The sequence below is a fragment of the Dreissena polymorpha genome, chromosome 8, assembly GCF_020536995.1.
Source record: "Dreissena polymorpha isolate Duluth1 chromosome 8, UMN_Dpol_1.0, whole genome shotgun sequence".
Classification (NCBI taxonomy): Eukaryota; Metazoa; Mollusca; class Bivalvia; order Myida; family Dreissenidae; genus Dreissena; species Dreissena polymorpha.
The window spans coordinates 82,269,635-82,341,723 of record NC_068362.1 but is presented as its reverse complement, the minus strand read 5'-3'; the positions used below and the strand labels follow the sequence as shown (position 1 = coordinate 82,341,723).

The 72,089-nt window shown below is 34.2% G+C and overlaps 1 protein-coding gene and 1 long non-coding RNA gene across 2 annotated transcripts; one reads left to right on the top strand and one right to left on the bottom strand.

The window, feature by feature from the left end:
• The first annotated feature begins 22,665 nt into the window (after window positions 1-22,665).
• Window positions 22,666-65,578, top strand: LOC127842834 (uncharacterized). The gene is made up of 4 exons (XR_008031903.1): window positions 22,666-22,911; window positions 23,282-23,398; window positions 60,035-61,223; window positions 62,085-65,578. It is a non-coding gene; the product is annotated as an uncharacterized LOC127842834 (long non-coding RNA).
• LOC127842833 (5-hydroxytryptamine receptor 2C-like) lies at window positions 39,801-46,433 on the bottom strand. Its single transcript, XM_052372585.1, has 2 exons — window positions 45,153-46,433; window positions 39,801-44,245 (listed from the first exon to the last, which is right to left on the bottom strand). Exons 1-2 carry the CDS (start codon window positions 46,325-46,327, stop codon window positions 44,242-44,244), a joined length of 1,179 nt encoding a protein of 392 aa, XP_052228545.1. The 5' UTR covers window positions 46,328-46,433; the 3' UTR covers window positions 39,801-44,241.
• Window positions 65,579-72,089: the final 6,511 nt, after the last annotated feature.

Below are 72,089 nucleotides of genomic sequence, written 5' to 3'. Positions count from 1 at the left end.
ATACAAATAATACACCATGTACTCAAACAACATTCGTAGAAAACATACTTGGAAGAAAAAACAAAACGAACAAAATATTTTACACATTACAAATTACAAACCCTACAGAAAACTCCAAAACCCAAAATAAATGGCAAGTTCTTTTCGAAGAACATGAACTTTATTGGAAACACATATTTACCATGCCATATAAAGCAACTATTGAAAGCACACTGAGAAATTTTCAATATAAATACATACATAGAATTATAGCTACAAATAAATATCTCTTTAAATGCAAATTATCTAACTCAAATCTGTGTGACTTCTGCAGTGAAAACATCTAAACTATAGAACATCTTTTTTGGGAGTGCAAACACATCCAGCTTATTCGGAATCAACTAGTATCTTTTCTTGAACAACAGCAACTAAATGTTAAACTATCTTTCTTAAATGTAAGCTTCGGAATTTACTCATTGAAATCAATAGACTGTAATAATATTGTGAATTTTATTCTTATAATGATGAAATATTTTATCTATAACTTGAAGTACAAAAAACAAGTACCAAATTTGAATTGTTTTATCCATAGTCTTAAACTAAAAATCCAGATTGAGAAAGAAATAGCCCTCAGTAATGACACATTACAAACCTTTGAACAAAAATGGAATCAGATTAAATTCTCATAATGTTTGTCCACTTATATATATTTCACTCTAATGTTAGTTTATCTTTCTAAATTATTTTTGTATATTTTTTTTTCAATCTTATAAGATTATTGTGAATCAACAACAAAACACACAAATCCAGTATGCGTTCTTCCGACTTTATACAACTCATCATTTTTCATAACTATTATTCTGTTTTTCTTTTCTCTTTAAAAAAAAAGATATATTAGCATATCTTGTATAACATGTCTGAACTTTATTGCTTTGTACAATCACTATGTTGTATGATCATATACATGTATACATTGTATGTATTATATTGAATAAAAAAAAATGATTTTGGGTTGTACTGCTAAACTCGAATTTGCATTCAACTTCTTGAAATAAATTAAATTATATTGACACAAAAAGGAATCGGGATTTTGGAAATAACTGTTAAAATACATTAATGTCTTTTCGGCTTTAAACTCTGTAAAAACATTTCGATATATATGTCATCCATATTATTGATATTCAACTTATAATAATAGAAAATACCTTAATTTTTAGGAAGAAATATGTCATAGAAAGATTCGGAATACCACTTAAGGTTTTTATAACTTTATGGAGCTTTTATGATTTTATTGACTTTTTGAGAATTACGAAAAAGTGAACAGATTTGATACATATTAAAACCGTTAGCACAAATCATACAATCAATATTTTACAAAGGACGTTAAGGGAATTTAAAATAATATATCAATTGACAAGTTCATCACCAAACAGAAACTGTTGCGACCACAAAGATTTAAATTTCTGTATATAATTAAGGGTAAATGTGTTACTAACTGGTTAAATTGGATTTCTATTTGAATTAAGGATAAATGTGTTGCTCATTTGTTTAATGTGATTTCTGTTTAGAATTAATGGTTAATGTGCTACTTACTGGTTAAAATTGATTTCTGTTTAGAAGTAAGGGTAAATGTGTTACTTACTGGATAAATGTGATTCATGTTCAGAATTACAGGTAAATATGTTACCTACTGGTTAAATGTTATTTCTGTTTGGAATTAATGGTACATGTGTTACTTACTGGTGAAATGTGATCTTATTTGATCGCGAACCAACATCTATCTTCTTATAACCGTGTTCCTTTTAAGGTCATGAGTGGCAAAAACAGACGCACTTTTCAAGATGGTGACCTGAAGTGCGGCAATGGCTCAGTACTTGACAAAATCATATTAGGTATATCTTCTTATGTCTTTCGTGAAAACTAAATAAAGTAAATTACAATGACGTTCTTTCCGAGAAATAGAACGCAAATAAGCTCAATGGTTGATGAAAGAGAGGTAGGGTCATGTACATTTATGAACAACATATGGGATGGTTCATCGGATTATGGAAAACAGATTGCATGTGTGAATTATCCAATCAGAATGCCATGTACTTGAAAAAGTAAACAGTTGTTTTGTAACTATTCAATGATAAATGATAAGACTCATGAATTACGTTAACGCCCTATAAAGGTGACAAATCCAATTATTATGCATATAAACCGGTCTAATTTTTACCGGATTTCAGTTACTCTTGCATAAGAAATGCTAATAACACAGCTTAGGTGCAACGTAATCGAGAATTATGGAAGATATACCCGTTTCATAATTGGAGGAAATGTTTACAACTTTGCAACTAACGTGATGTGTAGGCCCAAAGTGGTGACGTATGCTAAAAATAGCCGAAAGAACATTCAATTTTAATTCTATTTTAAACAACTTTTTACAAGCAGAAAGTAACTTATTAGATCACTAAAAACGTTTTAACCATTCAGAAGAGACCTACGTTGTGAGTGATACCGGAAAACGTTTAAAATCAACGATATATTTTTGGTGACCTGAGTGACTTTCACTTTCCCGAGTAAACAGCTATGTAAATAAAGTGTTTGTAAACACGATTGACTTGGAGGACACTGTATTTTGAGTTCAAAACAAGTTGTATTGCTCATATTTTTATGGTAATGTCCAATAGGATATATATATATGTATTGTTTTTTGATAACCTTTATGAATAAAATATGGAAAAAAATATTTAAAAATCGGTAAAAAAAATACGGATCGTCACCTTTATAGAGCCTTTAAGAGGTTTACACAAAAGTAATAAGGAAAGAACAAAAACTGAAATATTTGTGATAAAAACGATTACAATGGCCATCAATAGTTTATATCGAATCATTTTAAAGCATGCGATCAAACTGCGTGTTACTAAGTATGCCGACACAAATATTATTTGATTTGATTAAATGTCAATTGATGTATAAACCTGAAGGTGACTTTAAAACTAATAACGTCTATCACGTGTACGCGTGCGACGTTATGGCCACGCCCTCTTGACGATTCGCTTTTATCCCGAAATGCTGTCAACATACCTCAAGTGTGAAGTGTGTGTATTGATTTAGCTTGTCGTATAATACTATACGAGGTCTCTTATAAAATGCTTGTTAACAAACTAATAATACTTTGTATTCCAGTTTACGATCTACTTACACTTCTTACGTATTATTGTGCCAATACAGTTGAATCTATTTTACAGAGTCATTGGTGCTTAAGAAGCTCAAAAACTTCGATATAAATTCGATATGCGTATGCAATTTATCAAACATGTAAGCAACAACCTGTATAAAACTGACTAAACATGGTTAGTAGCTCGAACAGTAACAGCATATGTGTGATACTGATATAATTTGGAATTTGAATGAACACGTACATGGATCTTCAATTCCATTGAGAATTGTTTTAATCGCACAGATATGACAAAATAAGTAGATACATAGCAAACATAATCATAAGAAAGCAATAGTCAATCACACACATTAAACATGAAACATTATTCCCATTTCGATTAATATTGGTAATGTTAAATCCCTGAGTGTTCTCTGTAATCTTTTGTTGCTAAACCATATCGGATGTAAACGTTTTCAAATCAACACATCTCACCAATAATAACGTTCCAAAGGTTCGCGTTTCACTTTTTCATTAACAAATGAACATAATTTTCTTATGGTTGTAAAGCGTTTATTAAACCAACGCTAGGCTGATCACGTTTTTTCACGAGTAAAAAACTGCCACGGTAATTGTCAATGGATTCTTAATTTCGACCAAGTATTGCTGTTGTTTGTTTGTTTCAGCTTATTAAGTTTATTGTTATGTGTGCTGTTTATCTTGTTTAGATCCAATCGTCTATAAAAATACAGAACAATAAATGCAACAAATATAAAAATATAAATTATGAAAAAACGTTTTATGGGGTTCTATTATAAAAAGATTTAAAAACTATTCAATGATTTAATACTCATCACAGCTACTGCATTATTTATTCGAAGGACAAGCTTAAATTCAATTATAACAAGTACTTTAGTAACCCTTTATACGTTTTCTATATATAAATACTCGTTTTGTTTTTAAACATGTCAATGGTAAAACAGGGCATAATTAAGAACGGACACATTAGCAATACCTTTTTTTAGTTTGTTTTAAGGTACAAAACCCTTGCTTTTGAAATCATCATTAAGTAACTCGGTGATCAACGTCATTCCATTAGTTTATGCTTTGAATACATACGAACAACGAATAGAGAAGATGGCAGCTTTTTCGTCTGATTTCTGATTATATTAACCGATTTATATCTGTTTTCCTAATATAATTAAAAAGGGAAATGAGAACCATATGTATTTTATTTCTGATAACACTTTATGTTCTACTTTCGCAAATTTATCGGTTTATGATTTGAAATAATGCATTTTAGAATTAGAAAATGCCATAAGATGACAATGTGCGATAAGATTTTGAAAATATTTTTAAAATATAACCTTGCTTAAAGCATGTACAATTTAATGATTCATGAGATCTCGAGCTAACCCTTTATAATATTGTTCCATGCTTTTTTCAATTAAACCGTTAACTGTTTGCACTTCACTAACATGACAAGCGTTAATTATGACGTTGGTTTGTATACGTTTGCGTTAATAACTTTATAAGAGTGTCGGATTCTTTCTCCAGCGAGTGCAACTTGACAAATCCCAACGCCGTGTCGTCACTATAGTTTTATTTATCTTTGTGTATGTTGTGTATGCGTGGGTTGTGCAGTTTAAGTTTCACTGTTTCTACATTAAATAACAATTTATTGCATTTAGCGATAATTATTGTTTTCGTTTAAATGCCGTAGCGTGTGTAATGTCTCATATTGTATATTCAGTCCTACAGACAAAATTTTCTTAAGTGCTTCTGGAGTTGCTTTTTTAATATTTAATATTTAATATTTTGTATTAGTTTTTAAGAACAAACAGACAGAAAAATAATAGTCTGTCTGCTCTTTGATTGCTTTCATCTGTCCATCCATCCTTCTTAAGAGGTCATTTAGAGGTTCTGACAGTTTGCATCTGGAACAACATTGTCATTTGCCTCCATGCTTTCGCTAGGTACGTCTCTAACGCACGTTGTACATAATTCGAATTTACGACTACGTGAGAAAAATGATCGATGAAAATTGAAATACAGCAAGACGTAGAACAGTATCGTTACGATTGCAACTAATATGACTATGGCTCCAGAGGCGAGAATAACGGTCTAAGTAATGCCAGTTTTCACAAATCGTTCATCTTTATCACATACTGTGACACTAAGATTGGATGTGTTGAACGTATGTAATCCCCATAGTACCGCACCTGGCGAAGAAAGCACGGCAGCAAACATCAGGATGATTATGCACGCTTACTGTCAGCATAATATTCAGCTTAACGTTGTTCTTGTTTGCGGCATTACACATGTTCCTTGGAAAAGACGAGCAAAAACTCCATAAAATGTGAGCCTCAAACAAGGGATTATTTTTCTTCGGCCTTAGATTGGTCTTCATAAATCATGTGATAAATCCGTTTGTTTACTGGTTGATGGACAGGGAATTCAGAACTATTTTTAAAAATATCATCAATTGCTTTCGCAGAAAGTTATAAAGGATTGTTGTTCGTGCATAACGAAAAGTTCCAATTGTATTCAATTGAAAAAATAAAATGTGTACGTATTTAGATTATAATAATAGTTTTCGTCGATTAATTTAATCCATTATTACAATAAAGCTTCATATATTATATCTCAGGATAAGATTAACTGTTTATACGTAAACAACTGTTCTTCTATACTAGTGCTTAGTTTACAGTTTGTGATGTTAATAAAATACAGAATTTTCCGTTTTTGGTAATGTAACTTTGTTTTTCAATAATATTATATTTAACGATTTGTGCATGCTTTTAAAGTAAACGTTATTGAACATTTTCGCAATCATTCTTAAGTATACTTTAACAACAGCTTCGTGTTTGATACGCCCAGGCTATTATAGCCGAAAACTAGAGTTGTATGTAAAGACACCACCCATCATTCATTTATAAATATGTGTGTTTATAAACTTTGCAAATTAACAAGCTTTTTTTTTCACTGTATGTGTTGGTCTTACATATTATATTGTATAATGGTTCCGATTTTGTTTACAGTATAAACAATTATTTGTACAAATGTACTCTACAAGATTGATCAAAGTTTTATGTAAGTTTATTACTTGTAACGTTAAAGTCTCGTTTATATCAAGGTTTCCGATCTATATATGGTGACAAAATGTCAAACATGTATCGAACGTGCAAGGATACAAATGAAAATGAGTATTGATGTTGATCTGAAAAGATATGGTAAAACAGTATACCATTCTACCATGAACAGGCCGTGTGGCGTCTGATTTTGAGTAAGTATCTTGGTCGTCCATAAAATACTTCCTCAGCCATAAATGTATTTGCGAAAATTTCAACAGCCAGGAAGACACTATTAAATATGCATAGGTTTATTAATACAAATCGGTATTATCTTTTAGCTAACCTCGTCTTATTCATATTTTAGAATCACTAAAAAAGTAACGAAACATAGCCCTTAGCGCTAGAATAAATGGCGTTCTCTGTCCCCTCACGTTTATCGGCGTCTAGACAGAACGGGCTACTGCGAGATTGTACTTATACACGTGTTAATGAAGTGTGACTTCCAGACTAAAACTTTCGAAATACATCGTTGAATTTTCCAGGTGCTTGAAACAAGTCTAAACCAAGCGTGCAAGCGAATCTTCCATTAAACAAGGAAATGAATCGTCTGTATTTAAATATGTTAATTAATTCTTAAATTAACAAGATGCTTTGTTATTACTACTACTAGTATTATGCTTGTTTACTATTGTATGTATTGTTGTTGTTTTTTCATTTGTGTAGATTTTAACAGGATTCATGTTGCAAAGTACCTTTAATATATTTGCTGAAAATATTTTACATTAAAAATAACTGACGTCGATCAACGGCTTAGACTACATGTTTGTGCCGATACAATGGTATAAGACATTCAAATGTAGACGATATATTTAGCCCTAATGCCTCATGGACCAGTTTAAATCAATAACAAATTATATATTTATATATGGATTCATGTTTATGTTTGAATACGAAATTAATTTTCTTCAGTATGTGTTGATAATTGTTAAAAAGAAAACATACGTTACAAACACACGAAACATATTTTATGAAGTGGCTTTGATGAACCTCGGATTTTAAGGGATGAAACTGTGTTAGACGAACTATGGTGAACTCTCTTGTTTTATTTGATAATTTGGTTAAAACACTTTATTAAATACAAGGAGCATGCAAGTGAGGACGTATTGAGGACGACAAGATGTCGCCGATGATTGATTTTGCTTGCCTACAATATCACGTGCGGATCGATCGATAACAGTTCGATACTATAACACTGTTTTTGTAAAGAACACGGTCCTGTTTGGCCCAGAGGGCATCTGTCTTTCTCTTTTAATAAGACAAATAGTGAGTAGCGGGTGATTATTGATTCTCTCTTCCATAGTTTCTTCGATCTGTACGTTCAGGTCGCTCCTGAATATTTTTGGCCGTGACTGGGCTTTTTTATGTCTGACACTTCTATTGTGCTGAGGTTCTCTCAGGCGATGTGAACAATGGTAAACTTACCCGCCAACGATATGTGAGCTTGGGCAAAACGACGAGGTAGTTGATTTAATTAAAATCTAAAACAGACTTCACACATTAAAACCTTGACAGAAGTCAAACAGTTGTGAAAATAAAAACATCATTTTTATACACGTAACGATGATGTAAGTTACCAATCGATTAAACTTCATAGGAAAATCCATACATCACCAACATGAAACATAAAATGAAATTTAATTATTCATATAACCCTTGTTGATATTTCAAACTCAGATACTTTAACAGCGTTATAAACAAGTGTTAATAATTATAGTATCCGGATGGGACTTGAGTTTTGCAGTGGACTGTACATCTATAGAAACGACTGAATAGTTTATTTTCAAAACCAACTATGATGTCCAACAATTGATTGGAGTGTATTATTTTAACGACCAACTAGCGTGTCATATATTATAACGGATTATGTTGATTTATAATACTGGCATTCCCCCATTTGTTTTAAGATGGTGGTTTTAAAAGCTTACCAACGTCTTTAAAGCATGCATTCAAACGTATTTATTTATTAAAAACAATAACTTGTAGCATAACTGTTTGTGTATGTATTTTCAATAAATGTTAAGTGCATTGCATAAAAAAGCAATTTTTGTATGCATACAACGTTGTTTATGGCGACATGCATTTATAGCCATCTCCACTACCAATCGCTTATACGATATAAGAAATCCATACACCATAAACATAAAACATAAAATCAAAGACAATTATTCCTATAATCCTAGTTGACATGTCCAACTCAGATATTTAAACAGCGTTACAAACATGTATTAATGATTATAGTATCCGGATGGGACTTGAGTTTTGCAGTGAAGTGTACAGCTAGAGAAACGACTGAATAGTTTATTTTCAAAATCAACTATGATATCCAACAGTTGATTGGAGTGTATTATTTTAACGACCACCTAGCGTGTCATATGTTATACCGACTTATGTCGATATATAACACCGGCATTCCCACATTTGCTTTAAGATGGTGGATTTAAAAGCCTACCAACGTCTTTAAAGCATGGTCCAAACTTTTTTTCCATTAACGTCTTTAAAGCATGCATTTAAACATATTTTGTTCCATTAAGAAAAAAAAATGTTGCATAACTGTTTTTGTAAGAATTTTTAATAAATATTTAATGCATTTCATAAAAAAACAGCATTTTTTGTATTCAAACAACGTTGTTTATGGCGGCATTCATTAATAGCCATCTCCTCGAACTGCCATTCCCGAACTGATGCTTTAAAATGAAATATGGATTTAAAAATTGTTCTTAAAGAGTTTTAATGATTAATGGTCGTCATGAGGAAACTGTTTTGTGAACATGTATGCTTTGAAGATAAAATCATCAAGGCAAATCAAAAAAGTTCAGTTAAAATAATACATAACGCTTTGAATAAAATGTAAGTCAGGTTTGATTGTCCCAATAAAGACGTATAATACACTGTCAAACTGAACTATCATTGAATGTACTCGCGTAAGGTGTTTAACCGTGTATTTTAACCAACTATTCTGGCCACGAATGTATAGAATTTAATGAATGAATGCATACGACCAACCAGCGCATAACGACAAACAGTATTCTATAAAATAAAACACATGGTATAAACAACCGTCTAAAAGCGTAATATGTATTGCAAGGTGTTGATAGATTTATGATATTCTCCCTCGACCCGCGATTTCTTTTCTATAGACATTTGGAACAATTTAATATTTAAAAAGTGTATTCATACATTTTGTCCATGATTTATTTATAAACGTGCTCAATTAACTTCTCGCATTGACAATGAATTTTAATACACTACAGTCATGTGAGACATGGAATTTAATACAAATTCCATATATCATACATCGATATAACAATACACATTAATCAAAGCTGCGAAGATGCGTAAAAAAGAACTGACATTACATGAAGTCTTACAAAATAGAGATGGAATCCTATGGCTAATACTTAATCTTTAAACGCAGGTCTTACGGTGGCATAGAGGTGACATTTACACCTCTTTTTTAAATTGTACTCCTCTTTTTTCTATCTCGTGGTCTCGATTTACTAACTCGTAATTAAACAAAAGAGGAGAGAATTTTAGCTATCACGAGATCCTGACATAGCTAACTCGTGGCCACGAGTTAGGCAGCCAATCAAATTGTTCCATATGGTCGTCCATGATGATCTTTATACAAAGGGATGTTATCATCACATTGGCCAGCTATATATATATATGTTTTACACTCCTCTTTTTTTCTATCTCGTGGCCTCGACTTACTAACTCGAGGCCACGGCATAGCTAACACGTGACCACGAGATAGAATATTTTTTAAAGAGGAGTGTCATTTAAAAAATATGTGTGAATGTTACTTCTATGCCACCGTTGGATCTTGTATCAGCTGAAAGGAAGTTCAATAAGTTTAGAGAAGCTGATACATTACCTCCAGTTCATATGCCCATGAATTCATTTACTCAAAATTGACACGACCTGGAAAGTCTATCTAAGGTTTCTGAACTAAAAGAAATCATGTTTTGGAAACCAAACGTGTGCATGGGATTCTCATATATGTGAATAAAGATTTGCATTTCGTTTTATTTCTTGTTATTGTTCTTGTTGTGTTATAACCTATGAATTATTTATGTATCCAGTCTAATCATAGAATTCTTAATCTGCCCAAAACAACAAAATTTAATATGTTGTATCAATAATTGGCGTACGCGCATATATCGTCTATGACTGAATAAATATAAACTCGCTAGTGTTTGTAAGCTATTCCTAGTACATACTGACCGAATGCAATTCAGTTAATGAATTCAAAAGAGAGACAAATTTATCTCAACGTTAAAATGAGAAATTAATTTGTTCTTGATGACGTTAAGCACTTAAAGATGTTTTTGGAACAAGGTCATGTACCGCAAAATAAACAAGCATAATTTACATTCGGTATTTTAAAGTAACAACAATGTTAAATAAACTTATATAACATTTATTATATTATGCCTACAAAAATAACAAAACCACAATCGACGAAACTAGTCAGTTAATGTATTAAATTAATTCTCGTTCGAGCACATAAGTTTTGCAACCCCGTCGTGTAACAAAATTACACTCTTTCACCACATTAACGATACCAATTGTAAACATGATGGATTGAAGACACGATACCGATAGCACATGTTCATTCATTTTAATAGATTTTTGAAGTCCAATAATAATGAAATTAGATAATAGTTCGTCATAGTTCATATATTTAATGTAATGCTGTTTAGGCAGAACGCCCACTGAATGTCTTTAAGAATTAAAAAATGCATACTGGCAGAAATACATTGGAATTTTGCATACGCAAGGGTAAATAAAAAATAATAATTAAATAATAAATAATAAAAATAAGTATGATTTAGAATAAATCGGTATATAAAAAAAATAAGGTCAATATAAACTACATATTCATGTTTTTTTATAAAACAAAAAGAAAGGCCATTAGCACAAGCAAACAAGTAATATGAATTCATGGTCATTTATTAGTGTTCATAATCGAGTATCAAGGACCACCGAGCACTTGTGACTTGGAACTACATGTATGACATCATGCTCGCACACGTTAGAAGGTGCTGAATTCCACAACAGATGCAAATGAATACATAAAACAAGAGAAACAAACACATGTATATACTACTTAGATACATATATGTTTAACAAAGAGCAAATTGACCTATCCTACACACGTAATAAGTTTTCAATCATAATACATGCACGCATTGTATTTCATCCGTTCTAAGCATTGCAACGCTGCAACATGAAAAAATTGCTCCGAAAGGCAATTACGCCATAGTAAGATAGATTTTTCCTTCATTGATCCATTCTATTCCACGTATATTAAAGAAAATGAAATTTCAGTAGCGAAGATAATTCTTATTTTCAAGGGGTCGCGAGGGTTAATCAGGTTCGAAGGGGCCCCAAACCTCACTTGGTTGGCATTAATTCACCAAACATTAATGATAAAAATTTGACTCCATCAACATAATTCTAATCATACAATAAAATGCATTTCAATGTTATATACATTAAACTACATGAAAGACGGGTACCATGGTTGTTTAAATCGTTGTGAGGGCTAGCTCAGAATAAATCATGATCAGTTGACCCAAGCTGAAATCATTTTAAGTTCCATGTCATGTTGCGAGTGTCGTCTTAACGGTATTTTGTAGGGAACCGGTCACTTGTCTCAAATACACTCTTCGAATATTCTTGAGTTTCATTATTTCACTATATACACCTAATAGTCAAGACATAATTAATAGAAGAAAGTAGATTCGTAAAATGTGTACATTCTTTTAAGCATTTACACGACAAGTGTACAATGCCACAAATTATTTAGCATGTACATATACATTTTGAGAAAGTTATACATCAAACCTATTTTATTTAAGACCAAGCACACTTACATAAAAACGTAAGCTGCACAAGCGGAAGAGAAACCCTGTATTATACAATGTGGACCTTCATATATGGCCATAAGTTACAAATTTCCAAACAGTGTCACCAAACAAATGCTTTAGACAAGACAAACACGTAAAAACATGAATGAAACTGATGCAACCGCTCTTATCCTTACATTTGGTCCAGCATTATTCATTATGCATCAAAGTGTACTTTTTGAATAAACCTCATAGTATCGCAAATCAAATAAAGTAGCATTACAAGAAAATATATTTCAATTTAAATACTATTTTATAGCTCCATGATTATAAACAAACTGGACCACCACAGCCATCACTTTCTGAGGCACGATCCAATTAAACCAAAATCAGTGTATTATACATATTGTCTTTATTATAAAGCTTAAGAGACATAACATCTTTTTTCATGTCATAGTCATGCACAGCAGAAATAAGGCACAATAACGTAATTTAATGCCCAATTAACACATATAATGAACAGAGCAACATTGATGATCACTTAGTACATAATTAAATTAACACCACTATAACTGAGGCGGTTGCAAACAACCAAACACTTAAAGAGATCATTTATCAAACAGCAGCAATGTGAAATATCCGTATAAATACGTTATCAATTAACAATAATTTACAATAAACAATAACAATAAATAGTATAGTGCATCTTCATATATTTTGCAGCTAATATATTTTTGCAAGCTTTTTTTCTGTTTGTTTTAGTTAAAAAGTGTAAAGCCTGGTATTGTTTAAATCCATCGTCTTTTTATAACAACGAGATTCGTCAAGAAAGAAAACGTAATCTGATCGTCATTCTTTTGAATACAAGAAAGGAATGTATCAATTATTATAATAATGAAATGTCCACGGCTACTTTTCATTGAATATTTAGACTTATAAATAACATGTAAATTGCTTACAAGCGTTATCTCGAAGCGACATAAAATATCAGCAGCATCTGGGGCATGGTTTATAACAGATCTGCATCACGACTTTCTTAAATTCCCGATCTAGTACCCAATACACAAATGGATTTAATACGTGGTTGATGAACACTAATCTCAGTGTCATGTAACAGCTTATAACTTATCGTTTATTCTTATGAATTTATTCTTATGATGGAAATTACTAAGGATAATATGTTTATTTCAATAATGTATATATGCAATGTTAAGATAAAGTTTGAGCATTTAATAATACATATTGGGAGGTATTTGCAAAACTAAGACCTGATTTAAGATTTATTTAAAGTAAGAACGCAAATACGTTTACACTCAGACTGGGGTATAATTGGAATCAATAAAATGGAAAGTCAGACCTGATTTAAGATTAAATCCAAATAAGAACACAATGAGTCCAGAGTCAGCATATAGATACGAGATTATAAGTAACACGCATGGTCAACAAACAGCACAGATAAAAAGGTCACCTATTGTCTGGTGAACAAAAGTTATAGTACTGACGAACGTAACGGAATTACTCTATACCAATAAAAATTAGTACCAATATACATTGATTAAATTTTAGTATATCCGCCAAGCAAGTAAATACATGAATAGGTTGTTCCTTCTAGAACATTCTAATAAGTCAACAATTCCGTAATAAGCCCGGACCTTGGTGACCAATGGAAATTACAAGTAGATTTTATGTAAATTAACCTGGGGATAAAATGCAGTGTTTTAGTTAGTAGAAAGGATCTGCGGTTAGATTTGAAAAGAACTTGGAGAGTTGTCACGTCTTCTTGACGTGGCGGCCATGTTGGCTGCCGCGCTGTAAAATTGTATTTCATGAACATTAGCAAGCATTGTGTTAGAAAATATTCAACAGAAATAAATCTCGATGAAAACAGAAATGAACTTTGGTTGTTACTGTGTGTTATCAACGAACAATGTGTCATTACGTGACATCAGGCCAAAAAAATAAAATGCCTTACTAATGTCAGATAGTTTTTGGACTATGTTGGAATCTCGTCAGAGTGCAAAAAGCAAGCTGAAATATAATACTACGGTGAGTGTAAATATTATACTCAATAAACGTGGAACTCGTGTAATTCTACGTGCTATATTTCTTAATTGACGTTTTTTAATGACTGTTTTTTCTTAGTCAGAATATCGTGTTTTCAGTTTCTGTCGAAGTCATTTATGCACGTGTTCTTATCCAAAGGAAACTTAGTTGTGGTATTTATTCGTTCTTCCATGTTTCGTGAAGTTTCTTTAGGTCTCATCCTAAAAGTTGATGTATCCAAACTCAGAGTTGATGTTGTTTCTTTTAACTCAGAACAAGTAATGTCTGCTTCAGAAATCGTATAGCGATTGTTTGTATCTTCATAATGTAGGCATATCTGGGGTGTTCGATTTGGTTTCTTTATTGTGGAACGCTGTATCATTGATAAACCATATGTCCTGAAATCTGCATTGGTGGAATACTTGTGACATCTTTAGGTTTTGTTTGTTTCTGCCGTTTCATTTTCTTCATTGTTACAGAATCGTAAGATTCACAAGACGAAATAGTGCACGTTATCGGTATATTAAAGGCAATTGTTGCTGTTAGAACAGCCACAATACCGGTCATAACCACGGAAATATCCAATGGAAGTGCCTCACTGTTTACCTAACGTTCGTCCTTTTCACAAACGGTTACTGTTACATTCGTAGTGTTATCATTAAATGAACGAATTTCCCATAGGAAGGGCACTGGTAATGAAATAACACCTGCCGCGACGATAAATAAAACACTTAAAGAAAACGCTATGCGTTGGCTGATCTGCCAACCATGTATCTTCCGGTATCTGTCGACCGCGATTAGGAATATGCAGAGAACCTCGCCGAACACGGTAAATATGTTAAAGAACGCTTTCATCTTGCAAAACGCAGGAATCGGCAGCTAAATATACCAAAACATCAGGGTCGCTATCTCACCGGGGCTTGCTATTAGAACCCCTAGCATATCCAAGACGGCCAAACATAACACACAGAATCGGAAATTGCACCGTTTGTACCGCCGAAAGAACACATACAAAACGGTCGTGTTTCCGAGTAGTCCTAGTATGATTTCAAGTCCTAGGAATAAACTATTTCATAAAACAACACGTTATATTTGTTCATTTAGATCAAGTGCTTATATATTTTCCATTTTAGTATACATGATATTGAAATAAGTTTGCGTCAACGCCGATATATTTGATCAAGAGGTTGACAGTATAACATGATTAACGTTACACTCGTTTATCGGATGTTGCCTTGAGGATCTTAAGGGTGTGCTTCAGCGCGCGGGATGAGTTTAACTTGAAAATAAAATATATCCTGTTTATAACGTTTTGCCGAGTATTTAAACAGTGATAATTCACACTTACAAACCATAGCTTAAACATGCCACTGTTAAAACTAGACACAAAATGAAGAGTTTGTGACACATGTAATAAGACATTATTATAGATGATCTAGCAATTTTAAATTCCTTGCTGTAAGAGTAGAAAATTAATATTATTTCTTGTGTTTTGATTGTTTCATTATATTTATTGATTCAGTCGCATTATGATGTTTTTCGAGTGTTAAAAACTACTATATCACAGATGCTATTTTAATAACATTACCCGTCAAAACCTTTCAATTATAATGTATTGGTAAATTAAAACCATTATTTAGCGTGGTCGACTTTCAAAAGAACGTGTGAGTTCTATTGTGTTATTTCACTTAACTGCAGTTTGTATATAACATCTGCTAAAGTCTTATGAACCCATGAGTTAAATATGCACCCAGTCACACAAAATTAATGTAAAGTGATCTAAAAATATTAACAATAAGTTAATGTTTGTACAGATTTCCAATAGTTTTAAGATAACTATTTATTTGATGAATTTGTTTATGTCTCGGAACATAAAATTTCAACAGCATTTGAATGAAATAAAAAAATATATATTGTCACTGTATGTTTTCTTATGTATGTTCCTAATTTTAATATCAATTCGTAAAATAAATAGGTATTAAAGTAACAAGAATCGTAGCTTGGTTTCAAATGACGGACTATTTCCAATATTATAATGCCGTAATTCTATTGACGAGGATACACATTCTGTTAATCGTGTATAATCATTCATTCAAACAAAACGAGAGAGCGATTGATTGTATTTGTTTTAAAATAGTTCTAAATTCCCTATCCAACATCCAGTAAACAAACGGATTTATCACGTGATTTATGAACACAAACCTTTAGCAGAAGAAAAAGAGACCCTTGTTTCAATCAGACATTGTATGAAGTTTTTGCTCGTCTTTTCCAAGCAACATGTGCAGTCCTGCATACACGAACAACGTTAAGCTGAATATTATACTGAGCGTTAACGTTACTTTCGTTGTTCTGCGAAGCCGAACTTGTTTGTTAAATTTTATTTTCGATTTAATTTCAAATGAGGTACTGTTCATTATGTCACACATATTTTCCTCGCTCGCACTTGGTCCATTTCTGGTTTGTGTCTTGTTGAAATATTTTGATCGTTCTTAAGTGGAACACTATCTGTCGATTCTTTTTTTGGGTGATTTACTTTGTGGATATTTACATTATTGTCGTCGGACACATGGCTGGAAAAATTTTCTGACGTTTCAATGTTTGTTTTAGTGTCGTCTGATTTTCTTTTCATGATTAGAGTATTTGCATGTGGAAGAACAGTATCGTTTGTTTCAATGCTTTCATTAGGTACATTTTCGGGAAATGTTCTACCTTATTTAAAACTAAGCTTTTGTTCGAGATATGTTCGATATACCCTGAAATATAGTGTGAGGTATAGCAATATCAAAACTATTGCAGCAGACATAATTATAGCAGAAGTGCCACTTATATAGTTGGTGAATCCCACTTTTCACAAATCGTCCTTCGTCCAGTGAAAGCACTGCTGCAAACACCACGATGATAACGCATATCCGGAAAGCATGGACAGGTCGGATCTTCCAATCGTGAGGGGCGCACATTTTCCGGTCTCTGTCGAAAACGACAGTACATAGTCAAAACGCATCTACTGGTACGGTAAACAGGTTTAGATAAGCCTTTATCTTGCAAACAGATTCATGAAGATGATAAATGTACCAGTATAACTGGTTATCAATCTCTGCGGGTATTATTGTTTAGACGCTTAGAAGGTCAATATAAGCAATGCACAGAACAAAATAACGGAAATTACAGTGGTGGTAATGGCGCCTAAACACGTAGAGCATAATGACACTGCCAATTAAACCTGCAATTATTTTCAACCCAATGAACACAGAAACCCACCATATTTCCCTCACTATTCGTTCATTTAAGTCAGATTTGTTTCCAATTGTTTAATCGTGTTTTAGCCAAAATGTTATGATGTTATGTTTTTATTTATAATTGTGCGAGTGATCATTTTACTACAGTATGTGCAAACAAACGATAAAATCATTCAACCGTGACGATCGGATGCGTCAGCAAGTGTGGAAGGTAGCTTGCAACATGCCGATTTCGCTGTTGCGCTCCTGAATTTTATACGAGACATATTGATTTTCAAATAATTGCTATGTTTTCCTGCTGCATCAACCCACCTAAAATGAAGAAATTGAAATAAAATTAGAATCATATCGCGTTTCACCATTTTCACGTACAATTATGTTATTGTCTTAATGTATCTTGTCAGTGTGTCACTGAATTTATAGGTTGACCCGCAGCTGTTTTTTGTTAAACCTTACTTGATATAACTTGACACTGACAGCTGCTGAGGACAATTCTCTAGTTCAATATTTGTGTGAACATATCTTGCTTTTGAATTAAATACCAACGAAAGGGATTCAAATGTGAGGAAAAACAGTATTATGAAAAGCTCAAATGAAATAAAATAGTAAATCTTGGTACTCAGCCGCTTATGCATTATGTCTGTATTTTGTTTCCTTCATGAATAACATATTATGTAAAAAACAATTTTTATATTAAACAACACTGATTACAATATTTGAAAAAAAATAAGACTATGACGATGGTTTGCATAATATTAATAATTATGAAAAGAATATGTTTTGTTACAATCTTGCTTGACATGGTTGAATTTTATTGTTTATCTCGCGCCTTAGGCAAGGACTAAACTGATTGTTTTAGTTTGTACGCTTAAGGTAAACGGTACATTGTTAATGGGTGTACGACTAAAAGACACATGGTGGACAACACTCATAATAGTGCGATTGAAGCATGACAAGCTTAGGTATGTGTACATTTAATGTCAAAGGGCTGAGTACCAAAACTAAACGCGAGAAAGTTTTAACATTCTTAACAACAAAATCAATTGATATAGCAATGTTAAAAAAAATGTTTACAAACACGTAAATACTGACAGGGCTCAAGCATGGGCGAGGACGTTTTTTGCAGTGGGCAAAGTACAAACAGCTAAGGAACCGGCATACGATTTACGCTCGATCAACAAATACATTCGCTCGAGTATACAAAAGTTAAAGTAGAAAGGCTTCAGGTATTAAAAGTCAAAATGTATCATTCACAAATTGCGTTAATTATCCCCAAGTTTTTCGGAGAAAAAGTTGGGATATTGTGGTGATGTGCGTCTGTACGTCCGTCCGTCCTTGCCACCTGCTCCTCTTACACTATTAGCACTAGAACCTTGAAACGTACATGCATGGTAGCTATGAGCATTTGTGCGACGGTGACAGTGACGGAATTTCGATCTGACCCATGATTTCAAAAGTCATGGGGATCCGGGCGGGGCCGGGTCAGAGATTTTCACTCATTCTTTTATGTTATTTTACATTTACTTCTTCATTTCTGCACCGATTTACTTCAAATTGATACTGAGCCTCTCTTATGACAATACGGTCAATCTCAACTATGCATGGCCCCATTACCAACCCTGGGGCGCCCCGGCCAGATAGGCCATGCCCACCCAAAAGTGCCTTTTGCTATAATTTCTTCATTTCTACACCGATTCACTTCAAATTGATACTGAACCTCTCTGATGACAATACGGTCAATCTCAGCTACGCATGGCCCCATTACCAACCCTAGGGCGCCACGCCCACATAGGCCACGCCCACGCCCACCCAAAATAGCCTTTTACTATAATTTCTTCATTTCTACACCGATTCACTTCAAATTGATACTGAACCTCTCTTATGACAATACGGTCAATCTCAGCTATGCATCGCCCCATTACCAACCCTGGGGCGCCCCGCCCACATAGGCCACGCCCACCCAAAATTGCCTTTTACTATAATTTCTTTATTTCTACACCGATTCACTTCAAATTGACACTGAACCTCTCTTATAACAATAACGTTAATCTCAACTATGCATGGCACCATAACCAACCCTGGGGCGCCCCGCCAACATAGGCCACGCCCACCCAAAATTACATTTTACTATAATTTCTTCATTTCTACACCGATTTACTTCAAATTGATACTGAACCTCTTTTATGACAATACAGTCAATCTCAACCATGCATGGCGCCATAACCAACCCTGGGGCGCCCCGCCCAAATAAGACACGCCCACCTAAAATTACCTTTTACTATAATTTCTTCATTTCTACACCGATTTACTTCAAATTGATACTGAACATCTCTAAGACAATACGGTCAATCTCAACTATGTATGGCCCCATTACCAACCCTGTGGCGCCCCGCCCATAATAGGCCACACCCACCCAAAATTGTCTTTGTCTATAATTTCTTTATTTCTACACCGATTCAGTTCTAATTGATTCTGAACTTCTCTCATGACAATGCGATCAATCTCAACTATGCATGGCCCCATTACCAACCCTGGGTCAAACATGCGGCGTGGGGGTACGTGTCGGCCTCTGCCGCGCTATTTCTAGTTAACATATATGCCAAAAATAATGATGACTTTGATATTTTTAGTGCTCTAGAGATTACCATAAGGTGTTATAATACTATATACACATTTCTTGATTCGTTCAAGAAAAACAAGGTACACACGTTTTTAGACATACTATGCACATAATATTCATTTTTACCATTGTAATCCGCATACACAAAAATGGCATCCATACATGTCTACGATTCCTTTAGTGTTTCGATACGGATCAATAAAAACACAATCGTGATATTATTCAGGCTTATGCTATTGTTTGTATCATTATAGAAACAAAACAAAATCCACTAATTATTTAGTTTATGTTCATGTTTTAATCATGTTTAACTTTAACGTGTACACGTTAACCGGATAAGCAACATCTTAATATGTGTTCATATGAAATACTGTTAATGTAAATAAAGAACATGCATAACAAACCAAATCCACTATGTTCTATTTATTTTGGTAATACGTACACTCAAAGAGATCAGAAGAAGGAAACAATGTTGTACACATCGTGCCAGCAATGATAAAATTCAAGGGCGTGTATGTCTTGTATACATAAGAGGCGAAGCATTCCCGATTTCTGACTGAGCCAATCAGCAGAATAATAGTTTATTTTCACTTACGCATATACAGTTTATCGTCATTAGTACATTCTGCGGCGTAATTGATATACCATATTTTAAACATTAAATATAAACACCGTTAATACTTAACGGTATATATTAAAAGACAAAGCTAATTGTTGCAGTGACTTCCCCTTTCAGTAACAGAGTTAGAATTGACAGGTGAGATGTTAATTGGATACAAGAAGATAATGCACTACATACGACACGCTGTTCAAGTGGTGTTTCTGTATGAAACAGATTGTACGATATAACTTTAAATGAACAACTTAATTGAACATGAGTGATATGTACATTCGGTGTTGGCATTATTTACAGGACATATTTCTGCCGCCTCCGTGATAACTGGCACATTGGCTCGTTTTTGTTTTGTTTTTTTATTTTCATTTTCAAAATTAGTTGACCGATGCATTTTTGTGTGAATAATAATACGAATGTCATTTACCAATCTTAATATGTAAAGCAATTAAACATACATGTTAATTCCTACGATGAAGTAGTAGAACATTTTTTTATTTCGTATAACATAAATTCTTAGATTTTCAATATTATTTTTTCATCAAAATATCTGAACAACCTTCTAACTTACGTGTATTTTTGCAACATAAAAAGCATGCTTTCATTTGATTTTAAAATCAATATTTATCAAACAGAATTATAAAATGAACACTGAAGTGGATAACACTTTCACGCATTTCGATGATGGTATTCAGCATGTCCTATCTATTCCCTTTACATGGAACGTCTTGATACCCATAATTGTGCTTGTTTTAGTATCAAATATATATTTTGACAGATTTGCATTAAAAATTTGCGACGTTTTTTTTAATTAACAATTTATTTACCTAACAACAGGACTACGTTGTCAAATTGTCGGCATTGGGGCGGACTTTGAATTGTATGACTAAATAAACAGAACAGAACAGACATTTTTTTAGACATATACATAAGTACATCGTCTTAATACATACAGTATAAAAGTACGCTTGTCACGTTTGAAATACTTTTAAGTTCAATACAAATGCAAAAATATAATAAATACCAATGAAGAAAAAAGGCATATAGTTAGCTGTCTAATCATACAATAAAAGGAAGATTTGATAGTGATACCGGTTATATGGTATTATTGATCAATGCATTGCGAATTACAAATGCTTCTGTTATATACTTACACAACTTGACAAGTTCGTTTTTTTTCGGATGAAGTCAGTAATTGGTGAAACTTAAACACAGATGGATTAACATATACATAAATAATAAATACTGCATGTGTTGTTGTTTTTAAAAGAGCGGGCTTATAATACAATCATAATTGCTCGTGAGTTGTATGTATGAAATAGTGTTGTTTGTTTTTTACAATCCTTTTAAATGATGTTTTGCGTAATTTAAGGTTTGTTAACTTTATTTTGCGTTTTACGCCTAGACATATACACATAAGTAGAATGTTCGTGTGGCACTCGATTCTTTCGTACATTATTGTCCATTATTGGTTGGTCGCTTCTATTATCATATTGTGGTCATAGAGTGATACAGCATTACTCATAGACATACGGAAATACAAAAAGCTTTGCATCACCGTCCCTAGGCTGAGATCCCAGCTTCAATTGTGTTCGTGTGTAATAATAAGTAGAAGTATTATCCAGTTTATCATGTAAATAGGCACTTGGTCACCGGTCCTAAATACAAGACTCGCAGGTGGTAACATTTTTCTCGTTAAAATATAGTTAGTTTCATTAATCAAACCATTAAAACTGTTATAGGAGCAGTGTTTGTTTTGATTGTGTGTGTTTTTTTAGAACACATCGTCGTTTGAAATACGTTAAACTAATATGATGTTACATAGATATATAATCAGTTCGGTTTTATATTTTTAATAGAAATATGTTTCAATTAACTTCGTGCATATAAAACGTGTCAACATTGTACCTCATACAGCTACTAATGGAATTGATAAGAGAAGCTAAGATATGCACATGCATGCTGTAACTATGACAGTATTCCATATTTAGCCACGTAAGAAGCATGATTTTGAAATTCAGTACCTAATAAGAGGGGTTCATTTATTATGTGAGCGCTTATTGAGAAGACAAATCTAGAATCATACAAAAGTACGTCACTGCTTTCACGATTTGTCATAAATGGAATAAATACACTTGAGTCTCGCACAAAGTACTGTGTCTCGGAGACATTGAATATCAGTATAAATTGATTGCCTTGTGTATCATAGAACAGTCTTATAAAAAGGTTCGTCGGATTCAAGACCAAACGCCACCATGAAAACAAATGTTTGCTTGATTGCTGTCGCCATTGGTAAATTTATTTTAAATGCTTTTGTAATATAACATTGATTTTATTGCTACTTAGTTAGTTAATTAGTTAGTTAGTTAGTAAGCCTTTGTTACAAAAATCTTCGCAGTTTTAAAAAACAAAACATGCTGAATGGTCTTCACAGTAGCTGTAAATAAATTTTGTTTACAAAAGCTTAATGGTTTAAGCGGATACGTCAAGTTTTTTTAATTGTATGGAATAACGTGTAAACCTCCACCAACAGATATGGCTGGTTCTAAGTATAGATCAAATCAAATTCCTGCTGCCGATGATGATGGGCGATTGAAATATAATTATTATAAGATATAAATAAAAATAAACATTTAATTACGTACTCTTTTTATGATTTCAGTTACGATGGTATTTGCGGAGGATTGTCCAACCAACAACGTTAATGCAGAATGGACCCATATGACGTGTGCAAACAGTTTTCACAAGGAATGCATTAATGGAATCTGCACGTGCTCAAGTGAGTGTTTCACAAAATATTGCTGATTACTTGTAGTTTTTTTACACATGTGACCCAGATTTGAAATCGCCAAAGATATTGTCAAGATGAACATTCGCACCGATTTTAATCAAGATTAAATAAAAAATGTGGCCTATAGATTGGTAAAGTAAAAACAAAGCACGTCGTACACCACACGATGGGCGACGACCAATGCTGGACAAAGGGTGATCATAATTGATCACACTGAGAACTTCGTGTGCGCAGTGATGACACTTTAATTGCGCATGAAAAATGCATATCATACATGAAGTTTCGAATGTTCTTTCTTGAAAAGTGTAGGAGTACATGGTCGGACAAGTTTTTAATTTAAATAAAAATACTTTATGACAGATCATCAGACAGTTTTGTTCGTATTTTTACGTCTTTAATTTTGCATAGTTATGTCTTTGTCAGATTTTAAACAAACACAAAACACGGACTACATAGTTTGAGCTTCATTTTTATACCGGAAGCTTATTTATTAGGAACTTAAAAATTACTAATACAGTTGCATGAAAATATGCGATATCTGGTCGCAAATTTGATTATTTTCTCGCGTGACCACACGTTGGTAACTGTTTCTTCAACTAGCAAATAAGCATATGTTTAATATAAACGTGATATGCTTGAAAACTAAACAATCCGTGCATACCTTTTATATTTACAACTACTCTTAAATAATAATTTTAAAAGCATCATGCGGTTTATAAAATTTACAAATTATGGCTGCAAAGTATTTCGTTTTCGCGTTCTAATATGTGTGCATACGTGTGTTAGAAACATTCGTTCGTAACGTATTTTCTACACACACAAAAAAACAGACAAACACCTATGCATAACATAGACATGCTAGGTCTGTAAATTTTCCTCGGCCGCGCGCTTTTGCAATATTGCATTGCTTTTATTTAGAAAATCCCAGCAACAGGTTACAGTAAGAAACTGAACATGGAAACGAAATATTCTTCCACAATTTACTCCGAATGCTATTATTCTTTCTAAAGGGAACTCTGCAGAAATGACAAGGCAATTAGATTAGTTGTTATACATATTTTGTTTACTCATTCACTCTATCATCATGGAACAATTTATTTGTGTTTAAGTAAGTGCACATAGATCAGTATTGACATATATTTTGGAGCAGTCAACAACTCACTATACAAAGGCGACCTGATAATGCTACTTTCGTTTTACCAAACTTTTGCAAACATTAACTTTAACATACGAGCCTCATCAAATGTTAAATGCTGATTTTCTGCTTGGCATCCAACCTCTGAGCTATTCATTTGCATTTATTAAAACCAATGCATTATATGATTGTTTTTGTTTTGTTTATTGAATTGAACTGCTATTATAGTAAATCATGTTTGCACTTATTATGAACAAATATGAAGGAGTTCGCGGGACCTTAAATCGGATTAAACAACAAATATCATACATCTACGGTTGAAAAAAAAAGCGTTGAGTGCTCCGCGATCGTAATATTTGAACTGAGGAAAATTAACGTTCACTTCGTAATAGTAAATTTCCACACACTTCATTTTTGGGTTTAACTCCTGTTGACTTAGAAGGAGATATTTTTTATCACAACATCATGATCCTTGAAATGTGCAAGTGACCAATTGCAACACATTAAGTAACAGTTCAAAACACAACATTAATGAGAACAATTGGTTCAACGCCTTACAACAGTACGTGCTTAATATAGTAACTAGGTTATTTAAAAACATCGGTTTCAGGATGCCCAACATTTAAACTTAATACCGATGCATTCATGAAGTGAAGGTTACCTTGCAGCAGGACCCAAACGGGTACGGGAACATAAGCCAACGTTAGGCATAAGATACCGGTTGTGGTCGCTGAATACACAAGGGTTAATCGCAGTGTTACACAATGGAGTGATTGCACATGTGCATGGGAACCTATTTATGTGTCATTTTAAGATAAGTGTTCAATACAAATCCGAGAGATGTTCCATATTTGTACTCAAATCCGAAAGTGGTACAAATATTGTGAATACAAACAAAGCGATTTTTTTCAATAAACCATGTTGTTTAAAAATCGATCAATTGCAAACAAAATGTATACCAAAGAATAAACATTTGTATGATTTATCCGCTTTATTTCATGGCAAAATAAATAATATTCCTTGTTTAAATGTCATTTTTGCCAAATACTCAAGTTATATCCGCACGGTTTTCTTTCATATATATATTTAACATAAACCGATATTCCTTTTCCGCGAATTTCGTTTGGCTTTTGTCGATTCCGTAAGATCGTGCGTCGGTAAAATCATTCGTTGCCTATAACACGTTTTTTTTTAAAAATTAAAACCATGTTATTACCAAGTATAAGTTGATAATATCGACCAATATTAGTCATTAAAATCAGAAAGTTCATACACAGTCCATCGGTGCGTCTCACGTGATTGAAAACATTCTTGCTGATATAGCCAACTTCTAAAACCTTTACAGACACAAAAGCAACTATTTTCCGTGTACATACAAAAAGTGTCGAGACAAAATGTCCCAAAGATGTGCCGCCAGAAAAAAAGGAAATTATTATTGGCATTTTGTTTCATGCGTTGGTGAAAAGTAATATATTTAATTTAACTTTAACAAGCATGAGGCATGGCATTAATAACAATGAACTTCAATGAAATCAATGCGAAGAATTCTATTAATTTGATACTTCTTGGCTTTCCAAAATTATATATTCATGCTTTCTAGTTAGAATGTAAAATCATTAGTAATGCAACATCACCTTATATTTGTCTTAAGATATTTGCTTTGATATCAAATTTATTAAAATATGTGTTACTTGTTAAAGAATATTTATGTTCATATTCTTAATAGCCAACAAATAATTACTAAACTTTTTTGGGTGATATTATCTATGTTCTTAATAAACTGTTCTTAATAAGTCGTTTATTTAATGTAAATTTAACACAAATGTCTATGTCAGGAAAAAATCTGTTGAAATGTATATATGTTTCATGTTTATAATCGATTGTAATTTTAAGTTCTCCACTAGCTAGATTCAGCCAAAGCAATACATGAAAATAAAATCAAAAACACACTTTCTAAGATCAAAACCTGCACAATAACAATTTAAATAAATTAATTAAATCGAAGATAATGTGAAAATAAAAAGTGATCCTTGGCAAGTTTTGAGTAGTAAAAATATATTGCCATATATCTACCCTAATATCGGGTTAGTTAACTTTGTCATATGCTCCCTAGTCTAGACGTTCAACACACCATACATGATGGTGTTGTACACATGGTGCCATCCTATATGTAAGTTTGTGTAAACGAGTGTTAAATAGCGACGCCTAAATTGCGACATTATATAACAACATCAGGTTGACAATCGGTTGCTTACTCAAGTGTAAGGCTATTCACAAAGTTTGCATCCGGTTTGTATAAAATAATTAAGGAAGCATAGTTAAAATCAAGTGGCACAATTGTAATTAACGTTCATATCGACTAAAGCATATTTTCATTTTTGTTCCGATCTGTGATTTTAGACTATATAGCGAACTCGTTTGCAGACAATACATTAATATATATAGAAATGCGAACACGATAACAATTGTAAGGTTTAGAAGTAACACAATCCAACACGATCAGTAACAAGCACCAATAAGACAATCAGCACCAACGCCATCAAGAAAACCTAAAAATAATTACATATAGAGAATAATAGGTTAGTGTTGATTATATATCAGGTTTATCATGCGAGGCTTAGAAAACAAAAAGCACGAGCCTTGGCGAGTGCTTTTTCGTGTTCGTGCCGAGCATGATAAACCTGATCTATAATCAACACTGACCTATTATTCTATTTATCCCACTTTTTATTCAGTAAACTTTTTGTATTTAAACAAAATAAGTTTTCATGAGTGTTTGTCGTACTTTGATAATGACTGTAGTGTAACCAAGGTCAGTGTATTACTCCGCGTTCCAAAAATAACCGCTGATGAAATAATCATTTTTTTTAATCAGAATATCGTTCTGTAACAAAGTGTCGAGCGTTATTAATTACAATTCGTGACGAAATAACAAAGATTACTTGGATTTAATCTAATTATATACATTTTGAATGTTGAAAGTGGCACTGGTGAAGTGACTGGGTGGGGCGAACATCAAGATCAACTTGTTTGACGGTAGACAGTGGTTGTCTAGGCTGCATTTCGGCCATAGTTTCGCTGCATGAAGGTGAACAAGAGGAATCTGATGGATTGTTACATTTACTGGACTGAGCAAGAATGGACACTTTTGCTGCTGTTCAACAGATATGTTGGAATAATTGGTTATGGACTGGACATTTTTGTGCCCTGTTATGGCCATGGTTTCAGTGGGTGGAATGTTTGCATTTCGAAGTTTTTGGACCAGGAATTTGCGAACTGAGTGGTTCGTTATTCTCTTGTGCTTGAGAAAGCCGGCGTCTTTTGCCATGGCCTTCAGCATCTGACCTAGCTTGTTGACACCCAATTGTTGACGCAAGAACCACTGGGATGCAGTGTCATTTGTGCGTATTGCCAGGTTGAAAAGATGCTTTGAAGAAAAATCAGATGGACGCATATCCGAGTACAGCTTGTAAATTAACACAGGAATTCTTGGTCCAGACGATTGTTTTCTACGGTCAAAGGGGAGCAACTCGAACTGACTTCTTCAAATGGAAGCAACAACAACGGAACCTATTTGCATAGTGTTAAATTTACATAATACTAGAGGTTTTAATAAAAATAAATGACAAAAAACACGTTTTTTTGCTACTTTTCTTTGTTTTAAGGTCATTAAGATTGACAAACTTTTGAGATTGTTTTTATTCTTGATGCACTTGGCAAATACAGGTGACGAGGTGCGTGGGAAAAAGTAGTCCCGGTTCGGCAGTTGATGACGTCATTTCGTGCCATTGATTATAGCCTTGCCGTTGATATTAGATGAAATTTAATCAACGGGGCTTTAATCAACCGATTTCGCTGTAAAAGTGGGATAAATAAGGTGAAGCAAACGTTTCATGTTTGTTTTTTAAATACCGGTTTAGAGTACTCTGCGCATAAAACTTTATATTATTGCTCTATTGTTTATGCATGAAATGCTGGGGTCACTATTGGTAATGCGAATTATGATACATTTATTTCCCCTTGTTATATCATAACATTTAGGGGGTTATATCGACAAAAACATTGAATAACAATAAAAATAATTGCTGGATCAGTACACCCACTCGTAAGTGTTGTTAATTAAATCATATGTCTTTATAAAGAGAACTTAAATTATAATCGCCTTTTTAAAAACGCTTATTTACATATCATAATGATGTCATTTAACTTATTAGCAATATGTCTCATCTGAGGATAGATTTTTCCTTTTGGTGATTTTTTAACGGGTCACAATAGATTCGAGTAGTCTGACAAACTTGAAAGTTTAGTTCTAAATAATGGGGGCAAAGTCTGGTGTTTCAGTGCTAAAAATATTGAATCATACCACAATCGTGACTGTAAAAAATTCACAGTGTAAAGTAATCAACCGAAAGCAATTTTCTTAACTGAGAATTTGACGTCATTCATTAACTGTTGATAGATTTTTTTTAATTGTAAAATACTGACCAAGATCACCAATTTGGAAGATAAAGAAAACAAATAAAGAAAAGTTAAATATAATATGATAAAAAAAATCCTTTTAATTCATTACATAGACATCTTCAAATAAAACATATATGAGTTCACCACATCAATTACTATAAAGTGTTTTTCATTAATAAAGCAAACAATACACCTCTTCTTTTGTCAAGACATGAATGCCTGGCTAGCATGATCAAAAATACCTCTATTTGATAGGGAACTTAAAACTACAAATGAGTTTAATGTTACAGTAATATTGTTATACATGACAAATATAGCATTACTTTAAGTTAACTCAAGAGTCTCCTCTCATTGCATTTTGGTTGAAGCTGTTCGATGTAAAACGCATACTACTTGTCCATATTATGATAAAATATGCACAATGGCAAATATTGATGGTGGTTTTCACTGTATTATATAGTTTATTATAGGGTTCATACATCAGTAACTGTTCTCTATTTTGTAAAACACCATTCATTAGTCTTCTCATTGACTTATTACATAGAGGATATTTGTTGGATCCGGTGGATTATCGATTTTAATTCACGAGTGATCATAGAAAATAATATTTTCACGAGTGGCGCAGCCACGAGTGAAAATATATGTTTTCTATGATCACGAGTGAATTAAAAGCGATAATCCACCGAATCCAACAAATTTTCTTTTTATTTAATGCATTTTTCACAGTTTATATACATTGTTCACGAATTGAACTAACGAATTTTGCTGGGATAATGACGTCATTTCGTCAAAAAATTACGTCATTTCACAGCAAACAATGAAAATTATCGATAATTCTCACTGATAATTTTCACTGTTTGAAACAGTGAAATTATCAGTTATAAATCACTGATATTTCTCTATAAACCACCGGAAAGCATTAAATAAAAATACATATTCGTGCATGGAACAGTGTAATTATACATTTTGCTGGTGCTTGTCTATTTGTATTATGTTTTGACAGTATGATACAGTACGTGTGAAAATGTTTATTGATGGTATATTACTTGTTCTTATTATGCTGTCATATGTTTTTAAAATCATATCCTTTCATTTAGATTATGCCTTTAAATTTAATGTATTTGTAGAAGAAAGACTTAAATTTTAATTATCTTTTTTAAATAATATGTTGCGCATGCACACTTAAAAGGGGCATATTGATGGCAAGCACGGTATTATTTATTTAAGTGTATATTTAATGTTTTGTCCACACATATGCCTAGTTTTTTTTTATAAACGCTGCTTAAAGTACTAATTGTTTTAAAATATATAATATATAAGACAACTATTGTCCCCGCGGACACTTTGCGAGCGCGGGAGAATCAGCTGAAGTTGATGAGGCATCGCTATACGCATGCACATTATATATAAAGTGACTATAGTGTTGTAAAATTATTGTCCAAGTATGTGTGTTGGCAAAAGTTTGGGTCCCACTGTGCGGGTGTATAGAAAAATGTGGGATTTAATATATTTTTCTTCACATTTTCATTTGTAAATCAATTGAAAGTGCGGTTCTTCACTATATCGTACGAACTTGTGTTAGCCTGTCCTGTATCAGTCACTTCGAATAATGTGTATAATAGTAACGAGTAAATTGTGTCTTAACCACAACTTATTTTGTCGTTCAAACTACTTACTGACTCGTTCCCACGACTAATTAACTCATTAACAAGTTAACTCGTTCACATGAGTTATCAATCTCGTTCTCGTGGGAACGAGTTACTAAGTGGTGACGACGAGTAACTAAGTCGTGGTAAAGACATATATAAAAGCAAGCAGATGGCACATACGTGCTGCCGTGAGGATCGACAAAAAGGATCGAAGACATAACGGTTAGATTTTAAAACGATAACAAACCAATCTTTTTCAAGCCAAAACAGTTACAAGACATAACGGTCTTCACAAAACTTATAAAAGTCAGAACTTATAAAAGTCAAAACTATAAACGGTCAAAACTCAAAACGATAACAAGGAGAGGCGATCATAACACAAATAGACAAAACATTCGTCGTTAATCAAAACGGTTACTTTTCAAAACGGTAATAAACCAAAGACAAAACGGTCGTAAGAAAAATCAATGACAAGGAAAAACGGTAAAAAGTACATTAAGTCAAGTACTAGTAAACAAAACGATTAGAATTCATAACGGTTATAAGACCAGTCGTTTTGGAGACGAAGAGGTAAAAAGTAATATAGATTACCAGTACATACGGTTTCAAACTATGTCGGTAAAAAACGGTAAAAGTCTTAAGGATAAAAAGACAAAACGTTAACAACTCAAAACGGTCACAAGATGAAGCTATTTTAAGCCTAATGGACATAGGACACAACGGTCATAAGGCAGAGTGGTCACTTATCAACATAGAAACCAACCAAACGTTTCCTAGTAAAGAATTTCACAATTATTAACGTTCTTATGATAAATATGTGACAAGGCAAAACGGTCAAAAGTTTTGACAGTTCAAATACACAAGGGTTCGAATTCGAAAGGGTCAAAAGTTACGTCAGTCGATTGAGAAGTCGGTCATTAGACAAACCAGTCACACTATATTACTGCCGCTAGACAAAACTTTATAAATTCGCAATAGTCACAAGTCAAAACGGTCGCAATTAAACGGGTTCAAATGACGAATATGGTAGAAGTGAAAACTGTTTTACGACAATTCGGTAACAAGGCAAAAGAGTCAACAGACTAAATTTTAACAAGACCATTCTGAAGACAAAACAAGTACATGATTTGCAAAAAAACCCAAAGCTTTTCAATATCACACACCTTTTCACGAGGATTATAAAATATATTGAACGGGAAAAAATAATATCAAAGTGGTTCAAAGTTAACATATTTGTCAAACGCCAACAGGTAAGGAGTGCAAATGGTTGTCATACAGGTCGTTAACGAGGCATATGGTTGTAAGAAAAACTGGTGAAATATAGAAACGGCCAAAGTTATTTCAGTCAAAAGCCAAAACTGTCAACAGTAAAAATGTTCCAAAAAAAAGCAATACTAAGACCAAAAGGCATTACACACACACGTCAGTAGAAATAAGCAGATGGGGGTAATCACGTGACAGAAAGTTGACGTTAAGGCTGGGGCAGGTCTATTTCGCCGTTTTATAATCTTTATAACTTAATTGTTTTATTTATAATGCAGCTCATTTTCCAAGCATACCGGCAGGATAGTGACTAGCTATTGTATATTAGCGTCACCAATATTTTGTTTATATAAGCGTCACCAAAATTACAGCTCCCGCTTCGAAATTCGCAGCGAATAAAGTGGAGATGAAAAGCGAATATTATTACGAAATAAACGCTAATCACTTTATATCTGATATGGCTGGAAAGCGAGCGGCATAAAGACAATTAATACACGAAATACGCGGTATATAACGGCAAAAAAAATCTCTTTCAAAATGTGAATGGCAAACTTGTTTGTCAAATGATAACCGACTCTGCTAAGTGTGAGTATTTAAAACGTTAACACAACAAACATTGCACAGTCAAAACTGTCATTTTACTAAACGGGTAAAATATATACCAAAGCAAACTTGTGACTTTCAACAGTCAAACATGAAAACGGTAATGATTCTAACGATGATAAAACAAGTCAATTCCGATAAAATAAGGTGAAAAGTGAAAATCAATCACACGAAAATTGGGCCATAAGGCAAAGAATCACACAAGACTTAAGGGTTCCAAGTTTACAAGTCAAAACAGGTACAAGTTGTGTTGGTCTAAATATAAAAAAAAGCCACAGACCATAGTGGGGACAAGTCAGTGTGGTGTTTAAATAAAAATGATCATGATTCAAAACGGTCACAGGTCGAAACGGTCTCAAAACAAAACGGCTACTGAAATGAAAGCGGTAGTCCAAAGTCAAAAGGATATCAGATTAAAACGTTCACGTTAAACAGTAAAAAAGGTACCAAGTCAAAAGGCATCTGAACAAAACAGAAAAAAAGTCAGAATGTTCTTCATTAAAACGATCTAGAGGTGAATCAAGCCAAATCGAAACAAACATGTCTCGTGTCACAACGATCCTAGTCGCAACGGTTTGCAAACAAAGAGGTCTCAAGTTGTAAAAGAAAACAGTAGAAAAGGTCCAAAGTAAGAAAGGTCTTAAAACCAAAATGTCGCAAGGCAATCCAGCCCAAGGTCGAAACGGTATCAATTCGATATATCTTTAGTAATAAATGCTTCAGATTCGACAGGTCAAAAGTCCAAGTGGGTAAACGCCATAACAGTACAGACTTTAAAACGAAATCAAAATCAAACTGTCAGAAGTCTTATCGGTCTTATTAAACAAACTCTTACTTAGCACAACGGCCACAAGTCAAAAAGGTCCAGAGTTAAATCGGTTTTAATGAGTAATGAGAAATGAGTAAAATCGGTCATACGTCGAAACGGTTTCATAAAAACTGGTCCCAGGTTGTATCGAAAAGATGTCAAATCGTGTTAAAATTCAACGGTAAAAAACACGGCCAAAAATAAAAGCAGTTTTCAGAAAACAATTATATAAAATCAAAACTATTATGTCAACACGGTTTTTAAAACTAACTGTTTCAAGTAAATCGAGCCACATATAAGAATTGTCAAAAATCCAATTCGTCTTACAAAAAAGGTATGCAGTAAAAAAAACAGCCCCAAATACAAACTGTCACTATTAAAAACAACGTCACATACATGTACAGACAGAAAAATAATAGTCTGTCTGCTCTATAATTGCTTTCATCTGTCCATCCTTCCTTCTTAAGAGGTCATTTAGAGGTTCTTTAGATTTCCCCCATAGACACCAAGTACTGGTTCTAGTCCAAGGAAACGGACTCGAGTGCATTTCAAATAAGCATTAGGCCATCTATGCAATCGAGCTAAAAAATAAATAGGTTAAATATAAAAATAAATAGGTTTAAACCTAAGTGGTCCAGATAATTCTTCTACACAGTTTAATTCTGAAAGCAGACGTCATTGGATACCACATCATGCTTCAACATTTAGGTCTGAAGCTAACACTTGAAAAATATTTTGTCTACGGGTGATCAGTACTACGGGAAAAAAGTGTTGCTCAGTCAAAATATAAATTATCAACACATTCTAACAGTGTACTGTATAATCTTTCAAATTAAATACGTGCATTTGAAGTTAAAGAAATAAAGAAATCTCTTCCGCTGCCCATTTTTGCTCTTATTATATCAGTATATATTTTAGAGAATCGAAACGTTCTAATGACGGAACACATACGAAGAATGTTTCAATTTTTAAAAGCGACTGGTCGTAAGGGTGTGTTTTGGTAAGCTATAGTAAACTAAGTATCAGTGGCGTGTAAGAAATGTACATAAACTGCAATAAATGTTGAGAAAGCAAATCAGGTTAATACAGGAAATCGGTAACATGCAACATATTCGTTTATGAAGATTTGGTTCATGAAAAATGGGAAACGGAAGGGAGATATAATAATACCAAATATAAACTACGGATCAGTATATAAATGAAGTTCTGAAGTAAAACATAAATTACGTACTAAAATACAATTTCTGAAAGTCGTCAGAAGTAAAAATAGTATTAAACATGTATGCTGCTTGAAAACATTTATCGAATTGTAAACATGTTATATGATGCTTAATTAAACTGATACCACGATAAACACTCATCATTAATATTTATCATGTATAATGCTGTATTGCAATAACAATATGCAATAGTTATTTCGAAAATATATATCTTTAATATAAAATCTGTGGTTCAGGGAGAAAATTTCCGTTTCACTCATGGATACTGTCAAATTGTTTATATTTTATATAACCAGGAACAACATATACAGATACGGAATGTATTAGTATACTCAAGGCCGTAAATAATAAACTTTGATGTAACTGTTTTAGGCAACATGGTGACAATAACTATAATTAGCAAATGTCGGTTACACGTTCACCGAGGTGATCACTTTTTCTAGAATACAAGCAGTTGTATCAAGTAAAACACACTACGCAATGTGCAGTTTTATTGGCATATAATAAATAGTATTAAACATGTATGCTGCTTGAAAACATTTATCGAATTGTAAACATGTTATATGATGCTTAATTAAACTGATACCACGATAAACACTCATCATTAATATTTATCATGTATAATGCTGTATTGCAATAACAATATGCAATAGTTATTTCGAAAATATATATCTTTAATATAAAATCTGTGGTTCAGGGAGACCGTTTCACTCATGGATACTGTCAAATTGTTTATATTTTATATAACCAGGAACAACATATACAGATACGGAATGTATTAGTATACTCAAGGCCGTAAATAATAAACTTTGATGTAACTGTTTTAGCAACATGGTGACAATAACTAATTAGCAAATGTCGGTTACACGTTCACCGAGGTGATCACTTTTCTAGAATACAAGCAGTTGTATCAAGTAAAACACACTACGCATGTGCAGTTTTATTGCATAATAAATTCCCGGTTTAAATAAACAATTTTCTTCTCAAACCAGCGCCTCAACCATTTCAATTGTATCATATAAGTGGTATTTGCAGTCAATCCCCAATCGTTAAACAATTACAGAATCTAGAAATTAAAATGATAAGATTTTGCAAACATTACATTATGTCCTTATGTTAGAATTGAAGATAAATACTTGTGGTTTCGTAAACGGGAACAGAAGACCACAGATCCATGAACTGAAATGGCGAATTTGACAGCGGATGACATAAATGCGCAAATAGTTCGGAAAATATGGTGGGTTACTGTGTTCATCGGATTGGAAATAGTTGCAGGTTTAATTGGCATTGTAATGGTTCTCTACGTTTCTGCGTTATTACTACCACTGTACGTAATTTCCGTTATTTTGTTCTGTGCATTGCTTATAATGACATTCTTAGCGTCTTCACCATAATGCCAGCAGATATTGTAACCCAGTTATACTGAACATTTATCCTTTACATGAATCTTTCTGCAAAATCAAGGCTTTTCTAAACGCGTTTACCATTACGATAGAAGCCTTTTGTATATGTGCCGTCGCTTTTGATAGATACCGGAAACTTTGCGCTCCTCACAGCTGGCAGATAAGGCCTGTCCACGCGTTGAGAATATGCATAATCATTCTGATGTTTGCTGCCGTGCTTTCATCGCCAGGTGCGGTACCATGGGGAATATATACGTTCAAAACAACCAATGTTAGTGTCACTGTATGTGATAAAGATGAACGATTTGTGAAAACTGGCATTCATCAGAACGTTATTATCGCATCTGGAGCCATAGTCATATTAGTTGCAATCGTAACGATACTTTTCTATTTCATGTTGTATTTCAATTTTTTATCGATCATTTTTCAAACGCAAGCGTAAATTAGAGTTATGTAAAACGTGCGTTAGAGACGTACCTAACGCAAGCATGGAGGCAAATGATAATTTTATTCCAGATGCAAACAGTCAAACCACTGAAAAAAATTCAATCAAAATTAAACAACGAGATAAAACGTCAGAAGATTATTGCAGTAAAGGTTTCACCGAAAGTTTTAGGAATTTACACAACAGCAATAAACAGACACCAATTCAACAGTCTATTCAACTTCAAACAATTTCGAGCTTGTAAACGCGACACCAAACAAAAGTTCAATCAAATGGGAACGATGAAAACATACATGACATTATGTATCTCATTAGAAGTTAAATCAAAACGAAAATTCAGCAAACAATGGCGGCTTCGCAGAACATCTAAAGTAACGCTTACTGTCAGTATTATATTCAGCTTAACGTTGTGGGATTAAACATGTTTCTTGTAAAAGACGAGCAAAAACTCCATAAAATGTCACACTCAAACAAGGGATTATTTTTCTTCGGCCTTAGATTTGTCTACAATTATTTGTAGAATCTCTTTGCGAAATTGTACAATTGTACTCTACATGCTTAATCCAAGTTGTATGTAAGTTTTTTACTTGTTACGTTAAAGTCTCTTTCATGATAAGGTTTCCGATCTATATATGATGACACAGTGTCATACAAATATCCAAAGTGCAAGAATACAAATGAAAATGATTATTGATGATGACCTGAAAAGTTATGGTAAAATAGTATGCCATTCTACCATGAAAAGTCTGTGTGACTTCTGATTATGGTTATATAATTTTATCGTCCATAAAATACTTCCTCAGCCAAAAAAAGTATTTGCGCATATTGCAACAGTCAGTCAGACACTATAAAATATGCATCTTATAAATACAAATCGGTAGTATCTTTCAGCTAACCTCGTCTTATTCATTTTAAAACCTCGTCTTATCACAGTTTAGAATCGCTAGAAAAAAGTGACGAAACATAGCTCTTTTACTACAGAATTGGAATTGGATCTGTCCGCTCACGTTTATCGGCGTCTAGACAGATCGGGCTACTACATGATTGTTATAATAGACGTGTTAATGAAGTATGTGTTTTTCCTTCCAAACAAAACAACGTACGTTATACATCATCGAATTATCCACATGCTTGAAACATTTCTAAACCATGCGTACAAGCGAATTTTCCAGTAAGCAAGGAAATAAATGGTCTACATGATAATACAAATGCAAAACCAACGCTATGTATGTTAATTAATTCTTAAATTAATAAGATGCTTTGCTATAATTTTGCTTGTTTACTATTGTATATATATGTGTTTTTTCATTTGTGTAAATATAAACATGATTCATGTTGCATAGTACCTTTACCATATTTGCTGAAAATCTTTTACATTAAACAATCAAATACAAAACAAACTGGAGTCGATAAACGGCTTAGACTATATATTTTTGTCGATACAATGGTATAAGACATTGACATGTAGACAATATTTTTTAACCATAATGCCTCATGGACCAGTTTTAAATCAAGAACAAATTATATATTTATATTTTGATTCATATTTATGTTTAAATACTAAATTTTCTTCAGAATGTGTTGATAATTGTTAATAAAAAAACATACGTTACAAATATACGCAACATGTTTTATGAAGTGGCTTTGGTGAACGTCGGATGTTAAAGGGGCCTTTTCACAGATTCTGGAATGTATTGAAGTTTGTCATTAAATGCTTTATATTGATACATGTAAACATTAGATATAAAAAGGCTTCAGTAAACAATCAAGAATAACATTTAAAAAAGGGGAAAAAAGTAACCCACATCAGGACTCGAACCACTGACCCCTGGAGTTCTGAAGTAAAAATCTATCAATTAGACCACTCGGCAATCCGTTCTCATAACATGATGGATGTATTTTATACTTTATATAAGCAATCCTCGTAGTTTCACAAAATATAACGACAACGACAGAACCCTCCAAATTATTCCAGTGTTGCGCGCTGCAACGCTTTTTAATTTTAAGGTTTTTAAAGGGACCGTCTACCACGAATGACGAAAAAGAGAATTTCTAAAATACCGTATTTTTTGCAATTATTAGTTTATATTGATTAAAATATCACAACTGGTATCGATCGCTTATACGATATAATAAAATCCATACATCACAAACATGAAACATAAACTAAAATTCAATCATTCGTATAATTCTAGTTGAAATTTCAAACTCCGGTATTTTATAAACGTTAAAAACAATTATTAATGAATATAGTATTCGAATGGGATTAGCTTGACAAACGACTGAATAGTTTATTTTCAAAACCAACTTTGTTGTCCAACAATGGATTTGAGTATTTTATTTTAACGACCAACTAGCGTGTCATACATTATACCGGCATATGTTGATAGATAATACTTGCATTCCCACATTTGTTTTAAGATGGCGGATATAAAAGCCTAACAACGTCTTTTCTATTAAGAAAAAATAAATTGTTGCATTACTGTTTTTGTAAGAATATTCAATATATATCTAATGCATTGCATAAAACAGCAATTGTTGTATTCATAAAACGTTGTTTATGGCGGCATTCATTAATAGCCATCTCCTTGAACTGTCATTCCCCAGCATTATGCTTTAAAATGAAATATGGATTTGGAAATTGTTCTTAAAGGGTTTTCATCTTTAATGGCCGTCATAAGGAAACTATATTGTGAACTTGCATCAAGACATATACAAAAAGTTCAGAGAAAACATTGAATTCCGTTTCGAATAAAATGTTAGTCTTGATTGTCCCATAGAAATGCTTACACGGAAACGCAGACGCTTGTTGTTTTTCAATTGTATAATGCTGAGGCGTATAACACACTGTTTAACTGAAATATCATTAAATGTACTCGCGTTAGGTGATTAACCGTGTGTTTAAACCCACTATTCAGGCCAATAATGTATATAATTTAATTAATTAATGCATACGACCAACCAGCGTATAACGACACATTGTTTTTTTATACAATAAAACATGTGGTATAAACAACCGTCTACAATGTAATATGTATTGAAACGTGTTGATAGTTTTATGCTATTCTACCTCGACCGCGACTTCTTTTCTATAGACAGTTATATAAATTTAATATTAAAAAAATGCAATAATACCTTTTGTTCATGATTTAGAAATAAACGTGATCAATAAACTACCCGCATTCTCAGTCAATTTTGTTACACTACAGTCATGTAATTGATATTGCGCGTGCGTAAAGCAGTGCTGTTTCTTTGCCCGCCTAACATATCCCTATGGAAATCAGAAGAAAGCGTTGTTAAAAAAGGTGACATATTTGTTAAAACCCACTTTGATAACACTACAGTTTAATCATGGTGTATTACTTTCGTTATTCTGTAGACTTTTCTCTTTTTTCTTCATTGTCTCATTTGTGTTGTATAAAGAATGAGAAAGTAAAATATTGCCAATGAAAATAATTAATATTGTCGTGATGATATAATCATTTACTTGAACCCTGCCCTTCCGCTGATTATCTTCCATCATAGGACGGGCTGTGTAGTTTTAACAATATTTATTTAATCAAATATAAAAGCAAGCTATAAAAAAACAATCATACATGGGAAAGAAAAACAATTACATAAATATCATAAATCAATACGACTTTAAACATTCATTAACATATCGAATTAGTTAAAAGCTGCGAGGATACTTGAAAAATAGCTGTCATTGTATGAAGTCTTACAAAATGGAAATGGAATCATATGACTAATACTTAGTCTTTAAACACAGGAAGTGACATAGCGGATCTTGTGTCAGATGCAAGGAAGTTCGACAAGTTTAGAGTAGATGATACATTGCTTCCAGTAGATGAAATAATTTTTCTCGAAATTGAAACGACCCGGAAAGTCTATTTAAGGCTTCTGAACTAAAAGCAATTTTGTTTTAGAAACCAAACATGTGCTTGGTATACTTATATGTGTGAATTAAAATTGCACAATGCGTTATATTTCGTTTTATTGTCATTGTTGTTGTTGTTTACCTATGAATAATGTATGTGTCCAGTCTAATCATAGAATCCTAAATCTGCCCAACAGCATTCAGTATGTTGTATCGATAATTAGCGTAGCGCGTATATCGGCTAGGAATGAATAAATATAAACTCGGTTGTGTTTGTAAGCTATTCCTAGAACATACTGACCGAATGCAATTAAGTTAATGAATTCAGAATAGAGACAAATTTATCTATACGTTAAAATGAGAAAAAAACGTGATCTTGATGACGTTAAATCTTAAACTTTTTTTTCCAACATGCATAACAAAATACACGATTGATGAAACTCGTCAGTTAATGTATTAAAGTAATTTGTATTCGAGCATATAAGTTATGAAAGATCCCCATCGTATAAATAAAAAATGCTTCCTGACAGAAATACATTGGAATTTTGCTTACGCAAGGGTATTAATAAATGAAAAAAAAATGTAGATCGTTTAGATAAACCGGTATAAAAAAACAGTAAATCTTATTATAAAATACATTTTCATGATTTGTTATAAACAATAAGAAAAGCCAGTAGCACAAGCAGGCAATTAATCTGAATTATGGTCATTTATTAATTATCATTGTCCTTTAATAAGGACGACCGAGTACTTGTGACTTTGAACTACATGTATGACATCAAAGGCGCACACCTGAGAAGAGGCTGAATTTAACAACTGATGCAAATGGATACATAAAACAACAAGACAAACAAACACTTGTATATACTACTTAGATAATATATGTTTAACATAGAGTAAAATGACCTATCCTACACATGTAATAAGTTTTCAATCATACTACATGTACGTATTGTATTTCATCCGATCTAAGCATGTACAACGCTGCAACATGAAAAAATTTGCCCCGAAAGGCAATTAAGCCATAGTAAGATAGATTGTTCCTTTATTGATCCATTCTATTCCACATATATTAAAAAATTAAATTTCAGTAGCGAAGATAATTCTTATGTGCACGGGTTCGTGAGGGTTAAACAGGTTCAAATGGGGCCCCCAACCTTACACTTGGTTGACATTAATTTACAAACATTTATGGTAAAAATTGACGCCATCAACATGATTCTAATCAAACATGAATGAAAGAGAATGCATTTCAAAGTTATAAACATTAAACTGCATAAATGACGGGTGTCATGGGGGTTTAAATCGCTGTGAGGGCTAGCTGAGCCTAATTCTTAGCCCCGAATTATTTAGGAGCAATTGACCCCAACTTAAATCATTTCATAAATTTCATGTCATGTTGTTTGGGTGGTCGTCTTAACAGTACTTTGTAGATATATGGTAATATGTCTTAAAACATGGCTAGTGGATATTAATAATGTTAAGAATGTCTCCCATGAACATCTTTCTTGAGTTTCATTATTTCAATTTATTCACATAATAGGACAGGCATTGTTAATGGAAGTAACTAGATTCGTGATATGTGTACATGTTTTAAGTATTTACACCACAAGTGTACAATGGCTCAATTTATTCCTCATGAACATGTTTTATTTTAGAGCAAGTACACATACATAGACACTGAAGTTGGATAAGCAGGCGATAAACCCCGTATTATACGGTGCGAACCAATGCCACCAAACAAATGCTCTAGACAAGACAACACGCAAAAATATGAATGAAACTGATGAAACCGCTCTAATCCTAACATTTGGTCCAGCAGTATTCATTATTCATTTAAGTGTACGTAGGAATAAACCTCATAGTATCACAATTCAAATAAAGTTGCATTGTAAGGACATTGTTGCACTGCAGGAAGAAGGCACAGTAAGGTAATTTAAGGCCCAATTAACACATATAATTAACAGAGCAACATTGTTGATTTCTTAGTACATAATTAAATTAACAACACTATAGCTGAGGTGGTTGCCAACAACAAAACACATAAAGAGATCATTTATCTAACACCAGCCTTATGTATAATAGTCAACATACTTTGAAACATTACGTTATCAATTTACAATAATTTACAATAACAATAATCAGTATAGTACATCTTCATATATTTTGCAGCTTATATGTTTTTTGTAAGCTTATTTTTGTGTTTTGTGTTGGTTAAAATGTATAAAGCTTGGTATTGTTAAAATCCATCGTCATTTTATAACAACGAGATTCGTCAAGAAAGAGAAGTCAACGTAATCTGTGCTTTTTTCTATTGACCTGTGAACAAGGAAGGAATGTATCAAACATTATAATACTGGAATGTCCACTGTAACTTTTCATTGAATAATTCGACTCATTAATAAAATTTAAAATTGCTTAAAAGTGTTATCTCGAAGCGATATAAAATATCAACAGCATCTGTTGCATGGTTTATTGAAGATCTGCTTCACGGTTTTCTTAAATTCCCGATCTAGTTCCCAATACACAAAAGGATTTATCACGTGGTTGATGAACACAAGTCTCATGCTAAACAAATAAAATGCCTTACTCATGTCAGATAGTTCTTGGACTAAGTTGGAATCTCGTCCGAGTACGAAAAGCAAGCTTAAATATAATACTGAGGTGAGTGTAAATATTATACTCAATACAAGTGGAACATGTGTAATTCTACGTGCTCAATTTCTTAATTGACGTTTTCTTGATGACTGCTTTTCCTTAGTCAGAATATCGTGTTTTAGGTTTCTACCAAAGTCAGTTATGCACGTGTTCTTATCAAATTGAAACTTAGTTGGGGTAACTATTGTTTCTTTCATGTTTCGTGAAGTTTCTTCGTCAGTCATACATGATGTCTCATTGTTAAACGTTGATGTATCCACACATAGAGTTGATGTTGTTTCTTTTAACTCAGAACTAGTAATCTCTGATTCAGAAATAGTATGTGTTCTCAAAGCGTTTTTTTTGTATCTTAATAGATGTAGGCATATCTGAGGTGTTCGATTTGGTTTCTTTATCGTGGAACGCTGTATCCTCGATGTCCATATGTTCTGAAACTTGAATTGATGGAATACTTATGACATCGTGAGGTTCTGTTTGTTTTTGTCGCGTCATTTTCTTCATTGTTACAGAATCGTTAGATTCACTGGACAAAATAGTGTACGTTATCGGTATATACAAGGCAATGGATGCTGTTAGAACAGTCAAAATACTGGCCATGGTCACGGAAATATCCAAATGATGTTCCTCAGTGTTTACATGACGTTCGTCTTTTTCACAAACGGTTACTGTTACATTCGTAGTATTATCATTAAATGAACGGATTCCCCATAGGAAGGGCACTGGCAATGAAAAAATACCTGCCGCGACGATTATTAAAACACATAAAGCAAATGCTAGGCGTCTGCTGATCTGCCAACCATGCGGGGCCCGTATCTTCCGGTATCTGTCGACCGCTATCAGGAATAGGCAGAAAGCCTCGCCGGACACTGTGAATATGTTAAAGAACACTTTCATCTTGCAGAACGCAGGAATCGGCGGGTAAATATACCAAAATATCAGGGTCACTATCTCACCGGGCATTGCTATTAGCACCCCTAGCATGTCCAAGACGGCCAAACATAACACAAAGAACCGGAAGTTGCACCGTTTGTACCGCCGAACGAACACATACAAAACGGTCGTGTTTTCGAGTAGTCCTAGAATTATTTCACGTCCTAGGAATAAACTATTCCATAAAACATACCGTTTTATTTGTTCATTTAAATCATGTGCTGTTATATTTTCCATTTTAGTATACATGATATTTAATTTAGTTTGCGTCAACGCCGATATATTCGATCAAGAGGTTGACAGTCTAACAGGATTATAATCGTTTTGTCGGATGTTGACTTGATGCTCTTAATGGTTTGCTTGGGCGCTGTGGATGTGTTCAACTTGAAAATAAAATATATCCTGTTTATAGCGTTTTGCCGAGTATTTCAACAGTATTAATGAGGACTTATAAACTATCGCTTAAACATATCACTGTTTAAAAAAGATACAAAATGAAGAGTGTGTGACACATGTTATCAGACATTTAAAATTCCTTGCTGTAAGAGTAGAAAATTAATATCATTTCTTGTGTTTTGATTGTGTTATTTTATTTATTGATTCAGTCGTTTTATGATGTATTTTGTATTGTTTAAAAACTACTATTGCACAAATGCTATTTTAATAACATTACCCGTCAAAACCTATCAATTATAATGTATAGGTAAATTAAAACATTTATTAGGCGCGGTCGTATTTCAAAAGAACAAGTGAGTTCTAGTGTGTGATTTCACTTGATTGCAGTGTGTATATAACATCTGCTTAAGTCTTATGAAATCATGAGTTAAATATGCATCAATTCACACAAAATAAATGTCAATTAATCTAAAACAAATATTAACAATAAGTTAATATTTGTACAGATTTCCAATAGTTTTCAGATTACAAGATATTTGATGATTTTTTTTTATGTCTCTGAACATAACATTTCAACAGCATTTTAATGAAATAAAAATATATTTATTGTCACTGTATGTGTTCTTAATTATCTTCCTAATTTTGATATCAATTCGTAAAAAAGATGTATTAAAGTAACGAGAATCGTAGCTTGGTTTCAATTGACGGATTATTTCCAATATTATAATGCCTTAATTCTATTGATAAACATACACAATCTGCTAATCGTGTATAATCATTGATGGTAAACAAAACGAGAGGGCGATTGATTTTATTTGTTTTAAAATAGTTCTAAATTCTCTGTCCAACATCCAGTAAACAAACGGATTTATCACGGGATTTATGAACACAAACCTTAAGCCGAAGAAAAAGAGACCCTTGTTTGAATCAGACATATAATGAAGTTTTTGGTCGTCTTTTCCAAGATACATGTGCATTCCTGCATACAAGAAAAACGTTAAGCTGAATATAATACTGAGCGTTAACGTAACTTTCGTTGTTCTGCGAAGCCGAACTTGTTTGTTAAATGTTCGTTTCGATTTAACTTCCAATGAGGTACTGTTCATAATGTCACACATATTTTCCTCGTTCGCATTTGGTCCGATCTCTGGTTTGTGTCTTGTTGAAACGTTCTGAACGTTCTCAAGTTGAACACTATCTGCAGAATTTTTCGGTTGATTTGTTATGTGGATAATGACATTATTGTCGTCGGGCACATGGCTGGAATAATCTTCTGACGTTTCAACGTTTGTTTTAGTGTCGTCTGATTTTCTTTTCATGATCAGATCGTTTGCATCTGGAAGAACATTATCGTTTGTTTCAATGCTTTCATTAGGTACATTTCTGGAAACTGTTCTACCTGATTTGAATCTATGCTTTTGTTCGAAAAATGTTCGATGTACCCTGAAATATAGTGTGAAGTATAGCAATATCGTTATTATTGCAGCAGATACAACTATAGCAGACATGCCACTTATATAGTTTTGGTGAATACCAGTTTTCAAAAATCGTTCGTCCTTCTCACAAACGGTGACCTTTACATTGGTGACATTTAACGTTTGCAGTCCCCATAATACCGGAACTGGAGTTGAAATCACTGCTGCAATCACCACGATGATTACGCATATCCGGAATGCGTGGACAGGTCGGATCTGCCAACCATGAGGTGCGCACATTTTCCGGTATCTGTCAATAGCGACAGTACATAGGCAAAACACCTCTACTGCTACGGTGAATAGGTTTAGATAAGCCTTTATCTTGCATACAGATTCATGAAGAGGATAAACGTACCAGTATAACTGGTTTACAATCTCTGCTGGCATTATTGTGCAGACGCTCAGAATGTGAATATAAGCAATGCACAGAACAAAATAACGGAAATTACAGTGGTGGTAATGGCGTCCAAACACGTAGAGCACAATTACATTGCCAATTAAACCTGCAACTATTTCCAACCCAATGAACACAGAAACCCACCATATTTCCCGCACTATTCGTCCATTTAAGTCTTCCGCTGTCAGATTTGCCATTTCAATAGTTGGCAATTGTTTAGTAGTTTTAACCCAAAATGTTATGAAGTACGAAGACTATCCGTTTGCGTTTTCTTCAACGTGTGTTCTATTCATTGCAATAATTCAAAATCAAACCCGCGTCTAAATTCCAATTCCGAAGGAAATGTATGCATATTCTTCTTTCATAAACTTATTGTACAACAGGAATTTATTATAAACACTGGTTCTTGTTAAATATGAATCATACTAAAAAAGATATTCACGATCTATACTAATAATAACAATAATACGATTATGTAAACGTGTTATCAAATTTCAAATTATTAACAGTTTGAGTGTTCGGGAAATTTTGTTTTGCGAAAACAAATCTAGAATGTAGTTAGATTTGAAAGAAAACATGTGTATATTACCTTAATCGTATAAAGAATTACACACATTATAGTGCAGTTAACTTAAATTGAACTTAAAGTATTATATATGACTGTTTTATCAACATTATCGTTTCGACCTTTTTTGATATTTTTTATAACAGATTGTTATCGTACAAAAAGTTTAATGCATAAAGTCATTCTTTCTCAGAATTCAACGCGGAATTCTGCACATCTGCGCGCATGTAATTTTCGAACAGATCGTTTAAGAAGGATTAACGCTGTATGTCGGGTGTTTGATGTTATAGGTTAGGGCAATATTAAGTAACCTCAGGTATCCAAAACTTACTAAACATAATTATGATACGTGTGATACTGTCAATGATGCTTATATGCTTTCTCTGCTGTTATTATTGCACCTGCTGATGATTATTGCCAACCTCTATTTAAGGATGGAGGGTAATGTTCGCGTATCAGGGGAGATTACAACGAGATGAGTTCCTTATAACAACTGAACTTCATTTTTGTCCGAGGTCGCCGTGTTGTAATGGATAAGGTGTCCGCCTAGCGACCGAGAGGTCACGAGTTCCATCCCTGTTGTAAGAGCGTTATTTAGATTTTCCTTAATACAAGAGTACTGGTTCTTGGCCCAGGAAACGGAATCAAGAGCATAACACGTGAGTAGTAAGTACTTTAAATGCAATCGAGCTAAAATAACTATGTTTTAACAAAACTTAATTTATTTCCGCGTAACCATGACCAACGCATATACAATAACGCCTAGCCAAAGTCCAGAGTCCAACGGTCATTTTTGTGTATAGTAATATGTATTGTCCAATTGTATAAAGGACAATTAGACAATTGAATGACTTTTGTACAATCATGCGATGCGAAATTCGAACTATGACGCAATAACTTACGGAATAGCAATGGAATAGAAATAAAAGCTTCAGGTTTTGTCAGAAAGAAGAATCGAATCAATTGCCTTTGTTAATTACCTTTTGAGAACCATTGACATTGTAATTAAATAAATGGTCACTTCACACAGCAACATTGACATTCGTGTTTAAGTTAGTTTTGAAATAGTACATCATATGTATGCAGTCATATTATACAACACACTGAGACAAAATGAGATTATTATTGAATTATTATAAACATTCAAAACATTACCGTCGAATAATTAAATAACGAAAATGGTAAATACGAAAGAGTGAATTTATTTGCGAATTGAGTCAAAACTAATCAAAAACGTTTATTTATAATAACTGAATATTTGTATATACAATTTGATATATCCACATATTATTGAATTTAATGCTGCAATTAGATGAAAGGAATATACGATATATGTATGCAACTTAGTTAACGCGCGAACAGCAATGTGGGGTAAAAATTAAAACAAACGAACACTGCTTGTACGAAATAATTGATATTATATTTTATTATATAAAAAATTGCTTTTGTACGAATGAAGGCCAATATGTATGAAATCACATTCTTTAATTGATTGGGGTTTTCCCTGTGGGAATCTTGTATTGCTTGACATACTGTCAAATTCTGTTTTCCTATTAAGTGATTAAAGCCCTGTTTTCCTAGAAAGAGCTTTCAGCCCTGTTTTCCTAGAAAGTGCTTTAAGCCCTGTTTTCCTAGAAAGTGCTTTAAGCCCTGTTTTCCTAGAAAGAGCTTTCAGCCCTGTTTTCCTATAAAGTGCTTTAAGCCTTGTTTTCCTAGAAAATGTTTTAAGCCCTGTTTTCCTAGAAAGCGCTTTAAGCCCTGTTTTCATAGAAAGTGCTTTAAGCCGTGTTTTTCTAGAAAGTGCTTTAAGCCCTGTTTTCCTAGAAAGTGCTTTAAGCCCTATTTTCATAGAAAGTGCTTTTAGCCCTGTTTTCCTAGAAAGTGCTTTAAGCCCTGTTTTCCTAGAAAATGCTTTAAGCCCTGTTTTCCTATTAAGTGCTTTTAGCCCTGTTTTCCTAGAAAGAGCTTTCAGCCCTGTTTTCCTAGAAAGAGCTTTAAGCCCTGTTTTCCTAGAAAGTGCTTTAAGCCCTGTTTTCCTAGAAAGAGCTTTCAGCCCTGTTTTCCTATAAAGTGCTTTAAGCCCTGTTTTCCTAGAAAATGTTTTAAGCCCTGTTTTCCTAGAAAGTGCTTTAAGCCCAGTTTTAATAGAAAGTGCTTTAAGCCCTGTTTTTCTAGAAAGTGCTTTAAGCCCTGTTTTCCTAGAAAGTGCTTTAAGCCCTATTTTCATAGAAAGTGCTTTTAGCCCTGTTTTCCTAGAAAGTGCTTTAAGCCCTGTTTTCCGAAAAAGTGCTTTAAGCCCTGTTTTCCTAGAAAGTGCTTTAAGCCCTGTTTTCCTAGAAAGTTTTTTTAGCCCTGTTTTCATAGAAAGTGCATTTAGCCCTGTTTTCCTAAAAAGTGCTTTAAGCCCTGTTTTCCTATAAAGTGCTTTCAGCCTTGTTTTCCTATTAAGTGCTGTTAGCCCTGTTTTCCTAGAAAGTGCTTTTAGCCCTGTTTTCCTATAAAGTGATTTAAGCCCTGTTTTCCTAAAAAGTGATTTAAGCCCTGTTTTCCTAGAAAGTGCTTTAAGCCCTGTTTTCCTAGAAAGTGCTTTAAGCCCTGTTTTCCTAGAAAGTGCTTTAAGCCCTATTTTCCTAGAAAGTGCTTTTAGCCCTGTTTTCCTAGAAAGAGCTTTCAGCCCTGTTTTCCTAGAAAGAGCTTTCAGCCCTGTATTCCTAGAAAGTGCTTTAAGCCCTGTTTTCCTAGAAAATGCTTTAAGCCCTGTTTTCCTAGAAAGTGCTTTAAGCCCTGTTTTCCTAGAAAATTCTTTAAGCCCTGTTTTCCTAGAAAGCGCTTTAAGCCCTGTTTTCATAGAAAGTGCTTTAAGCCCTGTTTTTCTAGAAAGTGATTTAAGCACTGTTTTCATAGAAAGTGCTTTAAGCTCTGTTTTCATAGAAAGTGCTTCAAGCCATGTTTTCATAGAAAGTTCTTTAAGCCCTGTTTTCCTATAAAGTGCTTTAAGCCCTATTTTCCTATAAAGTGCTTTAAGCCCCATTTTCCTAGAAAGTGCTTTTAGCCCTGTTTTCATTGAAAGTGCTTTAAGCCCTGTTTTCATAGAAAGTGCTTTAAGCCCTGTTTTACTAGAAAGTGCTTTAAGCCCTTTTTTCCTAGAAAGTGCTTTAAGCCCTGTTTTCCTAAAAAGTGCTTTAAGCCCTGTTTTCCTATAAAGTGCTTTAAGCCCTGTTTTCCTATAAAATGCTTGAAGCCCTGTTTTCCTATTAAGTGCTTTAAGCCCTGTGAAAGTGCTAGCCGCGCTTCTTACCCATTGAAAGTTTGAGAATAGGTTGAGGTCTAGAAGTCCCCAAGGCCTCTAATCATTCACTTTACCGGATAAAACTAGCGGATCGGCGCCAACTTTCCTGAGGGAAACTTCGGAGGGAACCAGCTACTAGATAGTTCGATTAGTTTTTCGCCCCTATACCCAAGTTTAAGCCCTGTTTTTCCAGAGTGAGGCTCATATTAATTTCAACACAATTTCAATCCATGTTTGTCACATGTAACAGTCATACAAATCGACCCCAAGTTCAAGGTCAATGTCACAGGGGTGAACAATTTTATGCGCATGGATAGTTGTTGTCTAGATACACACGCATACCAAATATGAAAGCAATATCTGAAGTGTCACAGTAGTTCTGAACCTTTTTCGAATCGCGGTCGCAGGAAAATATCTGACCCGGCCCAACTCCAACCCCCATAACTTTTTACCCAGGGGTCAGATCAAAATTCCGTATCGCTGTCAGCGTCGCACATATGCTAATAGCTACCATGTGTGTAAGTTTCAAGGTTCTAGTGCTAATAGTGTAGGAGGAGCAGGTGGCCAGGACGGACGGACGGAAGACGGAGATAATCACAATATCCCCACTTTTTCTCCGAAAAGCGTGTGAATAACAACATAATTTGGTATTTATTATAACACTTGAGCTCAAATTTGTTCAAGCATTTGAAGCAAACTAATTTTAAAGAATTTGAGTCTATTAAAAAAAAATACAAACCAACCAGGCACTTTATTAATTTTATTGATTATATCTGTCAAATCATTCTATCATCGAAGTAATTCAATCATAATTTAGCAATGTTCTTATGCCACAAGCAGTGTTCATAACTGAAAATATTCCATTTCATTTTTATGCCGATATATTATGGCTTTGGAAATTAATTAACCTTTTACAGTAATACATGTATAAAATTATTGGAGCATATCTATTTATGCCAATGTGCAAACTCCTCAAATAATTGGGGGAAAAAATCAGGAGCTTATTGTTATGTGCACGTAAAGACATACACCACAGTAGTGTAACAGTAAGAGTGAATCAAAATAGTCTTCATAAAGCTTTGTACGTTAAAATAGTGTACAATAAATGTGATGCCAAAATGAAGCAAATGAGAAATGTTGTTCATTGTTTGCAAATGAAATTCGAAAAAAAAAGCACCTTAATATCCTTTATGTCGTTTGTTACAGATGTGCTGCTATCAGTGCCGTAGCCAGACCCAAATTTAAGCCGAGGCAGTATCTTAGGTCCTTCTAGGGGGGTCCGGGGGCATGCTCCCCCCCCCAGCCCCCGTAAATTCTTTTATACCTAGAACGTCTCTGGTGCGTTTTAAAGGCCATTTTAACTACATTTTATTCTTCAACTTTTAATAATCAATCTTATTGATCGCTAATTCAACTCTCCTGTCTCCAGTCGAATCCCACATTTGAAGATGTTTTTTTGGATCAACTGGAATGTGTTTATGCACAAACATTACAGCGATGCCATTAAGCCATTCCTCTTTCATAGTAAAACGTGTCCACGTTTTAAGCCTTAGCAATGCGCTAAAACTCCGCTCACATGTACAAGAACCAATACAAAATATTATTTCTTAAGTTAACATCAAATCAGCTTCCACAAACTTGCTGTTGTAGTTCAAACAAGTTCACCGTGAAACAATTCGTGGACGATTTGTTTTTCCATTTAGAGCTTGAAAGCACAATCGGGCACTTTAAAGAAATATTTAAATGCATTAAATCAAACTCGTTTTCAATCATAACACATATAAAAAGGATCATTGACGGACTTTACTTAAACACGGACCTACTGGGATTCGAACCAACAATATAATAGTGAGTAATGGAACCAGAGTCCGACGCCTGACCGATTACGTCACAGGGGCATATTGCTTATCATGAGGAGTACATATATTTAACTTAAATCAGTAAAGTTTTTGGCCATTTTTTCAATTTTTCTTGTGTAACATTTTGTTTTAGCACTGCGTCATCATTTTCTGTCAGTTAACATTTCTATCATCAACGTTCTATCATCAACTTCATTGACTATTAAAAAGAAAAGACTTCAACTTTATATCAAAAAAGTTTAATACGCGGGATGTCATAATTTGAAAATTCGAAAGTAAACAAAGATTCTTACCACCTGAAACGGTCCCGGATTAAACTCGACGCCAGCCATAAAGAGGAGAATTCCAATAAAGGCGAAAACGCCAACCACCCGAAGTGTGTCTAGGTCTAAAATAGACCCTGACCTGGCCGTAAAACACCCGATCCTCGCTCGGTACGTTCCGATGTCCAGAATGATTGTAACATCGAAGTGTACAGTGCGACGCTTTGTTTAATATACAGATTTTCCTAATTATTTGCTGAGCCATTTTGCATCAATTGAAGTTATTAAAATGAAATAATTATCTGCCTCAACATGAACCAATTGTACTCAATGATAATATTTGTTTGTGAATATCAAAGTGCATTAACTTCATTAAATTTCCTCAATTTCTCAAAATATAGATTTTATTATTAGACATTAATTTTCCTTTTTTTCCTTGTTATCTCAACATTGCTCTGCAAATTTTAGCCGAGGCAACTGCCTCGGTGTGCCTCAGCGTGGCTACGGCGCTGCTGCTATGGTAGAAACTCTAGAATATGCTCGTTGGGAAATTGCAACGAGCAGTATCACCGTAGAACATTATTGTCGTGTACAATATTCGTGGTGGTCGTTGCACACAATTCTTGAAGACATTATCATGTTCTTTGGTATGGGAATGGTTGTTGCCAGTATTCACTGTGAATTATTTTTAAAAGTGACTAAAAGAAGCTTCCTTACGTTTCTATATGTTTGTTGCTTATTTTACTGTTTTAAAGTACTGTATGTAATTTGTCGTTTTGATTACAAATATGCTAGAGGAGAAACGCTTGATATGTGAAAGAAAAAGTCTTACGCTTTATTCTGATTTTTTTTACCGGATTTAACTTTTATTTTTAATTACACAAATACCGGGCATACAGTTTAAAAATCAATAGGACTATTTCCATGACCGATACGGATTACATCCTCAGTACACCAGTCATGTGCCGGACGTTCCACTTGTACATACTCTGCAAAATTGCTATACAAAAGCGCCGAACACGATAACAGCGTCATTGTTATGTATATACAACGCCTTCATCGTGGACATATAACTTAGCATATTAAAAATGTACATTTATAACTTTCGCAACTGTTTACCATGTAGAGTATGTGTGTATTGTTTAAGGCGAATGTCGCTTACTAAAAGATCAAGATGATACTTTGATGTCAGATTTAGGCACAATACAACTTGTCTCGACATTAACTTGATCATTGATCAAGCAATTTAAAGATGTGGTGACTTTGTGTTGAGTCTTTAAAGTGATAACACAGTCACACGTAGCGTTGACAGTCAAGGGACACAGTAACACTTGGCTTTGACAGTCAAGGGACACAGTCACATTTAGTGTTGTCAGTCAATGGACACAGTCACACTTAGCATTGACAGTCAAGGGACACACTCACACTTACCGTTTATAGTCAAGTGACACAGTCAAACTTGGCATTGACAGTCAAGGGACACAGTTACACTTAGTGTTGACAGTCAAGGGACACAGTCACACTTAGCGTTGACAGTCTAGGGACACAGTCACACTTAGCGTTGACAGTCAAAGGACACAGTTACACTTAGTGTAGACAGTCAAGGGGCACAGTCACACTTAGCATTGACAGTAAAGGGACACAGTCAAACTGAGCGTTAACTTTCAATGGAGACATTTGGTGTAGCTTGCCTGGATGACTGCAGCATCATTTTTGTTTTATGTATATTCGCTAAATTCAAATGAAATGCATGACTAGTTCAGCATTTAGATTATAATTTTAAACATTTTTTAGTAATGAGACACTAATATATGAGTTATAAATAGTTTAGTCTGTATGTATTTACATTTTTTTCTATGATATCTTTCCATTATACAAAACAACACTGCAAAGCTTATACATGAAATGATTCAAAACAAATAGCAACTGATACCCACGTGCAACATCCCCAAAAAGGCCAGCATACATTCACACGAGACACAATTCATGTTCTGCATGAAATACCCTGTTTTTAACCACACTCAACAGTACCAAATATTCCAAATAAACCGAAATTTATAATACATTGATCATTACAGAAGAAAAACAGTTAAATATGAAAATGTATTAAATATTAATCAGCAATAACATAATTCACATGTTGGATTGTATGACCCTAGATACTGAGGGGATTTTTACATGTTGCTTAAAAGTATAAAATGCAAAATAAAACAAAACTTGTTAATTAAAGGCAAGAAACTCCAAAGTTGTTATCCTTCAATGAAATAATAGTTATGGTCGTGACATAGGTAGGAATAGTGTGTATCTCAATTTACTTTTTTAATATTTACTTATAATCAAATCATTCATGTTCATGTAAAAATTGTTGTACTTGATTGCATACTTCAATACCATTCATGCACAACACATATGGATTCAAAATACAGTAATATGTATAACCAGAATTTTACCAATACTATTTGAATTAAAATTGTACACAGTTGATGTCTTTTTCATGTTAACTCATGCTTACAACTTGGAAGTCTCTTGCACTTGTTAATGTGTATTACTGTTCAGAGAATCTGCAAGAGGCTTGGAACACTGACCCATGCATGCGAAACAATCAGGAACAATGCAAATGATATGTTCATACGTAACCTCATGCACTCTAATTGTTAAGTGCAAACAAATTGATATCAAATATAGCCTAACCATAATATTACAATATTTATACACTCTTTTCCATAAAATGTTTATAAGAGCTCAACAAATGAACTAAGGTATATATGGTATTTAGATATTCACCAGTCTAAACTAGTAGGTTATTTGCAATATTAGCTTACGTCATTCAAAATAAAATAAACACTTAAAAGTCGCCCAAAACATGGTTGAAAAATCATAAGAACATGTATTTGTATTTTTAGCAAATATCTCAACTTCCAATCAACTTGCTTAACATACCCTTTATATTGTGTAAATAAACACATGAACTATAATTTCAGTGCACGGACTATTCAACAATTAAAACATCTGTGAAAACATTGATGTTTGTTATTATCTTAAATACCTCTTATGAATATCTTCCTCTTCAGTATAAGTTTTTATAATGTATTCACAAAATGAGTGCACGAAGGTAAAAGCTACAGAGCTAACCAAATATAAGATTAAACTGAGTAAAGCAGTTGAAATATTTACAATAAAAATATATGAAACCGTTCCCGAGGCAGCACATATCCAATATGTGACATGCATGTACTAATTGGTTATGACATTTCTACAATGCTATCAGTTATGTTCGTCTGGAATGTATTTTCCATTGTTATAACAACACAAGGCCTTTAAATACTGTCAAGGTTGCATTATCATCATGACGTCTGGTTGGTGTTACAGCAGAGCGCTGACCTCTGAACAGGTGGTGTCATCATCACACATGCCCTCCTCATCCTCCTCATCAGTGGACAAGAAAAGCTCATATCTAAAACCAGCCAATAAGAACAGCTCAAATCTGAAACCAGTCAATAAAAAAGGTAATATCTGAAAACAGGCAATATGAACAGCTCATATCTAAAACAAGTAAATAAGAACATGTCATATCTACAAACAGTCAAAAAGAACAGCTCATTTCTGAAACCAGTCAATAAGAACAGCTCATAACTCAAACCAGTCAATAAGCACTAGAGCAGCTTATATCTGAAACCAGTAAATAAGAACAGGTCATAACTTTAAAAAACAGTTAATAAGAACAGCTCATCCGATACCAGTTCATAAGAACAGCTAATATTTGAATAAAGTCAATAAGAACAGCTCGTATCTGAAACCAGTAAATAAGAACAGTGCATATCTGGTACCAGTCAATAAGAACAGCTCATATCTGAAACAAGTAAAAAAGAGCAGCTATAATCTGAACCAGTCAATAAGAACAGCGCATACCTGAAACCAGCCACTCAGAACAGCTCATAATTGAAACCAGTTAATAAGAACAGCTCATATTTTAAACCAGTCAATTAGGACTAGATCAGCTTATATCTGAAACCAGTCAATATGAACAGCTCATATCTGATACTAGTCATATCTGATACTAGTCAATAAGAGCAGTTCAAATCTGTAAGCAGTAAATAAGAATAATATTTCTGAAACCAGTTAATAATAGCAGCTCATATCTGAAACCAGTCAATAAGAACAGCTTATAGTTATAACAAGTCAGTCAAGGGGACTAGAACAGCTCATATCTGAAATCAGCTCATATCTAAAACCATTCATTAAAACTAGAACAGCTCCATATATGTCATGTATGCTTCATATAACTTCATTTTATACTTTGAACAAAGAACAAAATGACAGGATCGCTGCAATTGAAAGTGGCAATATTTTGTATAATTGAAATTTTTATAATTGCATGCAACTGTATGACATTTTTATGAACCTCAGTTTATTGTAATGGTACTAAAACTGTACCTCATTTCGATATCAGTGGGTTTATCTGAGGGTCTCTCGGAGCCCGGGCTGACAATGCTCACGGTCTTCCTCACAGGGCTCACAGTGCGCTCCACGTGGATGTGGTCCGTATACTCATATACTCATATATACGTCCGGATGACAGGTTTCTATTCCTGTAAGAGCACGTGTCAGGTCTCGTAGGTCAGCCTGAGTCTGCCAAGCTTCTTATTGTCGCTTGTACTTCACTGACCGATTGTCTTCCTTTCATTACGCAGAGGGGGACATTGATTGTCTTCCTTGCGTAACGGAGAGGGGAGGGGGGGGGGCACTGCAGACCCGTTGATAAAGGTGTTAAACACCCGAGGTTACCCAATACACGCAAGACACCCGAGGTGACCCAAGTCATCTCAAGACACCCTAGGTGACCCAAGTCAACCCAAGTTGACCCAATCATCCCAAGTTGACCAAAGTCAACCCAAGACACCCCAAGTTGACCCAAGTCAATCCAATACACCCCATCTTGACCAAAGTCAATCCAAGTCAACCCAAGACACCCAAAGTCGACCCAAGTCAACCCAAGACACCCCAAGTCGACCCAAGTCAACCGAGGACACCCAAGTCGACCCAAGTCGACCCAAGTTGACTCAAGTCACCAAAGTCGACCCAATTTAACCCAACACGACTCAAGTCAACCAAAGACGACTCAAGTCAACCCAAGACGACCCAAGTCGACTCAAGTCAACCCAAGGTGACCCAAGTCAACCCAAGACGACTCAAGTCAACCCAAGACGACCCAAGTCAACCCAAGTTGACCCAAGTCAACCCAAGTCATCCCAAGTTGATCCAAGTCAATCAAAGACACCCCAAGTTGACCAAAGTCAACCGAAGACATCCAAAGTTGACCCAAGTCAACCCAAGCCAACCGAAGCCAACCCAAGACATCCCAAGTCGACCCAAGACACCACAAGTCGACCCAAGTCGACCCAAGTCGACCCAAGTTGACTCAATTCACCCAAGTCGACCCAAGTCAAGCCAAGACGACTCAAGTCAACCCAAGACGACCCAAGTCAATCCAAGACGACCCAAGTTGACTCAAGTCAACCCAATCGACCCAAGTCAAGCCAAGTCGACTCAAGTCAACCCAAGTCGACCCAGGTCAACGCATGTCGACCCAAGTCGACTCAAGTCAACCCAAGTCAATTCAAGTCGACCCAAGTCAACTCAAGTCGACCCAAGTCACCCCAAGTCGACCCAAGTCAACCCAAGTCGACCCAAGTCACACATGGCAATGCAACCGGCTTGTAGAGTGATTAAACGTTCATCATTCCAATGATACAATAATTTTAAACCATTAATAGTGTAAATATTCATTGATTCCAGTTTAAATTGAGGAAGGTGGGTATCTAATAAAACGGCTAAGGAAAGCCCCAGGAAAATCCGTATGTTGAAAAATACCACTGGTGTTTGTTGCCATTGTATATATCCCGAAGAAACGGTAAACACGTTACAAGTGCAGTTTGGAAGAATTCTATATATTGTAAGGAAGGATGTGGATCATCCGCCACGTGGTCGTTCCTGTCTGTAAAATAACGTACCTTACAATGTTCAGTACTAATAAGCGATCATTTATTTAGGAATAATGATCTGAAATGTGCAAAATATTCTACATTATTTTCATTTTGCCGTAATTGTCACAATAAAAGATACAATTTTGTCTGTGTGTCATTACAGTAGAACGCATTTATAAAATCAAAAGCGGTTACCGCAATCATTCTTCACCCGCACGATAGACATAAAATAGATGCTTTGACGTCAGAGCAAAACAAACAACTAAAATTGTTTGTGAATATATACTTTCCGAAACTCGTTATTACTGTCTATGTATCCTTAAACAAGGATAAACATGGATTTCATTGTGAAATAAACTGGCCGCTTGTCGCATACGGCAGGTCACCCAATTAATAGAAATATAATAATGACTGTATCGGGCGGATTAAGAGGGACTTTTTGTTCAGGTTACCGTTTAAAACAGGTGACAGATGACCCTTAGTCATTTTAGACTGTATTTAAGGGACCGTCAACGAGATTGACGAAAATAAAAAAAGTTCTTAAATACCGTATTTTTTACAACTATTAGTTTATATTGATTAAAATATCACGACTGGTATATTTCATTACTTAAAAAACTTGTTAAGATTTCATAATTTCAGTGTATTCGGTAACAAAATTGTACTGGGTTTGTGTACCAGGTAACTACCAGTTAACTAGAAATAACGCAAGTAGATTGATCATTATCGTCACGTGGTAAACCCAGGAATGAAAATAGTGCATGCGTTGTGAATTGTTTATATTTTATATTTAAAATGATCAATCTACTTGCGTTATTTATAGTGTGTATATCGTTATATCACCTATTTTCGCGATGTACTTTCGATTTCACATCGCGAAATTTTATAACCGAATAAACTGAACATATGAACTTTTTTCAAGTAATGTCATATACCAGTCGTGATAATTGAATCAATTTAAACTAATAATTGTAAAAAAATACGGTATTTTAGAACTTTTCTTATTTTCGTCAATCTGGTTAACGGTCCCTTTAATATTCTTAACATAACTAAGTATATTAGTTGGCTGGCGTGTTCAAGCAGTTTTAAATAACATGAAAATACCCTGAAAAACGTTGTATGCTTTTTCGCATTATATTGTAAACGGCTTGAGATAAGATCGACTACATAATTCTCCGGACGACGTCATGTTAAGTTATTACGTACAATAAAAATTATGAATATAACACGTGCGGTTGTTTTATTGTGCTGTATTATATGTAAGTAAACAGATATACAAACGCGTGATTATAAATGTGCTATAGTCAAATATCTATCGTATCGTCCTGTTTTATTAATACAACTGTCTACAATTTTAATCAATTTGTTGCGTAAGTCCCTGTTTCATGTAACTGTTCGATGTATTTGTTTTGTAGAGATTACGCACATATTCAAGTGTGTTTACGTATTCTAAAGCAAACACTGCTATCATAAACTACAAAGTACTCGGGCATTTACAAGGGATACATTTTGGGGAACACAAGCTTTATAAGACCTACAATTTTGTGGGGGCTAAAACGCTAGGCAACAGGCAAACAGGAACATAAACACAGTAAACGGATTACTGCAACTTCAGTGAAAACGATTGGTGAAATCATTTTAACAGTAGATGATTATACGACGCCAAGAATGTTTCACCTCTTAACTTTAATATTGCATTGATATGTGCGAGCAAAATTCATACTTTATTGTTAAACCTCCATAAAAGGGAAAACGACCAGGTATGTGTATTTATTGTGTTTTATTATGCAATGTATAATCTAAACAATTATGAACATATTTAATGAACGTTGAAGATGTTCATTTGACTTAAAACTATGTCAGATTGGTGATACTCATTGGTCAAAGTTGTCATTTAGATGTTTATGTTAAAGCGAGTATATACAACTTCATTATTTCTTTCAGAAAAGCTGTTTAATCCAGGGTTGACCTTCATTGAACAATCACAAATAGAATGACAACGATTGTTCCCGCAAGTAGACGCGAACTAAATCCTAAAATTGAATGGGTTATTTTCGACGAAATGCTATTCTCAAAGAATTACCCGCGTACATAAACTGGTTTAAAATCAGTCGTTTTCATTCTATATAAGCTATCGTGAATAGAGTTAATGGAGGGTTCACTTATAATTGTAATTTATGATGTGGTCAATGTTTTTTTTTCTATAATAATAACATATGGTTTAAATACTACTACTAACAATATCAACGAAGATCAATCCTGCATGTACATTTTCGAAAATTTGGCAGTCATGTATGTTTTTTTTTTAAACTTTAGTGAATTTTAAGTATTCAAACAGAGCCATATTTCTTTTCTGATTTTTTTAAACGTTGACAAGCGAATAAAACTTTGATCGAGGTAGACAGCTTTGTTTGCTTTTTACACAACCTTCTCAAGGAAATTATATGGTATATTTTGAGTAGTTGGAATATCAACTAAATGCATACAATTAACATACTTATATGTAATGATCGGAAGAAATACGTGAGTTTATTAGAAGCAAAGAAAGCAAAGGAAAAAATGAAAGAAACGAGCCGGTGTATTTTATCAAAAGGTCGTCTTAGCCTTTCGACCAGACGAACTGCTTTATTGTGTCACACTATATCCATTTTATATTAGCGTTTCTCGTGTGGTCGCAAAATTGATGGAACACAACACTAAAATATTGCATATTTTCGCATTCGTTTCGCTTCACAATTTAAGCACTTTGTGATAAAAAAAAATTTCAATTCATATCTTCGTCAGTATTGTGGTTTAACAATCTGGTGTTAACTGTTCATTGAAGCAGTCTTTGATTGATATTTGACAATTCCGCATCGTGTACCTATGAGCTTAACTATTCATTTAGAGCATTGAAATGTGCAAGTTGTGAGATATAATTTTGAGGAAACTAATAAAGCGTTATATTCAGGTATAAAAAAAAACACTTTTAAATAATTTACTTAAAATACTCAACAATTAATGTGTACATAACACACTAGTAAGGTTTATATAACGTTGTCCAGAAAACGGAAGGCGGCTAACGGCGTGATGAATCTTATCAGGAATGTTCCCCACGGCTCAACAACCCAACCTATACAGTCCTTACTCTCAAGTAAGTGCCAACATTTGATATTTAAAGGTGGTAGCTTTTTCAACCGTATTATACTGTTAAAAATTCATAACTAAGACCCTTCTTCTTTCGCTATTTGTTTAGCCTACTTTATTTCAAAATGGTATCTCTTTTTTCAAGAGATTTTTTGAAAAGAATATTTACAAATTGATAAAAGGAATGACAACACATATTAGCTGATGACAAAAGACACACAAATGATATATTTATATGTTTGATAACATAACACATGTGAAAAAAATCAGTTCTTATATGTACACTCCTCAATCACAATCGGTAAAGTAAGTATTCTATATAACGTTTCAGTCTATATTATGAAACATATATTAATGATTAATCATTTAAACGTTTTTTTTGTAACTTCAATTTCATATATTTTTGAATTATTTTATAGTACAGAATTATATTTTGTTGTATAATGTTAATTGTTCGAATCCCGCGAACTGATATGTTTTCCTTCATGTGTATTATTGACATTTAAACATAGTCAAAGTAATATCTATACGTGTTAAAAGTAACATAATGAAATGTGAACAAGTTCCTTTATTTTGCACTTATTTTTTCCGTTAATGCTAAATTGTGATAATTTATGATTATAAATCAATCCGAAAACTAACGAAATCGCTACACTTAAAATAGCAGAATATAGATGCTATGTGTTTGTTGAAGTTAATTCCCTTTTCAAAATTGAACAAAACGATTGTTACTAGTATGGGTCTAGTAAAATAAAAAGACGCCATAAGATTAAACGAATTAATTAAAGTGCTATTTAATTTAGTAATTTTATTGACATTGTGTACTTAAGTTTATGTCCAACAATTTGAATTTTCTTATCGCTTTCAGGTTTAGTGTGAACAGGTATCGCTAGAGACATGCAATGTGATGAACTGGCTGGGGTACGGACCTTGCATCAGAAAGGCACGGACAGACGGTTACAAGGAGAGTGATAGGCGTATGACTGCAGGGGCGTTTGGTATTTTAAGATGTGTTACTACAGGTAGCAAAGCTGAGGGTCTTACTAGTGTCTTGGAGAGTGACATTGATGTAATGGTTATAGTTAGTGGCTTTGTTTGTACAGAAGATGGTGTCAATTATTCAAGCCTGCCAAACGAGATAGCTGTGTTCAAAATATACACCGATATATGTTACCACGGACATTGCAGACTTCTACTAGAGAGACGCAGTTCAATGGTTTATCGATTCGTGTAAAAAGCCCTGTGTGTCTTTTCTTGAGCAGTGACTTGTATGTAAATGTGTTTCATGGTTTTACTGATGTTATTGAAAGTCCAAACGTGGTGCCGCGTGAACGTGCAGGTCCTTCAATACCATTTGTTCATGGGGTTTTACATTCAGACGTGGTATGGTCTCTACCATGTTATTTATGTTTACCTTTACTTTCGTCGTTTCATTAAAGGCTTCTCCTTAATAGCACGACCTTTGAACAACCTCCTAATAGGACATCCGATGAAAACTGACACAACATCCAAAAAGAAGTCGAAGAAAGCTCATTCTGTTTGGACCAGCATTCAACAAGAAGCATTTGACCAACTGAAAAAGAATCTTGTTAATCATCCGCTTTTGGCTTATGCGGACTATGCACAACCCTATGAAGTAGAAACCGACGCTTCATAAATTGGTCTTGGTGCAGTGTTACGTCAGAAACAAGACGGGGTAAAGAAAGTAATAGCGTACGAAAGCCTAAAACCTTCAGAAGCAAACTACCCAGCACACACGGAACTCGATCGTCAGCTATGCGGGTTGATGCTTCCCCTACACCAGAGGTCAAATACCTTCGTGACTGGGATTCATTTGTAGTTTTCGATGGGGTTTTGTATCGCTCTGCTACATACAAGGACTACAAAATACAGACAACTTCTGTTACCAGAGTCAGTTCGCAGTGAGGTGTTCAAGGCACTACACGACGATCTTAAACATCAGGGACGAGACCGGACCACTTCCTTATTCAAACAACGTTTTTATTGGCCCAGAATGGATGCCTACATCAAGGAGATGGTCGATAACTTCCCGAGATGTAAACTTAAGAAAGGTCGTGGTGACACTGAGTCACTTGTGCCAATATACTCATCAGAACCCGTGGAGATCGTCTGCATCGATTACTTAGGCCTTGAACGTTCGAAAGGGGGTTATGAACATATATTGGTGGTGACAGATCATTTTACCAGATATGCCCAGGCGTTTCCGACGAAGAACCAGACAGCAGGGACTACAGCAAAAGTTCTCTTCGAACAATTCTTTGTTCATTACGGATTTCCTAGCCGTATTCACTGTGACCAAGGTGCGAACTTTGAGAGCGACCTGATCAAGGAACTATAGCACAGTCTAGAACAACTCCTTACCACGCAATGGGCAATGGTCTCTGTGAAAGATTCAACCAAACTCTGTTGAAAATGCTGGGAACATTACAAGAAACAAAGAAGTCTGATTGGAAATCTTACGTGGCACCAATGACCCACGCATACAATGTCACCATACACGACAGTACCTCGTTTTCACCTTATTTCTTGAAGTTTGGTCGCCAACCTTAGCTCGCACTCGAAGCAGTTTTAGGCCTGAACATGCTGACACCAAGGCAATGTCAAGAAATGAGTACGACAGAAAGCTCCGTGACAGGTTTGCGTACGCCTACCAGAAAGCCAAGGAATCGTCCGAAGAAACCGGCAAAGCGAATAAGTAACGGTACGATCAAAAAGCTAAGTCTTCTGTTCTTAAGCCTGGTGACATTGTCTTGGCAAAGAATGCGACAATCAGAGGTAAACGCAAGATTGCCGACAAATGGGAGTCGGGTCCATACATCGTACTATCCAAGCCCGATGACAGTATTCCAGTGTACAAGATAAAGAAACAGAATTGCAGATCAAGAAAGATCCGAACTGTGCATTGCAATCTACTCCTACCACTGAAGTCAACACTTCGTAGCAACAACGATGAAGCTAAGGAAACACCGGCGCCAAAATACATCATTCCAGCTAGAAGGAATATAGCTTTTGACACGGACAACGCTGGGATTGACATGAGTATCCCTCCATCGAGACCAATACGTCAAATACGACTGCCACAAAAGTTCAGATAAGTGAAGAGATGGTTTCTATATGGTTGTATGATGAAATGATGTATGTACTGTTAAATTAAATTGTGTATTGACTTTTTGTGTTGATGTTAAATGTGTATATATCTTTGACGTGAAGTGATGGTTTCTAGATGGTTGTATGAACTGTAATAGTACATATGGCATGTTTTGAAGAAACTGTATGAAATAATGTATGAACTGTTAAATTAAATTGTGTATTGACTTTTTGTGTTGATGTTAAATGTGTATATATCTTTGAAGTGAAATGAATTTATTAACTGATAGGAATATACATAGATGGAAGTTTGAATATTGTTAGAATTAAAATGTATATTGTGTTCAAAGGATTATTGAATGTGTTCCGAGAATTGCCTTTGAACTGGAACCGAAATGAATTGTGAGATTAATATGCGAAAAATCGTTCAAGAAATCAAGACATGCCTCTTTTCGGGTTGATCTGTTCCTGCGAAATGAAGGAGTGATTTCGATGATATCTTAATATGAAATAACTGCATTTGAAGTAATATGAATTGGAAATCATCTGATAGCAAAAGTAATTCATTGATGAGTGTTGAATTATGAAATTGAGTGAAATGAAAGTCATGTGATGAGGCAACGTCATTCTAAATGTATTGTCAAATTGTGCTCTAATATTGTTAGGATCGTTCAACAGTTTGATAGATTATACGATATTGATTTGTATGACAAATTATTTTGGTGTTCATCTTTTCATGTATACATCTATAAGTATATTTTGCATTTATTTTTGTTTTAAAATATATATGTATGTTATGTGAAAGTGAACATGATTGTTTGCAATTGTTTCATTATATTTAGGTTTAAACTTAACAATATGTAATTTTGGATTTGCAAGTGTATTCAATATTTTTTTAAGCTCCCTAGTTCAAATGTCGGGACGCTATTTTTTAGCTGGGGGGGTAATATGTCATAGGGTTACTTCATTTATTAAATTGTGTATAGATTGTTAAGCAGTTTAGTGTTTGTTAGCCAGTTTTAAAACGGCTTCCGCCAAAACATAAATAATAGAAAAGTCGCCGATCAAATATTGCTTATTGAAAGTCCAATGTTCAATGCGTTTATATTTATATTCGCGCAGGTAATGATGTCCAAGAGTTACATTAATATATATTGATTTTATTTTGCAATTAATCCATTATAATGCAATACAGTATTTGTTTATTATATTGTTTTTCACTCAACTTATTATTCACTTGTGTCTATTTATAGAACTCGAGACTTGATGTTTGAGGAATAATATGATGAAATTCGAACCCAATTGTTGCGTTATTGATCCGCACCCCAGATCCCCATATGCTAGCCAGCCCGATCACAGTAACATCTTAAAAAAGACACAGCACACAAAACATTTCAGAAGCAAACTTAAACAACCTCTCATTCCCCAAGAAATGCAATTATACAGTAAATGGTCTAAATGAAAAAATATCGTGCCTTAATTTGAACTGTCATTCTGTTGTCAGAAACAAAGATGTTTTGATTGGTCAATATATGAGAGAAGAAAAAAATTGACTTTTCCGTTATCACAGAAACCTGGTTTTCAGATGAAAAGCAACACCAACTAGATACCCCAGACTTAAATAAATGGTTACACAATGAGTACTGTAACTCGTTCAAATAGAATAGGCAGCGGAGTGGCATTTACTTGTCGGACTGGGGTTACTGTACGAACAGTGTCAAGTAGTAATACCAGGACATTTGAACATGGTATATGGCAACTGATTCTCAAAAACATTACAATTAGTGTAAATGGCATTTACAGACCACAATCATTAGGGACTGAACATTTTTGACATAATTTTTTGAATTCATGGAGGAAATGTTCCCAACTGTTCAAATCTTATGATTCTTGGAGATTTCAACTTGCATGTCAACAAAACTAACAGTGTTGTGACTGAATTTAAGAATTCTCTTGTTGCAATGGGCTTGGAACAACATGTTAATTGTAGCACACACACAGAGGGAAATACACACTACCTTGTAATCTCTGAGGTTACAAATGGTATTGAAATCAATTCGTGTGAACCGGGCCCTTGCTTTTTCCATTGTGTAGTTAAAGTCGTTACCAAAGTACACAAAGAAAATATAAAGAGTCAAACAATACAATACTAACGACCTCAATGAAATGTCAATTACAGCAGACAAAGTAGATACTTTTGTAGAGCACTTTGAAGATGAAATCTGTAGAATTTTTAATAAACACGCTCCATACATTGAGAAACAGAAAATTTGTCATGCACAAAACCATGGTTTAACGAAAACATTATTGAACTAAAACGCAAAACACGCAAACTGGAACTTTTCTGTGGAGAAAATACAAACAACCAGACCAATATGAACTTTTCAAAAATGCAATAAATAAATACACTTTTGAGTTGAATGCAGAGAAGCAACGATCGCTTAGTAAAAAAGTAATTTATTTTCACGGAGATTCGAAAAAAATCTACAAGTTTGTATCAGAATTAACAGGAAAAAATACGGATAACCCTATGCCGGAAGGTGAAAGCGACACCGCGATAGCTAAACATTTTGCCGATCACTTCCTGGATAAAATTAACAAAATTAGAGATGCCCTTATAAGTTTCAAATACATCACACCCGATCACAAGGAGGTACCATGTTTCGGTATGTTCGAGGAGCTAACCCAAGATGAAGTGAAAAAGATCATCAATCATCTTCAAGCAAAATCATGCAAACTAGATGAATTGCCAACAAGACTACTTAAATCATTTTTAAACGAGTTACTACCGTTCGTGACAAAATTGGTAAATCTCTCTCTGAGTCAAGGAGTTTTTCCTTCTAAATTTAAACAGGCAATAGCAAGACCACTTCCTAAGAAAATTGGACTAGATGCAAACTATAGACCAGTTAGCAACTTATCATTTCTTTCGAAAGTGATTGAAAAGGCTGCTCTGTTTAGAGTCAACATACCTGTAAATGAAAATCAGTCAGCCTACAGACAACTCCATTCTTGTGAATCTGCATTTCTTAGACTAGTCAATTATATACTCGAAGGTATGGGGGAACAAGAGGTTACGGCACTTATCGCCATTGATTTGAGAGCTGCCTTCGATGCCGTCGATTATGACATTCTACTAGACGTGTTGCAAAAACAATACGGTGCATGTGGCACGGCACTTAACTGAATAGACTTTTATCTTCGTCCAAGAAGCTGTCGTATAAGTGTTAATTCAGCTTTATCGGCGGCACGTTATTTGGAGTGTAGTGTCCCCCATGGTAGTTGTCTTGGTCCTTGGCTCTACCTGACGTACGCTGGAACACTGTTTGATGTCGTTACTCCCTCCATGACAGTCTACGGTTTTGTAGACCACCACACCGCAAACAAGCGATTCAATCTTACATCTTTTTTTCTGTTGAAAGAACTGCCATTCAAGAACTTGAACGTTGCGACCTTGTTATTAACAACTTGATGAACGAGAATAAACTGAAAAAGAACCCATCAAAAACGGAATTCATCATGTTCGGTAGTAGACCCCAATTAAATAAATGTCAATCTAAAGAAATAGATATTGCTGGTGACACTGTTAAAGCAGAAAAATGCATACGATATTTGGGTGCATATTTAGACGAAACACTAAATTTTAAAGAACACATAAAAATTAAGTGCCGTACAGCCATGTACAACTACCTTAAAATCAAAAACATAAGGAAATACTTAACAAAAGAAGCAACAGAAATACTCGTTTTGTCTTTGGTAATATCCCATCTGGATTATTGTAAGCTCATCTTGTATGGAACAGCTCAATGCGAAATAAACAAAATGCAACGTATCCAAAATATGTGTGCAAAATTGGTTCTCGGCCGACAATATAACAGTCCAAAAGATGCTTTGTATGAACTACACTGGCTACCAGTAAAGGCTAGGATAACATTCAAATAACTGACCTCCATGTATAATTGTTCTGTTGGGCACGCGCCAAAATACCTTACAGAACTTTTAAAAGAAAAAGTACCAGCACGTAACCTACGATCTACTGTCTTGTATGACGGATGTTATGGTGTGAAACGCACAAAGAGAACAACTTTCATGGACAGGAGTTTCGGAGTTGTTGGTCCGAAACTTTGGAATGACCTACCATCAAGCATTCGGACTTCTGTCTCAATAGACATTTTCAAAAGGAATTTGAAAACATTCTCTTCAGAGACTTGTACATCCTATTTTAATTTGAATACCTGTGATTTCAAAACAATTCGAGACTCAGTTGTACGGGCTTATTTGTCCAACAACCATGACTCGGAGGACCAAGAAATTTAAGAATTGTGCGGGCTTCTTTGCTCGAAAAGGATATTTATTGTACAAGTGACCGGTAACCAAAAATCATTAGGCCTTCTTTGCTCAATGATTGAATGACATCATCCAGCGGTCTTTTAGTCACGCTTAGCCCCTCTAGTTGTGTCTTATAGTCACACTGAAAAACCTTCAAGTCGTGTCTTGTAGTCAAACTTGTCAGTCTATTCGTGACTTGTGGTCAAAATAGTCCAAATAAGGTTAAAACCCAAAAGAAGTGTCCGTAAGGGTGACAGGCGACCGGTAGCTGTGGGATCCGACAGCCAGAGTGCAGAAATATCCTTTTACGTATCCTTTTAGTTAATGATAAACGATGTCTTTATGTTGCCAAATGTTTGCTCATAATATCATTATAATTATTGTCTTAAAGGGATCTTTTCACGCTTTGGTAAATTGACAAAATTGACAAAAGTTGTTTCAGATTCGCAAATTTTCGTTTTAGTTATGATATTTGTGAGGAAACAGTAATACTGAACATTTACCATGGTCTAATATAGCCATTATATGCATCTTTTGACGATTTTAAAACCTAAAAATTATAAAGCGTTGCAACGCGAAACGATTGAATAATTTGGAGAGTTCTGTTTTTGTCGTTAAATTTTGTGAAACTATGAAGATTGCTTATATAAGGTATAAAATAATTCAAGTATATGTACTCGGCGGAATAGCTCAGTAGGCTAAAGCGTTTTTACTTCAGGACTCTGGCAGGACTCCAGGGGTAACTGGTTCGAAACCTGGTCCGGGCAATGTTCTTTTCCTTTTTTAATTGTATTCTTGATTTTTTACTGGAGCTTTTACGATCCAATGTTTACATTTATCGATATAAAGCATTTAATGAATAAGTTTAAAAAATGCCAAAATCTGTGAAAAGGCCCCTTTAAGCCTACTTATATCAATTTATTACATAACATTTTATTTTTCCTGTGTTTTAATATTGTAGCATGTATTGTTTTATTGCTCACAGCATTTTTATTTATATCACACATTTTTAGATTATTAATCCTTTAATTAATGCTGCATAATAGTATCATTTTTCTTTTATTAATTGTACGCATATTTATATGTTTTGTACAACGCCATTTAATATAATTATATGAATAGGCGTTTCATAAAATTTGCAAGTTTCAAGTTTTCAATGCCTTATATAGTTCCTCTCCCTATACAAATACAATTACATGTTTTCAGGCAAACATAATCGGATCTTGATCATTACATAATAATATCAGTACAAGAAAGAGACAAACTCCGTGTAAATGTTTAGCGTTTCAATTTTGAAAAACAAAGTTGACATTTGTAGGTGAAGGATAGAGTGGCAGAGTTCTGGGAAAAGGATAAAAGTAGTTTTGAAATATATGATAAGGAAAAAGAAGAAAAAAGGGTTTAGAGTCGTTCTGTAGCTTATTTAAATATCAAATCGCTTACTATTTACTATAAATTTGTGAACAGCATCAGCTATTTTGATATTGGTTAGGAAGTCAAGCGTGTTGTCTCCAAATATAATAATATTTTCAATGCAGGGGACAGAATAAACGGATATTGTGTTAAGAAGTTCGCTGCGAGCATGTGCATAAAGGGTGCATTCGAGAAAATAATGTGACGTCGTTTCCTGATGCCCGCATTCACATAACGGGGATGTAACAATATTACGTCTCAAAAGATGGTCGTTTAAGGCACTAAACTTTGTATGTAAGCGCGTGTGAACCATTTGAGAGCGTCTTTCACCGTACAAGAATATTGGATTTTGAATCAATCGATCAATGTTAATTAGCCTTTTCAAGGAATGGACCGACTCAGCGGTTTTGGCGTTGTCGGGAAGATTATTCCATTCGGATACAGTGAACGGTAAAAACGAATTTGAATAAAGTGACGTTCGCACTTGAATTGGCTAGAGATGTGATGAATTTCTTAATGAGTAATTGCTACGCGATCCAACTGTTGCAGGAACAAGGGACTGTCAGTTGTTCGGAACATTGTTTGCTTTCATTTTATACATTAATATTAGTTTATGTTTACGTCTTCGTTTACCGAGAGTTTCCCATCCTAATTCATTATAAAGTTCTTCTAATGAGACTAGACGTGTGCATCCGGCTGTTATTCGCGCGGCTTCAGTTTGTATTTTCTCTAGAGTATCTTTTTCGTATTGCGTGCAATTGTGAAATACAGCGTCTGAGTATTCAATAATTGGTCTAATAAACGAAAAATATATCTTCTCGAGCGTTGTTCTATCAAGAATTATTTTTAATCTACGCATTATATGAACTCGCGTCCAGGCCTTTTCCTTTACAAAGGATATATGTGCATGCCATGTACAGTCATTTGACAAAAAAACTCCTAAATGTTTATGGACATCATCAATTGAAATATTAATGTTCTGCATGGTAAATGGTGGATGATTTGGTTTATTTATTTTGCGATAAATAATCATTGATTCGGATTTTGAAGGATTAAAACCAACCATCCATTTGTTAGTCCAACTAGAAATTTTATCAATATCTGATCGCAGTACGGCTGCAGTTTCGTTTGGCGAATTAACGACCATGAAAATATTGGTATCATCAGCAAACAAATGTATGTGTGCATTTATGTCAGCAGTAACGTCATTTATATATACTAGAAACATAAGTGGTCCTAAAATAGAACCTTGAGGGACTCCGGCGAGAATTTCTATAGGGGTTGATTCGGACGATTCCGGTAAGAAAACTGTTTGTTTACGATCAGAAAGATAATTATACAAAAACGATAATAGTTTTTCTCGAATGCCTGCTTGTTGCAGTTTACATAAAAGACCTTTGTGCCATACTTTATCAAAAGCTTTGCTTATATCGAAGAATACAACTCTGACCTCAAGGCCATTGTCTAGTGCTTTGCAAAATGTGTCGTAAATATATGTCAGCTGATTGACAGTGGAGTCACCAGGCAAAAATCCAGGTTGAGTGGGTGCAAAAAATGAATTTGCACTCAGACAATTACAAATGTGTTTATGCAATATCCTTTCAAAGACTTTCTCAGTTGTATTTAGCAATGATATGGGTCGATAATTTGACGCTTAGGATGGATCGCCTTTTTTGTAAACTGGGCACACATTTGCAAGTTTCCAACAAGAAGGCATTTAGCAATTATTAAAACAATAGTTAAACAAATCACACAATGGGTAGCCCAATTGCTGCTTTGCCTCTTTTAGGATTCGATTACCTATTCCATCAGAACCGGACGCTTTTCCCACCTTTAGACATGTAATTGAGTCAATAACTTCCTCTGGTGTTATATGTATAGACTGAAGACTGTTTGTGTGTATATGGGGCATTGGGGGAAGATCGTGATTTGTTTCATCAAGTGAACACTGGGTAGAGAAATACTTGTTGAGCATATCCGCTTTACTTGTATCATCCACTAAAAAAACTATTGGTTTGTTCAT

Coding starts and splice junctions, on each gene's coding strand:
- LOC127842833 (XM_052372585.1), bottom strand. CDS start 46,327: ATGGCAAATCTGACAGCGGAAGACTTAAATGGACGAATAGTGCGGGAA.